The 53,986-nt window shown below is 43.6% G+C and overlaps 2 protein-coding genes across 2 annotated transcripts; both read left to right on the top strand.

Annotated features, from left to right (window-relative positions):
- The first annotated feature begins 35,056 nt into the window (after window positions 1-35,056).
- Window positions 35,057-36,631, top strand: SNRPF (small nuclear ribonucleoprotein polypeptide F). The gene is made up of 4 exons (XM_082280508.1): window positions 35,057-35,189; window positions 35,363-35,488; window positions 35,870-35,934; window positions 36,514-36,631. Exons 1-4 carry the CDS (start codon window positions 35,187-35,189, stop codon window positions 36,578-36,580), a joined length of 261 nt encoding a protein of 86 aa, XP_082136634.1. The 5' UTR covers window positions 35,057-35,186; the 3' UTR covers window positions 36,581-36,631.
- Window positions 36,632-41,875: 5,244 nt separating this feature from the next.
- AMDHD1 (amidohydrolase domain containing 1) lies at window positions 41,876-50,881 on the top strand (the record flags this gene model as incomplete). Its single annotated transcript, XM_082280824.1, has 9 exons — window positions 41,876-42,012; window positions 42,552-42,658; window positions 43,930-43,994; window positions 44,600-44,877; window positions 47,573-47,798; window positions 48,765-48,889; window positions 49,739-49,832; window positions 50,229-50,389; window positions 50,767-50,881. 9 exons carry the CDS (start codon window positions 41,876-41,878, stop codon window positions 50,879-50,881), a joined length of 1,308 nt encoding a protein of 435 aa, XP_082136950.1.
- Between the last annotated feature and the right edge of the window lie 3,105 nt (window positions 50,882-53,986).

The following is a 53,986-nucleotide window of genomic DNA, read 5'->3' as shown; positions in this document are numbered from 1 at the left end:
TTGATAGTTCATCATCACCTTTCACTGTGAGGGTGGTGAGGCACTGGAACAGAGTGGCTCAGAGAAGTTGTGGATGCCCCATCTCTGGAAGTGTTCAAGGCCAGGTTAGATAGGGCTTTGAACAACCCAGTCTTGTGAAAGGTGTCCCTCCCCATGACAGAAGGTTGGTGCTAGATGATATTTGGTCCCTTCCAACCCAGACGATTCTGTGATTCTATGATTCCTGCAATGTGGTTTTAGGTAGACAGGTAGATGGAAAGGCCCAGAATGTGAAGATCACCTGTCTGGTGTATGCATTTCTCAATTATACTTAAGAAGTTTTTAAAGAGTGATGATGTTCCCTCGACAGACATGTCAGAGTAAGTTTGAGGGAAATAATCAGGGATGGCCTCTGCCTTCTCAGAGATGCTGAGGAGGTAACCTGAAGGAAGGAGCCTGCTGCTTTGGTAGAGGTCTCCAATGGCATGATGCTATCCCTGGGGAGAGGAAGCAGAAGCCTTTGGCCTTACCTGTCAGTGCAAAATCCCAGCCCCTGAGGAGAGACGATTCTCAGTGAATCTCCTCCCCAGGCTCCCTGCGAAGGGTAAGGATGAGCTGGGAGTAACACTTTCAAGTCAGTATATGAAACTAATTCTAGAAGCAGTCCATGGGGGGAAATACCTCACCTACCACCCAGTTAGAGCCACCTGGTTTAGACTTTTGTCATTAAAAACATTTCAAAAATTCAAAAGATCAAACTTGTTTTTAACTAGAGGCTCATTCAAAGATCAGCATTTTCTCTCTTGGCATCTGTGTAAGTACGCAGAACTCCTGTTACTATTTAACAGGAGGCCCTTGGGGTCAACGCAGTCCTTCAGACATGCCTGGCTATTTTAAGTGGTGTGACGTGTGCTGTCTTGAGCCTGCCAGTTCATTCACTGCTCCTCCACGAACTGGGCATGGCCTGCTCAGCGCAGTGTGAGGAATGGAGGTGCTCCCCAAACAGAGCATCACAATGTGGTGGGAAGATGAGAGGCTGGATTGGAGCAGTCTCTGCCAAGCAGCATCACTGCAGGGCAGCAATTCCAGCTGGACAATTACCTACGGGCTTTAGATCTAGAGATGCTTATTTTTAGTTTGTTAATTATTTTTCATTGAGGGACCCTTTCAAGTGTCCTCTGGGCAGGACTGGATGTATCTCACTCTGCTCAGCAGTAGTACTGGTCCTTTACTGTGTAGGAAATGATGATGTTACTGTTTCTATGAAGGATAGACTGCATTAGCAGTCCTTTTGATTTCAGAGAAAATCTGGCTGATCCAGATCTTGTGGCTGTAGCAATTTTCAGGAGGTGATCTGCTCCTCTAGCCATGAATGGAGGTTGATGTACCATGCACATATTTAAACATGTTAAAAGAGCTTTGTAGAAAGGAATAGAAATTTGTTTCAATAAAAAATATGGTTTTGATTCAAGGCCCACTGAAGTCAATGGAAGTTGAAATCTGATAAGTGGATTTTGTATGGGGTCTGAAGTCACCTCCATCTTCTCTGTTTTGGTACCACATCTTTAACACTTTTTATTAAAACACCTTGTTAACTCTTGTACTTCTCCATTATTTGCAAATCACTGAGAATCTTCCAACTATCATCCAATGAGCAACAAAAACTTTTCACTGACTCAGGAGATTTTGAAACAACTTGATTCCTAAGTTTTCTGGATGAAAATAAACCAAAGGAAATCCCAGAGCAGCCATTACTGATTAAAGCTCCATATTCACAGTGTCACAGAATCACAGATTGGGTAAGATTGGAAGGGCCCACACTGGGCCATCTGGTCCACGCCCTCTCAGGCAGGGTCATCCTAGAGCAGATTGAGTCCAGGATTGAGTCCAGACAGTTCTTGAATATCTCCAATGAGGGCAACTCCAAAGGCTCTCTGGGCAATCTGTTCAAGTGCTCTGTGATATGCAAATTCCTGTTGAAGCTGAATTATGATGCATGACACCACCCTACAAACAACTGGAGAAAATGAGAGAGCCGAAGTGCCCTTACTTTGCCCTCTACCCAGTGACTGACTGACTTAACTTTTTGGAACCAAGTATTTTGCATGCTGGACCACTGTGCATGTAAGAATGGGAGCACTTTCATGGGATTTATGGAATTCACTGTAATTGGAAGTCAAGTCACAGAAGGATTATGCAATGATAGTGCTATTCTTCAGGAGTCTGTATTGTGGATGGAAAACACCCTATTTCTGCTCACCACAGGGAAAATTGCAAAGGGTCAGTCAGGAACCTGAAAAAGTGAGGAAGAAGAAACCCTGGAGTTACTCACTACACTTCACATTTTATGTGAGGGCAAAACTGAGACCATGACAGTCTCTTGGGTAGACTTCTGCACCTGGCACATAATGCTAAATCTCTTCATTAATCACAGAAAAACCTGTTTACTATGTAGTCTGGTAAAGATTTGAATCCTTGTCCCTCTGTGTATAGCATTGGTCCTTTTAGTGTGGGAATGGGTCTCCCCACACCTGTGCTCCAGTAAGTGTGCATCACCTGGTTGTGAAAGCAGGTGTTGCTTCCACTTAGAGTCCTCTCTTGGGATGCATGGGAGAGATGAGAGGGTTAAGGCTGTTTCACGTATCCAGGAGGTCCAATAGCTGCTACACTTCTCTGACTAGCAAGACCAAAATGCCTTCTGACAGGGGTTTGTTTTAGGAAGAAAGGTCAGTCCCAAGTCCAGTGCTGCAGGGGATTGCCTGGCAGTACACAAGGCTGGATCCAAGTGCATTAAATTCTCTACATCCACTGCTATAAAAAGCCAATGTCTAACCCTATTTTCAATAACACTTTTTAAAGGTTTTGCCATCTTTCTGGAATGGTGAGTTGGTGTTTCATTCTCCAAGCCATAATAGCTCAAACCCCACATCAATTGTTTTTCATGTGCAGCTGCTTTTTATCCACAAGCCATGGCTCCAGGCATTTTGAGGGTTTTTTTCCCCCTTTCTCTCTTCCTCTCTTTTTACTGTCCATTTTGGACAAGCAGGAATGAAGTGAAACCAGCTAATCTGCCCATGCTTCATTTATACGGGATTCAGGAGGAAAAAAAGCAAAGTAAAAGACAGAAAGAGATGGGGAGGACTTGCTAAGGAAAAGTGTTAGTAGGCAGTCAGCATAATTTTTTGCAATAAGACCTGTGCTTGCTGGACTGTTGCTGTCACTGTTTTCTTAGCTCCTGCATAACCTCTGCCCTTCCTCCTCCCCTCCTTTCCTGGGTAATTGATATGCAAATGTCAAGACCAGGATGAAATTTAAATGCCATAGAAACCCACAGCATTGACGCTTTCTATGTCAGTTCTCTGCTCTGTCCTTCAGGCTACAAATTATTAGGAGGATTAACCTGCTGGCTGCTTCCTGAGTGCCACCTCTGCCAACTTCAGCATCTACTCAGCAGAAATACTCCTGGCAGCCAGAGAGAGCAGCTGAGGCGGCGAGAGGTGGCTGGGATGGTGAGACAGCTGGCCATGGCCAGCAGCGATGGGGCTGGCGGTGGGACGAGGCTGGCACAGCCCTCCCAGGCCCTCATGCTGGCTTTTGTTTCAGCCCTGGCACCTGATCCCAAAGCCGGGAGCAGAGTGCCAGAGGAAAGCCCAGCAGCCAGCAGTAGCCACAGCAATGGGATGTGGGGATGGAGGAGTGGGCTGGGGATACAGAGGGAAAAGGATTAGCTGAGGAAACCTGCTGCCACTACCCTCCAGGCCACAAGCTGGTCTGGATCTTTGCCTTGTGCTGGAAAACCATCAAGGGTAAGAGTCTGCACATCTTTCACCTCCAAGAAACACCTGGCCTTTCATGGAATAGCACAGCCTGTTCCTCAACTCCTGATGGGGGAATGACTCTTGGCATTGTTCTGCCTCACCACTGATGTAAGGTGAGCCAAAGCTGGGGTTCAGGGTGACTGAGGGAGGGGTCCTCTGCCAGTGGATGTTACTATGTGTGTGGACACAGAAGCCATCAGGCTGTGCTTCCCTCTGTGCCTTTTCCAGTGGGAAAGGAGGGCAACACAGCTGTGTTTGCTCCCACCTCTCAACCAGGACATCTGTCAGCAGGCCCCTTTTGTGAGACCTTGGACATATGGGATATAGATATTGGTGAGGCCATGCCACCCTCTTTGGCATCTGCTCTTTACTTTTTGGTTCAATCTATGAGTGTCACCTCAGCTGTGATCCTCTTCAACTCTATGGTGCTGAGCTGTCCAGGCAACCTGGGGACTCTCAAAGCATCCAGCTCTTCCCTGGTGGCCTGATCAATGGTAATTTGGTATCAAAGTGCAGGAACAAGCCTATTGCAGTGCACCTTACAGAAAGGCAATTCAGCAGAGACAGCCGCAGGGACTCTCAGATGCAAACACAGAATGAATTTAGAAATCCAGCTTATAATCTTACTAGGCAAGCCAGGAGTAGGCACTGGATGATCAGGATTTCCTCCAGGACAGTGACTTGTTGCTGAACCTGCTTCCCCAGTGGGACTGTTCAAGAACCACACTACATTTGAATTAAATGAGGTTTAATAGCCTTCAGTTACAATCACTACTCATGTGGAGGAAAGATGGATTTAGTAGAAAGCAAGATGGGAAAAACATGCCTCTGTCTGCCTGATCAACAGGATGAGCAATGAAAATCTGACAAACTCAGTTTAGAAATGCTCAAACAAGCATTTGGCAGTGGTTTCATGGCAAACTTAGGGAGGGTTAGGCAGTTGTAAATCACCCCCTTCAGGCATTCCAGTTCAATTTAAATAATGACAATTTATCAAACATAGCAATAAAGGCAGCATCTTGAGAAAACACATTACTGTTTCATGATCCCATTGGACTCCACTGAAAAAGAAACAGAAATGACTGTCGGACAACATGTGAAAAAAACATTGATTAAATGATTGCACTTGATTGAATGGGCTGTTGGAATAGAAAGTTCCTTCCGGGGTGTAAGAGGTATTGTGAGCATTGGTCCCCTCTTGAGCCTGAGTCCCTTTGGGCAGCAGTGCAAGGGCTCCTACCCTGCTTGCTGCAGGACATGCAGTGCAGCCTCCAAAGGCAGGCAGAGCCCCATACAGAAGTGATGGGAGTTTGTACCAATGAACCAGCAGCAAAGATGGAAGGAGCCACGGTCCTGAGTGTGACAGCAGGGCAGGGCTATGACTGGCTGTCCTCCTCCTTCCCCTCTGTGTAGCAGAGACTCCACAAAAATATGACACAAATAATGTCTGTCCTGTACTGATGGAAAAGCTCTCTTGACAAAGAGGTATGTTGCAGAAGGTCTATTTTCCCTCCTTTCTTTGGAAAACAAAGTATCTGCATCTAGGACATCAGGAGTAATCCAAGGGAGCCAGAGTCCTGACTCAGAGGAGGATACTGGCCATGCACCATGGGGTGCTGTGGAAAGACCTAATGCTAGAAAGAGCTCATGCTAGTTGAGGTACTTCCATTGCAGTCAGACTTCATGATGCAGGTTACTGAGTGTGAGCATCACAGAGTGCTGGATGGCGGAAAATGCACCTTCAAAGGAGAATTACTTCTGTACGGCTAACACATCTAGTAGATTATCTGGAATATATCATGTAGTCAAAGGAATTAGCTTCAGTGGAAGTGGAAATGGAAGAGCACTTCTCTCTTTAAACAGAAAGAGCTCCATAAATGTGGAATGTGCTGTGTCTGTACTGTAGTGTCACCATAACGTAGCAGAGCTATGGATTCATGTAACTCATGCATGTGAGTCTACATTTACTCTAGTCACCCTTTGGCTGCTTTCGAGCTTGGATCACTAGGGAGCTTTTAAACATCATTTTTTATAGGCAGTCAAATATGACAGTCCTGGTTGTTCAGTGTGTCTGGATGTAGAACATGTACGGAGTGGGAAGACAGCCAGGGAACCAGCCTAAGTAACACTGTTCTCAGCTACCTTATTCCAGCATATATTAAAGATGCCAGGGGCCTCCTGACTTTTGCTCTGGTTGAAAATAGAGCAATTAAGCTAAATTAGCCTGTATTAAGCTCTTCCTTACAGCTAGCTTTGGTACCTCTAAGCCACACTGCAGGCAGCAGTGAAGACATGAAATACCAGCATGGCTAGAACAAAGCCTGATCATCTCAGAGAGAGTCCTCTGGGGATTCTCCATCCTCCTCAAGCAGCTCAGATTTCCAGGCCCTGGTGTGTATGCCTCTGATCCCACAACATGCAGCAGGAACATGGGGATCTGAAGACATTTTGCAGTACACAGTAGTAAAGTGACAGATTTTTACCCCAGGACATGCTGGCTGTGTACCTTTACCCAAGAGATTTAGGAGGAGCTCTCAGAGAAGAAAGAGGAGTTGAGCCAGCTTCACTCTGCACATCCTGTTCTCACCAGCTACACCAGGCAGATCTGGTAAATTCACAGGAGGAACAGAAAATACAGCTGCTATAGGGCCACGAGGCCTGAAATGCCCAAATCACTTCTGCAAGTGGGCTTTGGGCACTGGGTCCTACGTGGGAGTGGAAGGAGCTGCCATACCTACATGCAGCTAGATGCATTAGTTCATCTATGTCTTCTAGCAAAGGCCTGTGGACTCCTATAAAAACATTTCAACAGGCAAGACTTCTTCAGGTGATTGCTTTAAACTGAAGGGTAACTTTGATACATGGTGGCTTAAAATCACTTTTGCTGGGCAACTGGCAAACTCCTTCAAGTGCCATGACTCAGTGCTGTGACTGTGCTTAGAAGGGGAGGGAAAAAAGGGACAGATACCAGCCAGATACTTAGTTTGTGTGAATAGGACCATTCTATCAACAGCCCTGACCATCTTGCTCATAAGTGTATGCTAATTCAGTGGGGAATTGGGACATTTTTACAGCATTTTTGGAGGTGTTTGCATGCTTAGACTAGGACATGCAAAAACAAGGGGGTTTGCTCTCTTTTTGCTGTTGCTCTTGACGTGGTTCCCTGCCCAGGTTTGCTGCTAAGCCTTAGATGCTCTCTGCTTGGGGTCAGCTGGCACAGCTGCTCCTTAAGGTTTGATTGCTTTTGGTGCTTCCATTGGGAAGATTCAGCTTGCTCATTAGAGATGGAGACTGCTGAAGTTCCCTGGCACACATTACATGTCAGTCCTTCTGGATTTCCAAGTTATCTCAGTGGTGGGCCCCTGAAACCACTGAGAGTTGGGGTGCTTCTGCAGCACTTCTAGGCCATGGAAGCACAGATTTAAAGAAAAACAAAAGGACTGAATTAGTAGATATTTTTTCAGTTCATCATCTGATAAGAAATGCGATTGTTCTCTTTTTGGATGACCACTCATTAAACCAAGACTAACCATACCATTCTTACTCCTGAAATTAAAATCTGAACATCACTGATTTTTCGAGCAGCTTTTCTTCATATCCTTAGATGTTGTTACTGACTATGATGCCTGAAAATTTTCCTATTTGCCATTTTCAGCATGCTGAAATGCTAAGCTCCCAAAGGAGCTAAAGGAGGGAAAGAATGGCTCACCAATGAACAGCACAGTGTTGGTTTGAGTCCTGGGCAGAATTAAACCTCCTTCTTGGGAAAATATCCTAACCAAAAAGCTATTGTAGGCTGAATTATTCTCAGTGTTTTTTCTTGCTTGTTTAGGTTTCTTTAGCAAGTTTCACAGTGTGCTGATGCACAGAGATCATGCATGAGAGGATGGCTTTATCACCTGATGCTTTGGGCACCACATTAGGAGGAATGGCCCACCTTTGCAGTGATATACATCCAAGTGCAAAATAAATGTAGATGCAAAGAGGTACAGTGTCAGCAGAAGCAATGAAAAGCAGCACATCCCAAAACACCCACCACAAACCAAAGCAGTGTGGCAGGAGACAGTGGTCTAAACATCTGCAGGTAGTGAAAAGGCTTGAAGTGATGCATCCTGGATGCACTGCTATTTCAACTGGGATGACACCAGCAGCAGTCAGTGTTGATACTACTGCTGCTTGAATTTAAACTTATGCTGCTAACACAAATGAGTCCTAAAAATTTCTGTGGACATTATGAAAAGGTTTAACTTAGCACTTCCCCATGATTATTCCTTGTTATAGCTAAACCTATGTCCTTAACCCAAAAATATTTTCTGCTACTCCAAACTGCACCTCTCAGCCAATGAAAGCTTTGACAGCAATGTTTTTTCTCCTTGTCGTGAACTTATCAGCTGAAACACGTACTGTACACTTTAAGGAGAAAAAAATGGTCTATTTGGGCTGGAAAATAAAATTGAATGATATTTCATTTCTATTGTTTCTTTCTTGATCTTCTCTTGTTGTTTTTTTCCTTAATCTAAGTCCTTCTTCAGTCTCAAACTTGCTCTGCTTTTCCATGTTGCAACCTAAATCCATCCTTTACTTCCTGCCATCATGACCCTTAATTCCTTCCTGTTAAAAAAACCAATCCTACCCGTGTAGCCTACACCTGATATCTGTCTTCCCTTCCCTGATCTGTCATCCATACCCACTCACTTCTCTCATTCCTCTTCTGCTGGTGTATTTTTAAGCAAAATTAGTATAACATTGTATGTAAGAAATTAGCCCTAAAGAATACTAGACAATAAAGGAAATGCTCAAGCATGACAGACTGCACTCTTCTGGGTCATTATAGTATCCTTTTGTGCTATAAAGCATGAGTCCGAAAGCCAAGTGATCTGCAGAGTGAAAAAAATATGAGACAATCACTCTCTGTGCTTCCTGTTTTTATGAAATGAGTCTAGACTTCTTAGAAAGTGTCCATTGAGAGCCTTGAAACCCCTCCTTCACAGGGCAAGCACAGTGACTGCGGTGACAAAGTAACTGTTGTGCTTAGCATCTGAAAACATCAAAGTCCAGCAATGCAGTGGCATGTTTCCACCATTATGACCATAAAATCTCTGACAGGCATACATGGGAGTGGTCTTGGCTTTGTAGGAGTAGTAGTGCAGTTTGTAATTCCCTGATAATCTCCACTTACTGCTTACTGGTTGGATTTGCACAGTGGTTCTGGCACACAAGAATGAGATTTCTTTAAAAGACTACTAAACAGGAGTTCTGCTCCAGGTGAGCATCAGCAGCACTCCAGCACGCAGGGGCATATACAGGATCACATGAGTGACCTGTCCTTCAGGCTGGTCCTATAAGCCACATGCATGATTGGGACATTACAGTCCAAAGAAAACCCCTTGGACAGATATGGTAGATGCTGATTTGGCATACAGATCCATCTAGCATGATGAATTACCTGCTCATGTCCTGGATCTTCAATGTCCTGACCTCTGTAGTCCCATCCCTGGGCACCCAGCTTTCTCCATCTCCTTACAGTGAGCACAGACAGCTCACTCAGGAAAATATGGACAAGAAAGTGGTAGGATGCCCAAAAAGAAGATGACAGGACAGTTTGATTTGTGAAACTTGTCTGCTTGTGGCCCCAGTACCAGTGGAAACTGCATTCCTACTAATTTAAGCACCACTAAACCCTAGCTTGAGTTTTATGATGCAAGGGGGATTAGGCTGACTGCCCTCCAATAACCCAGGCAATGAATTAATGTTCCCTTTGCCCTAAGACCTCTTCAGTAACAGAAAAACTACTTACAAAGGACCTAGAGGTCTGTTCACCAACTTGGGAACCCCACTGTTGGAAAGATGCTGACGTGCTGGTGGGATTCCTACAAGAACAGGAAGAAACAAAGAGGGAGGACAGACCTCTGCTAGAAGCACAGACAGTGAAGCCTGATCTGGCTGAACAAGGACTGGAGAGAAATACTGATAATAAATGAGTCATGGTATGGTTGTTCAAGGCAGCACAGTGTGCAGCTGTGCACACATAAGAAAATCATTACAGAATGCCATGAAAAATTAAATGAAAGATGGAATGAAAGAACAAATTAAAGAAGTTTAGGGGATTTCCAGCTCCATTAGAAACATAATAATGGATAATACAAGGATATCACAGCACTGTTAGAGTGAGACATATGATAGACTCCTTTTCCCATTTCCAGTTTCTATATCTTAACAGACCATAAGACAGAATGTGCTGCCCTGCAGACCTAAGACTTTTAAGAGAAGCAAATAAACACATACATAGCTGCATATGAATGAGGACTCTGTAGAAATAGACAGGATCAAAAACATATTTAAGACACAGAGCAGACACTAAACTGGGGAATATCTCTAATTATGGTCAAATCATTTAATTTCAAAGTTTTCCATTCTGAGCTTACTTGGCTCTTCCCCAGGTCTTGGCCATTCTCAGAGATGGGACATTGAATGTCTGAATTATGACTGAGATAATGCTCTCCTTGGTTTGGAAGCAGAAAGCACTGGAAAAGGATGAAGAGAGATAAGCAATGATTAAGAGGAAATTTCAGAAAGATTCAGGAGTTATTAAGGATGGAAATATTTTTATGGCTTTGCGATTTTGGCATTGGACAAAATTTTAAATACATTCCTGACAGATGAGATCATTAAATACGTGGAGAGACATGAGCTGATACAAAGCCACTTGCATTTCATACAGGATAAATTTAGACATTTCTAACAGCTGGAGTGACTGGGAGACTTTGGCAGGGCCATGGATGTAAGCTGCTAGAAGTTCAGCAAGGAAACGGTCTGACAGCCAGGCTGGAGACCAGGGCTTCACTTCATCATTGCCAAGGGGAGGATTTTCCAAGTGCAAGGGGATACAAGGAGGTCACAAAATTTTCCTGATGCCCTGAACAGACCACTGGTGATCTGGGTGTTTATAATGAACTTCTACTGCTGCTGTAGGCCAGTGGTATCCTAATCCCTATTAAAGATCCCTGGCTCAGAAATATCTACAGGAGGTTACAGATGGAAATCTGAAATGTGTGGTCAGAATCCCATCCACTCACAATGCACCCCAGAAAAATGCTGCTATAGGGAGGGGGTTTGTAACAATGCTGGCAGGGACATGGGGTGCCCCAGGTCCCTTTTTCATGCCAGGGTCAGGCCATGGGCTGTAGCAGCCTTGTGTAATCAGAGCACCTGAAGCACTCGGCCCTGCAACTAAGGGGACAGCCAGGACAAAGCTCAGACCACAAACTGGGAGGTATTTTGGCACCTTACTGCCCTTGCCTAAATACATCCGAGCTTCTGGAGACCAGGCAGGAGCAGGAACACCACAGGACAAATGGCTCAGATTTTTAATGGGTTTAAAATTGGTTTGAAATCAAAGAAGATGAGATTCATTGATCCAAGGTTGACTGACGTTCCTGAGAGGCAGCCAAGAAAAACAAGCTGGCATTCAGAAAGTCACCAAAGAACAAAGGAGAGAAGTAGGAGAGGACAGGGGGAATGGAAAAAAGCATGAAGCCACCAGCTCAATACATGTACCTTACAGAGGTCTGCCATGTAAGCACTCGTGTCTAGTGAGGTCAGATTCATTCCATAAAAACCTGATGATGTGTTTGAAATGTCTCTTATTTAACTAAGAAAATAATTTCTGATTTCTAAGCACATCTCAAGACATGAATTCTCTTTCCAGACTAGACGGATACAGAACAAGTTCTGGGATATTATATGGTTTAAAATGAATTAAAGGGGTCCTTTTTCTTTCTCTACTCATCCTCCAATGTATAAAGCAATATTGCATTCATGTTTGCTGATCTAAACCTGTAGGTAAGGTTTCTCCCTTACCCTGTAGTCTTTATTTCTCCTTTCTAGTATAGAAAGGTCAGAGAAAAGAAAAAAGCAAAAATGTAAGTGGCTTGGGCTTTTTCTTTCAGGGCTTAGATAAAAGAATTTTTATACTAGTCTGAAACCACTTTTTAAAAGACATTTCACTAAAAATTCTGTTCTAATGTGTTCCAACAGAAAGCAATACTCATTTTGATCTCCTGCTTTATTTAACATACAGTTTGTTCCTCATTGCTGCAGCAACACATCACTAAATCTGAGCAAACTTCTTTGAAAGGCAAGGAGATGTGGAACACATTATTTTTTATATGTTTATTGAACAGGAATCGAGACATAATGAAAGTAATCAAACTATCCCAGCCTGCCAAGGAAGACAGAGACCGAACCAAAAGCACAGGTTCAAAACAGAGCTTGGAAAAAAACCAGCAGTTACTCAGATCACAGTCAGTGATCTATATTTTCTATCTTGGGATAATGCTTTTTTTTGGTGAGTAATTGTGTGGGTTTGTTTGTGGCCTCCTACGCACAGAAGCTCTGTATTTTGAGAAAAGCAATGTCCAGTGGGATTGACACTGAACTGTATGACAGCAGATTTTAGTGTTCAGTGAGCAGCCATGATTGCTTGTATTTTTGAAAGTAAGAATGAATATGAATTTTGGGTTTCTTTCCCCCAGTTAATTTTCAAGATTATTCTAAACCAGTAGACTAAAGAACAATCCCCCAAACCCAGCAACTGTTCTGTGTATGTCCACATAACATTCATGTTGTTGCTGGGACACGTGCTGCCTTTATGGGCTCTTCATGTAAGAATTTTAATTTATCCAAAGTTGAAAGTTTAAAGCTTGTGCTAGCTTGTTCCAAAGACCTTTTGTAATATTAACTGAATTATGTCAAGTATTTTCTGTCAGCTGTAAGATTTGTCATAAATCACAAAAAATCTTGTAATAATGTAGGTCTGAGCATTATGTCTCCAAAAAGCCCCTTTCATAATGGGAAATACTGTCTTACGCTTTTTAATGTTTTTCTTTCCTCCCTTCCCTTGGGCTGTGCTTTTTTCTTTCTTTTGTCCTTTCTAGGGAAATTAGAGCTTTCCTTTGGACTAACTGGAGAAAATCAACCATTTAGTAAAATTCTGTGTTTGTACCTTCTTTATCTCCCCATAATAGAGGCAATTTCCTTTCATCTGCACAAATATTTGGTACACTGAACTCCAAATTCACCATTTAGTTTCTCCTCAGTAATTTTCCACTTGAGATCTTTTAGCAAAGATGGACATGAGTGAGCTTATATGAAAGCCTTCTATCATCTGGGAACATTTGGTTTAGAGCCAAACCCATCTCTTGCAAATGAGCAACACCTACAAACATCCAGCCCCAAATACCATAACCAGGTAATGCTGCCTGTTGGAGAAGATACCCCTACATAAAGAGATCTCCTGGATGTCACCCTCCTTGCATATCCTTAGGAGGCTCAGGGCAGAAGATGCCCTTCCATTGGCACCAGGACGTCCAGAGCAAAGGTAAGGAAGCTGAGTTCGGCCACATGCCCATTTTTAAAGGTTTATTCCCCTGGGCAGTGCTCATTGGTAAGCCAGGGCTCTTCACTTTCATCCATAAAGCTGAAGGAACAAATAGAAGAAAGAAGATACTGGCACTAAACAAAGCCAGAAAAGGCCTGACTTTGATGTGGGAACCCATCCAGGACCAGCTGATGGGAGAGGCTGTGTCCCAGCTGACATTTCCACACTTCAGTCACTCAAGGCAGGCAGCAGCTTTGGCTAAGCTGCATAGAGCAGAGTCACTGAGAGACAGCCATTTACTTGTTTCAGACCAAATCATGAAAGGAGCAACTGCTGCAACCTCTTCAGTTCAAAAAAAAGCCCTTCAGGAGTGTAAGTCTTTGAAGACTATGTCTGTGCAAGGCTTGCATGTCAAGTCCCACACTGGGAACCTAGATGTATTTCTGCGGTGAATTGAGGACCCTATTTTGATCATGTTGCCTCACCTCTTCTCTCTTCTCCTTTCAAAGGGCACTGGCCCCCATCACTGAGTGATGGTAAGCTTTGAGGCCTCTATCATACAGTGGGAGCCACAGAATTGTAGAATATGCTCAGCTGGAAGGGACCCACAGGGACCATCAACTCCAACCCCTAGCCCTGAGCAGTACCATCCCCAAGAGTCACACCATGTGCCTGAGAGTATTGTCCAAAAGCTTCTTGAACTCTGTCAGACTTGTGCTGTGACCACTTTCCTGGGGAGCATGTCCTCATGGAGAAGCAGTTGGATCCTGCTCAGAGCCACCTCAGTGTATGAGCCTCACCTTCAGGAGGGGCAAGTGAACCTGAGTTAGGCTGTCAGGTCACCTCATGAGACATAGCTGGATGCAGCAGTGTGATGAGGCAGGAGCTGATTCTGGGCTCTGCTCCAGGGCCTTGTGCAATGTGGACTTCAGGCCAGAAGTAACCCTGAAATGACAAGTAGACACAAAAAAGCTTTGAGCAACAATTAAGTGACAGGCAGAAGCCTAGCACCAGCCCCTGGTAGATCCCCTGCTCAGAGCCACTCAGGGCAGTCACGCAGCAGGGAGTACGACTTTTTGGGAAATGACTCTGAAGAATTTGGGGTATTTTTTTAAACATTAGCTGACTGTCTGGGCAAATAATTTTCCGCTTATGGGTGTCCTATAAAAGTTGACTAACATGCTCCACTAATGAACCTCTGTGACTGGGGTGCCTTGTGGATGAACCAGTATGGTTTCTAATTCTCTAAGCAAACACCGACACTCCTGAGCATGAGTAAGTTGAGTGGTGAGCAGTGACTAATGAACAGCTGGTATGAATTCCTGACACTCCTGGAATCCAGAAATACGTTGATGAAGTCTGGCCCAAGTCCAAATATTTGCAAAGTAATGACTAAGGTGGTAATGAACTACAGCTGACTGGCTCATTCATGTTCAGAGGCTCAGCTATTTATTCCAGTGTACGTCCAACATCTCTGACCCAGTCGTGGGTCACCTTTTCCTGTCTGGAAGGTGGTGCATGCCTCAGGATGCTACAAGCACTGCAGAGGAACAGGGACCCACTGGAGTACTGGTGCTCATTTGCATTGCACACACACTCCATCTCAAGGCAACCAGGACTTCTGGCTTGTGTGAGGGCTCCAAGCCCCTTCCTATCTGCAAGGCAAGGTGCATAAGCGGCTCTACAAATACTGGCCCAGGCAGAGTAGATACTTCTGGGAAGAAGGAAATTGAGCATCAAGTTAGGAAATGTTTCACCTTGTACAAGGAGCAACACAGTGAAGACTAAGTTGATGAAGGAGATGGAATGACTGCCAGGCCAGCAGGGACTGAACAATTTAGGATTAGATAATTTCAAATTGGAAAGAAAATTATTCTCTGGAAATACAACCCACAGACGAACAATAGAGAAAGATGGGAAAAATCTATGCTAAAGAGCATGGATTCTATGCTGCAAACATATGTATTTACAGATGCTGACAGGCACCAGTAAACCAGTCTCTTTTACTGGGTCACCTTTTAATGCTAGATTTATGCCAAAGACCTGCACTGATGTCAGTAAGATTCCTTTTGACATGCACAGAGACAAATATGACCAGACCACACCTTAGACAAGGTTCCTCTGATAGCTAAGTACATATCTGGCTTGTCTTCCAGCCCTTCCTTGCAAGCAGACACATTCAGTATATGTGAAGACAGGCATAGTTCCCAGCATGGACTGGGAATGCTATTCACAAATTTCCTTTGGTATTTTCAAGCAGGTATCTCAAATTAAACTAAACTCAACCAAACAAATGGCCTCACTTTTCCTTTTCCTTTTTTTGAAAGGGATTTTTTCTAATGATAAATTAATTTAACTGTCAGGAAAAACCACAGATGGGCAAACATGACAGATCGATGTAGCCAGACGGAATAATGTTTGTTTTTATCCACAGTCAGTGGGCACAGCAGCGACAGCCTTTTAATGCTGCTTTACAGGAATCAAGTGCTCTGAAACTTGACTGGAATTATGTAATGAGAAATAAATAGCCCAGCTGGAGCCAGAGATAACAGAGAGTGTAAGGCAATGGTGGTGCAAAATTGCTTCAGGGGAAAAATGCATCCAGAAACTGTTGAATGTAGCAAACCCAAGGACTGAGAAGAATCATCTGACCGGAGGGAATGTTTTGGCTGTCACTGACTCCTCGTAGGCCAGCAGTGGAGGTCTCTACATCATTCAGGAGCAGTGAAAAACACAGAAAAAGAGTTTTCTTGGCAAGTGCCACTTTTCCACTGCTACCTCCACTGGTACCTACTCCTCCTCCTGCCTTACCATCAGCTCCAGATGCAGACCCCTCTGATACCACGGGGACACGAATCCCACCATCCATGGGCTGTCTCCATTGCATGCACTCATTTGATGGGGGCTTTCCACCGACACAGAGGGGCTTTGCATTGGAACAGGACTTTGTACCAGGGCAGGGTTTTACTCATGTGACCTCCATTTTACGGTTTGCTCACTGCCAGATTTGAAAAGAGAAATCTGGACCATTGATGAAGTTCTCCCCTCTCTCCCCACTGGAGCCCCTGACTCTTTTGTCACAAAAAGCCATAGCTGTTAGTGCTTTCCAAGAAAAGCAGCAGTGTTGTGCTAAAAGTGCCGACTGGCAGCAGGTTGGCATTGGGTTTCTTTGTTAAAAGATAACAGAGCTTACGTTTTCCGGGAGAAAGAAAAGTCCTATTGATATAATAATATCATGCCAGGCAGACAGCCCTGCTTGTGTAATCCGCTTTGAGCACAATGCCGTGTTGTGGCTCGAGCATTGTTTCCAGCTGAAAAGTGACTGTGATTTGCCTGGTCAAGGACGTTATCCTGACTGACGGGTCTACAAAAGGAGACAGCATGTGTGGCTGGCTGAGAGGCCAGGGGAGTCCACCTGAGGGGTGAGGGGATTGGGCAAGGACTGGGGCGCAGGGACCTTTCCATGTGTGCACCTCCTGTGGGTCAAAAGGGTGCCAGGGGCATTCCATGGAGCTGGGGGAATCCCACGGTGCTGGTGGCATCCCACAGAGATGGGCTGCAAGGGAAGCAGTGATATTTCTAAATCTGACAGCATTATATAAACAGAATTAGACACTGTTTGCAAAACCCCTTGATTTTCACTTTGTATTTTTTGCTGTTTACTGGCTATTGAAAGGCCAAACTGGTTTACTCTTTCAAAATGCGTGATGAATGTGAGAATGTTTCTTAACGAAGAGTTAAAACATAGTACCAGGTTGTAGGCAGGAACCTGCCTTAGGTTTAAATCTGTAAATTGCCCCTTTACCTTCTCTCTCTTCTTGACAATTCCGGTGAAATCAGAAAGACACCATTGCTTCAAAGTGTTGACCCCAGCTTGCTTTGGATCACACATCAGTTTTATGGCAAACATGATGAACATTGTGGGCACTTCTGTCACCTTATGGGCAAGCTTTGTTTTTGCAATATAGCTACGGAGTTATAGAGTTTGTAGCAGAAAGTCTGCTGCAGAGTCTTGCAGGTATATCTACTAACCCTTCTCCAGTTGCAGAGCATTTGCCACTGGCAAAATCATGTCTTCTATGTAAAGTGGTTTATTACAACCACTTGTGTCATAATGACCATTCCTAGGCTTTTGCAAAGCCTTCTTTAGGGCTAAACTCAGCTCTCAGGTATACAATGATAAATCTGGTTCATAGGGAAGTCTTACAAAGGTCATTCGTGGGTCTCATGCTAGACATTTAAACTGAGGGCAAGTTTCACTCAAACATGAGAAGTGTGTAACAGCAGCATGACCAGATGAAAATAGGAATCAGATGGATAAGCAGGACAAAGAATGAAGGAAAGAAGAGAATTGTTCTCCTCTTTGGAGCTTGATACTCAATGAATGTCCTATCTCCTGCAAAAAAATATTTTGGTATTTTACTGATGATAAATGAGCACCTGCAGGTCTCCAGACCAAACCATCCTCATTTTCATTACATATACAAGGGATGGCACTAGCAGATAGTGCCGAGCCGATGGCCAGCACATGTGTTCTGCAACATCAAAGTACTTTTTTGTCCTCTGAACATGAACTTCAGAATTTAAATGCCAAGTAGTCCTGTGCTGGTCTTCAAAATCAGGCTGGTTTTCCCTCTATGCATGGAAAAATGGGTGTGAAGTGCTATCCATGTAATGAAAGCAAACTCTGCTCCAGATGTTCCGGACTGCCAAGCAAAGTGTGGCTGGGACAGTAGCTGATTACTGAGACAAGTGCATCACCTGCAGCCTCTGACACCACTCCTAGGTAAGGCATATCATTTTTTGACAACTTTCCATCTGGTACTGACCAGGCCTGAACACGCTTAATTAGTGAGATCTGATGAGTGCTAAGCCTGAGGATGTATTAGTCTTGCTTCTAAATTTGGACACATGCTTTGAACTAGTAATACAGGAGTTAAAAGCATCATGTAAACAGGATTAGACTTGGCTCCCAAAACCTTGGCTTCTTCCTTGTTTGAGGGAATAAGAGACAACAAGAAAGCACACAGTAGAGCAGATGCTTCAGACAAAAATGGCTAGCAACTCTGAAAACACACCTTTCAACATCTGTCTCTGAGCAAGCAAGAACATGGTATGCCTGGGGTCCTGTGACGGGTGTCATCACTCGCAGGTGGGACGATGTGCCTGGGAAAGCAGTGGCACTCAGCAGCAGCGGGGAGGGGAGCCTGCCCACAGCCCCTGCTGAGCACGGGCCGGGCCATCCCATTCAGGAAATACATCCCATGGGACGGCGCTGCACATCTGCACTGACTGGAGCAGGCAGTGCTATGGAGCAGCCTGTGAAGGTGCATCATGATCCACCCTTCCTGCTGAGAGGGAGATCAGGAAATCCACGGCCCTTATGGGGAGCTGGCAAAAGCCAGCTGAGCAAAGCTTCCAGGAGGAAAACAAAGAAACTGTCCAGGGAAAGAACCTTGTAAGGTTAGCCTCATGGTTGCAACACAGCACTTAGGTTGTTCCCTGGACCCAGATCTTGTATTTCTGAACTTCGGCGATCACAGCCCAGGCAACCACTGCCTCCAACCAGGGTACAGAGCCAACACAGTGAGCACTGAAGGAAATAAAATATGAAAGCCTTTCACTCAGTGTTGTGGTGCAGGCATTTGTCTGGGGATTTGCAGTCTCAGCAGGAGTGCACAAAGAATACATGGAGCTTGATATGTTTGAAAATATGTCAGATGGCACTGAAACCCATGTGCTGATGGATGTATGCAACTCAGCATGTTTCATATATCTGAAGTTTAGCTTCCTGAGGGGAATTCGAGCTTTAGAGAGTAATTTTCCAGAAGAACATCTTCATGTGTGTAAATTCAGCCTAGAACACTGAAATCCAGATTCTGGTCTCTGATCTCTCCCTTGACATTTCCCAATATAATTATTAAACAACAATTTATCATGTCTTGTGAAAATGATCATGGATGACCTCCAGTTTTGGAGCTCTGGGTAACATGAATGCTCTAAGAAATGTATGTTCATGTTTTTCCCATCCAACACCCAGCATCTCTGAGCAGGAATCTTCCAGGCTAGCTAGAATTCCTTAATTTGCATTTCTGTTTAAGAGGGAATTAAATCCCCTTTATGTGCTATTTTGCCTTCTTTTCTTTTTCTCATTTATCTGCAGATGTTTTAGAATTGGAGTAGAGTGCTTAGAAAAAAATCTTCCAGCTAACGAACAAAAGACAGCATTTAATTTAGTCACTTTCAAGTAAACCAGGCAAGCCATTCACACATTTGTAGCCTAACAAGATCATCAAAGCTAAGGGGCTTGTATATACTACTCCTATTGTTCTGGTGAATTATTTGCCTTGTACTTAAAGCAGTCTGTAAACTGTTTCTATATAATGAGAAGGAATTTTACACATGTAAAGAATTCTCCATGCTTCAGTTAACAGATGTGATTTAACAGTTCTTGCCTTCAGAGAGCTTGATGAAGAAGTATCTGAGGTATCTAAAATATTATAAGAGGGGTCAGAAATGGCACTGAGAACTCAGGACCAGCCGCTTTTGTGGACTTATTTAGCCTGCTGTAGTGAAAGAAGTGCTTTGACTTTTGGAAAGTGTGTTTAGTGGGCTTGGAAGGAAGTGTACAAAAGCCAAAAACATCTTTTGGAGAGTTTGAAAAACATCCTCTATTCTTCTTTATGTATTTGTTTTCCCATTGAAAAGTAGTTTCAGTGGAACGTATCAAAATGGCTTGCTGTGAAGGTATTCCAAACATTATGAATATATATAGTCTCCATATCATAGAGTGAAAAGATTCGTCTTCTGAAACCCTTTTTTCCTAGTCTTAAATATTTCCAAATGAACACACACCCAGAAACTGGAGCTCTTCACACACTAGGAAAAGTAACATCAGCTCCTTCCTTTGCCCCAAGGAATATTAGACGAGCAGCTGTTTGTTCTGTTTGCAGAGGTGGTGGCCCTTAAGCATCAGTCTCCTCCGAAGGTTCCTCCACTCCTCTCTGAATTCCTCCTCACTCCCTTCCAGACTCCTGCATTTCACCAGTCGTTTTTGTCTTCAAACATTGGACTTCACCTCACTCGCAAACCTGTGGTCTGGACCACAGTTAGGAGAATATTGGTGCAGATACTTTATTTGAGATTTTAAGATGTGTGTCACTGGGGGCTATGACCAACACAGCTCTGTTAGTGGCTCTGAGATGCAACACTGAAATCTTTGCTCCTTTGGACTATGTCTCTTTTGGCCCAGTTGAGATTTGTCTTCCTTTTTTCTTAGTCTTGTTGAGTCCAATTCAAATTCAGTGCTGAAAATGAACTTGGAAGAAAATAAAAGAATAAAAGGATGTGCATTTTCACAATCATGCAAATTTTTTTTTCTGCATAAGTGAATTTTTTTGTAGTTGAGGAAAGCTTCTTCAATACTAGTTTGGTAGGGCAGAGTTCCTAAAAAATAGATAATAAATCTTATTCTCTGCTTTGTACTGCATGCTTAAAGCAATTCAGGAATATGAACCTGGTCCAGAAAACTGGGCACTGGTGTCACTGGTGAATCTCCCAGGGGAGGAGCTGTATGTGGCTGCCTCCCTCCCAGGATTGTTTTACTGTATACAAAACCCCAGCTGCACTCCTGCCTACACCACCAATCACAATTCCTTCTTCATGAAGTCAGAGTTTCTCCCTCTGGCAACACAACTTTCCTTGTGGGAAGGACAAGACTCTTCTGTGGTTTACCCCCACAGCACACTCTGATTTTCTTTGGCTGTGACAAAGCACACATCTACACCCATACCCATTTCATTCCTCTGCTGTTTAAGTCTCCCATGAAATTCTGCATCTAGGGGTTTTTTCACATATTTCTCAAGACAGCTTGGGAACAAACATGTGCCTTGTTTATTTAGCAGTATCTTACTGCAGCTTTAGACCATGTTGGACAGCCTTTTAATGTGGATTAATTTAGTTTCTTTCTCTCTCTTTGCACCTTTTCCCATCAATAGCTCTGTTTTAGGCCACCGGGACAGTACCAGTTGTCACTTGCCAGCAGATGTTGTCACCATCACATACATCTGCTGGGCCTCTATTTTCACAAGAGGTTCTGGACAGACTGCATGGTTTAGACTGCATCTGAAACCTAGAGCAATATATATTTGACTTTCTTTTCAACAGTCGTAGTTCCTGAAATTGAATGATTTGGTATGAATTCTGCCCAGATAATTTTAACCTCCACATTTGTCTTTGAGCAATTTTTCTGCCTGCAACAGATCCAGATTTAACATTTTCAGATAATGTCAATGACATGCTCCTACCTCCAGTTCATTAACAAAGCTATTAGAAACCCTTTGTTGGTCCTCAGTATGATTTACTATGTGTTGCTGCTTCTTATGACTAAGGAGGGCTATTAGTGGGTCTGGAACATCGCCAGTGTGCCTGGAAATTTTCCGTGTCTCCATAGTTCAAGTGCTGCACTCAAGACAAGCTGCTTAGAAGACAGAAACAATAAAATAACACAGTTTTAGACCATGGCCACTTCCTCCCTTCTGAAACAGAACTTGCTTCTTTGTGATTTTACAGACTCCTCAATACTTTAGCAATAGCACTGAGCCTTTCCTGACCACAACACTTGAGTACTTAGAGAGCTGTGCTTCAGAAAGTCTTCTTTCTTATTTCTAAAGCAGCTGAGCTATGGGAACAACACACTGTGATGATTCTTCTTCTTTATGTACTTACTTATGGCCTGAATTGTTTTTTCTTTCTTTGCTGTCAAATTAGGTCTTGTTGGCATTTGCTTTAGAGTGACTGTTTCCAGTCTTGATAGATGGCATTTCCCTGCAGTAGTGCTGAAAATTGCTTCTCTTAATGAAGGCATTTCATGTTACTGCATTAAAATTTGCAAAAAACCACATTAAATTTTCATTGTCTACCAGTATGCAGCCAGACAAACCCTTATAAATAAATGCTTTTGCTCTTTTTGAGTCAAATGATTAAACCTGAAAACATCAGCTAGAGGACATACAGTTCAGGGCTTCAGTTTGCATAGAAAATGCTCTCAGATATCACACAAGATATATACATCAAAGGTGAAATAAGATTCCCCAAGTCTCGCTCCTGTCTCATTATAAGCAAGGGCATATGTTGCCTGTAGTGACCAACCTACTTAACATTGATCTTGCTGAGTGCTTTGAGTGAAGGTCTCTTCTTTGTAAGCATCACTCTCCAAGCTGGAGGTAAGGTAATAGCATTTGGTGACTGCCAGAAAAAAACAGCTCATCATGGACCACCCTCCACACCCCTCCAGCCGAACCAGGCTGAGGAACTTCTAGCTGCTGATTTTCACACACAGATGAGTTATATCCAGAGCATTTCTGCCAGACTCAGAAGTTCCCTGTCTACCACTCCAGTGACATGGGGAGTGGACAGGATCTCACGTGTAGTTCCTGACAGGAACAAAAGTCACAGGATAATTCAGTGCACCTGGATTTTAAAAGACAAACTGCACAGAACAGTGAAAAGCAATATTTAATAGTCTTCCCAGCTCTTGATTTCTTTTCCTAGGCTGATACCTTGATCAAGATGTCATGGTGAAGCCAAAGGAGGAAGAGAGACAGCACTTCAGAAATCAGACCCAGGACCTCAGAGCTGAACTGCTGCCTTGAAATCAGCCAATGTGTGCATGCCTGAGCCCAGAGCTGCCTCCCATCCCTCTGAGCAGCTGTGGTTTCACTGTAGTATCATACGACCCCCTGCTGGCCTCATTTTTCTCCTCGGCACTTCTGGCATTCCAATTTTTCTGTTTTTTCCCTCCTCTGGGATCTCCAAGGTGTCACCTCCTGCGGGCACTCCTTTCTGACGATGAAAGTAAGGTTTCTGGGAAAGGATGGCCTTACGTCCGGTGTTGCCCAGCATTGTCCTGCTCCCTCTGCAGCGGTGGTGACGGTCCCTGGATGGAACTGACCGTATCTCCGGCTAATGAGTTGTCAGAAACCCGTCCCTGTGCCTCGCCTCCCAGGCAGGTTATTATTATGAGGGCTGTCAGTGGCGGGTGAGGATGGGGCAAGCAATCCATTTCTGCAGCCAGCGGGGAGCTGCGAATCTGTTCACAGGGGATCAGCGGGGTGCTGTGGGAACCGGCCTGCCCTGCAAGCGTCCACCAAGGGCTACCATTCAAGAGAGCGCTGTGGGTTCATGGCGAGCGCAGCGAGTTTGCCTCTAATGTATGCCCTAATGAGTCAGCGGAGGGTGTTCTGCCTGCCTGAATGTCTTTAGTGTGGCAAAGCGGAGTGGACATTCCCATACAATAGTGGGCTTAAATTCAGCTTCTCACCGATGTCTAATTCATGGGCGGAACGGCTTTTGTAATACCTATAGAAGAGAAGTACAGTAGGTCATTTCTTCAACTAATTGGAGTTGACAATCCCATATCTATCCATATCTCAGAGCCATTTGCACACAGTTGGAAAGGGAGGCATTTCGTCTTGGCTCATGTGGTCAGCCACCGGGAAGGGAAAATAATGTATGTATGGGTTTCTGCTTTAGGCAGTCACAGATTTGCACCAAAAACTAATACAACCTAGCAATGACTTTTTCACTTACTTAATGGCAGGTAGAGCAGTAAGGGTTATGTTTCTTACCTTCATTCTCCAGCTTTTAAAGAATGCTTCCTTTCCCCCACCCATGGTTGAATGTCTCTGCAAGGCACCCTTTTCATGACTGTCAGTTGCCCTGCAGTACAGAGACTCCATCATGCACAAGTCTTCTGGGTGCCATCATAACATCAAGGGTCAGAATAATACAAAACGTCCCTGCTTTGCAAACAGGAGTTTCACATCTTGCTGAAGGCCACTTGCTGGACCAGTAGTAGGGGTAAGAGTGATGCCTGAGCCCACGCCTATAATGATAAAGTGCATCAAAGGTGTCACATATTTTAGTCTTTTTGGGTATGACGTGAACTTCTATTATCAACTCTTTATCCACTGCCTCGTTTAGACACAGCAGTTGTCTTTGAGTGTACACAGAGAGTATTAATGCTTCCAATTTAATCTGGCACATAACACCTGAAGAAGAAAACATCCCACATTCTGTGAGGAAGCCAAAGAGGCACTTTGGAGCGATGTGCCAGTTAAAATTGGATCTTCCCCTTTCTTCAGTAGACCATTTTCTCCTCAAAAACATCAGCCACAGAACTAAGTCCCAACCCCACCTATGGAAGTGTTTGGGAAGAATTAACAGTGGTTTGAGCTAACTTGGGGGATTTAAACTAAATATATGTTTTGTTTTTTTTTGTTTTGTTTTGTTTTGTTTTTTTTTTAATAAAAGCTTGGGTTTGTCCACTTATCACGGTAAAACCTCCAGACTTTCTCAGTGCAATCCTCAACTCTGTTAACAGTATATGATGAAATCATATAACTAAATTACTGGCCTTTTCCATTTACTAAAGGCTTATTCCACATGCAATCCAAAATGTAGAACATGGTAAAATTGCCCGGTTGGTACTTCATGCTGGGACTGAAGGAGTCCGTAACACCACCAGCCTGGAGACAAATAAACTTTACACATCAGTCCTGTTGACTCAGAGGTCATTTAGTTGTTCTTGATTTGACATGGAAGTTTTGTAAGATGCTGTAGAGCCAGAAGCAGAATAAAGCCACACAATATATAGAAAAAAGATGAGATAAATTGTCACTTTATTTTTCTAAATATGTTCATTAAGGATATTAATTTACTTAGGAGGAAAAGCTTTGCTATGTTTTTGCTTTTAAAAAATAATTATCTGCTGGAAGTGTGGGAAATATGTTTTAAAAAACCCAGTAAATGGAGCACATGTCAGTAAAGACAGCTCAATTTCGTTACGGTGCTGTGATCACAAAAACATTTTCTACCATGCAACTTTTAATTAGTCTCGCAAAAAATTATTCTGCTTCACTTATACAGAGTACAGTAAATGGCTACATAAATGCATAAGGAATGAAATAAATACGCTTTGTTCAAATGTGGTGACCTTTGGGAAATAAAATGATAAGAGAATGAAGTTTCTTTCTGTTTCCCCTTGTATTTATCATGTGGCAAGTCAATGTTCCTTCATGAAATACAGTAATTATGATAAAAAATAAACCAAAGTGAACTTCTTCACTTCACACTTCAACAATCTTCTGGCCATACAGACGCATTCATGCATGTATGGCTGTCATTTCCAATCCAGACAATTTTTGATAAGCTTTAGCTATTCTGAGGTGCTGCCAGTTTGAGTGACAACCTTGATACCTGCAACTAAACGGTTAATCTGTTCACCATTGTGAATGTAATCAGTGCTCTCAGACAGTGAAATCCCACATTTTTCTGATGTCTGAAATAAAGTGGTTGTTAGTAAATAATACAGAGTATATGTACCTATAATGTCCAACACATAAATAAATATTAATATGCATGGTACTGTCTGCACGCGTTCTGTGGTATCATATATATATATACACATATGAGTATTAACCAGAAAAAATATGGAAAGAAAAACGTATTTTAAAACTTATATAAAATAGGTTTGCCTGTGCTATAAACAACAACCAAAAAAATTAAGTGATGCTTTTCATTTCAGCAACATTTCAGATGTGCAGCTTGGGTCTGAGTCATGTGTGCTCTATGACTGTTTGGTATAATTTAGCATCCAGTTCCCATGGAACCCAGGAGCCTTCTGCCCTTGAAAGCACAGTCATTACTTCCATCCTGCTGCTATTTAAGCACACTTGAAGATGATGTGTACTTCCAAACGTGAATAAAGCAAAACAAGTAAAGGCAAAGGTTATGGAGGCAAAGGGTATTCAATTTCCCTCATTTGCTAAAGACATTACAGCTCCAACCAATGTGCTGAGCTTGCACCTTTTAGTCCATTATCTAAGTCTGGAGTCAATTTGGCAACATCAAAAAAGTTGTATTTTCATTTGTATAAGCGATTATATATTCATATGTTTGCTCAGCACCAGAAACACAGGTCTGCAGTATTTTCCATCTATATTTAGCTTGCTGATGTTGACTATTCAGAGGAAAAAAATCCAATTTCATGCAAATTTTCAGAATAAACTCCCTGAAATTCTCATGAGACCCATAAAGAAAACATATTGTATGAACAGTGTATTAAATGAATGGGGTTCCTTTATGTATAACCTTAAAGGTACCTCAAAAAACACAGGTTCTTAAGTCTGGTAAATGTTGCCCTCCAAACACCACAAAAAGTAGAGCTTTATAATAAAGATATTTGCCAACATGGCCTGTGGGAAAGTCCTTCCACAGCCCTAAATTCAGCTAATTATTAAATGGTGACAAAGTGTCATGGCATTCAGGTTTCCAGCCACTCTTATCTTCCGGATGGGTAAAGTGTCTGCCAGGGTCTTCCAGTGGGAGCTGGAGTCCCAATGCTGGGACAGAAGCACTGTCACCCACCGCCACAATCGCACTTCGCCTCGGACAGACCAGTTCAGGGGGGCATGGGAATTGCCATCCACTTCACTCTACTGAGAATTATCTTATCAAATACTTAATGCAAAGTCATAGCTGGTGTCTCAACATGGTAGTATTGTGAGTTAAGCTTAAACAAGACTGTTTAGCACTGTACTTTTTACCTGTTTTTAAATAAGACTTTAACTGTATAATTTAATCCTCTAGATCTCCCTTCCATGAGATAAAACATAAGAGCTTCTTCCTGAGCATTTAAAGTAAAACCCCACAAAACCACAGATGAGCTGATGCGTTTTATGCCCAATGCACAGAAGTATGTAAATCCATAAAGTGTCCCAGGAATGAAGTAGCCCTCCTCCCAGTATAATTACGTATCTTTTACAGTCTGTCAAATCAAGCAGTCACTTGCCTCACGTGAAGCATCATATGAAAGCAACATCAATATCAGTCCATTGCAACCTACAGCTGATCAAACAACCTTAAGAATCACTTAAGAAATACAACATTTTCCAAAAAATACTCAACATTGTGTATGGCTATGCTACATTTTTGCTCACTGTGCAGCAAAACAAAAGGCACAAAAGTGTAATGTCTAAGCTAGAGTTTATTATACAAAAGCCATATCAAATGCATCTGTTTATTAAGTGGAGTTGGCAATGCTATTATTAAGGTTTCACTGTTTTCCATCCTAAGCTCCTCTATCTTTGCCACTTGTAACTCTGGCAGTCTTTAATTGTTTGTATAAATATTTAGAGGAGGCAGACCTCTAGAAAAGCTTTCCTGGAAGCAGGAAATATCTGCTCCAAGCTGATATATTTCAAGAAAATTTCAGAAGGTCATTTCCAAGAATGGTGCTTGGGAAAAAAATAGGTTCCTTCCCCCCTACTTTAAAAAAAAAAAAAAAAAAAGGTTCTCCTGGAAAAAGAAAAGAGTTTTGGAGAAAAGACTTGAGTGCTGCAGCAAATGGTCTTTGTTACGTGTACACCTTTTGCTATGCTTGTGAGATGCGACCATGGTCTAACCCTTGAAGATATCCTAATCCTCCAAATCATTGCAGTTTACATGCAGTGGTTGGAGAGAGCCAGCTCAGACACCACAATATGTCTGTTGGCACAGAAGCAAGCTTTTTCCCATTGTTTTTATTACCCAAACTAGCTGAGTGTCTCTATCCTGCATTGCAGTAAACAATACAATCAGGGCACGATCTTCCCTTTGCTCACCTGGTCAGTACCTATCCGTGCAACTGTGTTTGTCACTGCATTCCTGGGCAGATGAGTGGATCCCTACTGAGCACCTCTGGGTCCTACTAAAAGAACACTCACCACTTACCTGCCTGGGCCTTCCCATCACCTTCAGTGCACATTGCCACAGAGAAGACACTGCTCTGGAGAAGGAAGGCACCGAGTGGATGTGAACGCCTCTAAGACAATGCTGTGCTGCTGAGGCCACTCATGCCAAGTGCAGACAGCATCAGTGGCTGCTGTCAAAGATTCGAAGAACAGAAAAGGACCAAAAGGGAGCAGTGTGACATTAGGGCCAGGTCATCTGGGGCATGCAAGGAGCATCAGGAACTGTCAGTGCACCATCAGAAGCACTGAAATTGCTCATAGTATTTCTCTAGGCTCTTGGCCCAAGCAGGGAAGCCCAGGGCACACACATCAGCTGCCTCCTCAGAAACACGTACTGGGCAAAGAGAAGCCAGCTCTCATCCTCTGTGCTCTTTGGAAAAAACCTTTCCAAAGATCAGTTGTTAGATCAGTTGTGTAATTATCTTACAGAGTACTCAGCAAAACAAAAGCAGACGTGCCCAACCAAATGACAACTTACAGCTTTACAGGAAGCAGCTGTGACAAGGGAACACCAGCACATCAGTGGAGTCCTGGCTAGAAACGACCCAGGTAGAGCTGGTCTCTGAGTTGTCAATGACATAACGCAGTGGGAACTTCACCAGCCAAAACTCCAACGTACTGAGCTCTTAAAGAATTCTCAAAAAAGGCACTTCTGTGCACATAGAGCTGGGCACTGCCCCAAGAAGTATGAAAGTGAGGGCACTGGTAATTTGGGGATGGTTGGCATGTGACCAGTGTAAACACCTATAGCCATGCTCTCTCTCCTGGATTTGTAACAGATTATGTGTGTTGAACCATGGGATCTTGAGTTAGGAGCATACTGCAGCCTTTTGCGCTGTCTGCCTCAGCCATTTGGTCCTAATTAACTGACCATCCCCACAGTTAATTCCTGGTTCCTATAGTCCTTCCTGTCTCAGGCAGGCTAAGCCTGTGGGATTTGCAGGGTTAGAGAAAAGCCTGTCCACCTACACAAGCTTGGACTCCTGCTTGTTTCAGGCAGGCAATGAGAAACTCCAAGGTTCTGGTAGCTGACCACAAACTGGCTGCATGAAAGCTTCTCCTCCACTCTGCTCCACAGGGAAGGTTGTACACATACGCCTGCCTTTACAGTGGATCCTTGGCAGTCCCTCACCTAGAGAGGCTCTCACAAAGGAACACCAGTTTAGCAGAGAGGCCGAAGCCACTGGAAGCCACTGGTCTCAGAGGCAGGGCAGTGACTGCTGCCTCCGAGATGAGATGTAGGCCTTGGGCTCAGGTTCAAGTCAAACATGAATTGCAGTTGTTACCTCCGGAATATTTCCAGAGCACTGGAGATTTTTTCTGTCTGCAGCTCCTTCCTGGAAATGAGACTTTCTGGCCCACCTGCCTCGGGACGAGTACCGGCTTTTCTGGGAGTGGTGCAAATAACCTAGTAGACTTCACAGAGGCTCCAACCTCAAATCACTCTTCCCTTTGGCTATCAGAAGAGTAGATGTATCTGGCCAAATTAATAGAATAACAGCACATTAAAGCCTCACTGTATAATAGAGGGAGTTCAGGACACATTTGCCCCTGCAGCTGCCAGTCAACCTTGATGACTCAGGTTTCTTTGGGACCTGGCCTCCTATTTCTCTCCTCATCTCTCTGGAATATTGCTTGGGCTCAGACAGAGTTTTCTAAGAAATTCAGGAATCCTAGATTTAGCTCCTTCTTTTAACCCAGCATCATTTATCTCTCTGACTTTCTCATATTCAGCTAGTTTCCTTCTTGTCTTTCTCTGAAAGGGTGAGGGAATCCATACAATATCTAGTCTCTCTTGACCAGCAACACTCTGTTGACCCATGTAGCCATTGCCTAATAACTCCTTTCTTTCCTCTCCCTCCACAAGACTCACTGTTAAAAATGGCAGCAGATGAGCTCCTCTGTTACAGCAGAGCTTGCCACCTAACACAGAGAGCCTCCAACACCAGCCAGACTTTCTGAGCTCTGATCAGATTTCTCAAAACACCAACCCTTAAACCACTTCTGTGATTTGGAGCCAGTTATTAGTACCTATTAAGATGTTTGTGTGAAAGCAGTTTCCAAATTCCTTCTGTACAATACTTGATCTCCTTCCTTTTGACGCACACAAGTACACCATTTTACTATTTGTACAGATCATTTTGTTTTCCTCAATACATAATTTCAATTCCAATTCATTAATGTCAAAGCATAAAAGAAGTAACCGCACATAAAGCAACAAAAGTTCGCCAAACCCAGAAGATAACAGCTGATAATTAAGGAAGTCCCATTATTTCTTGGCAAAGGAGCCTGTGTTCTCAGAGACACATTCTTAAAAGGCCTCTCTTTAGTGTAGCTGCATAATTTGCATGAACACTATTTGCACAGAAAAATGAAGGTTTTCAATATGGATAAAAGGAGGCTTTAATGTTCCCATGATTTCTGTACAATACCCATCCCATCCCCCTTCTTGCTGGCACAGCCCAGCCTTGTGACAGGTTCACAGAAGAGCCACTCTGGCAGATCTTTGATGGTGTGGACAAAAGATCTGGGCCTTTGTTAGCACATACCTGCCCCCCAGCTCCACCCTCAGTCTCATTTTATACTGATATCACTGCAGAAAAAAGACATTGTACTGACCTTAAACTGCACATAAATTCTCTACCCAAGAAGAAACCCTTCATTTCTGTCTTCCCAGGTGCACCTCTGCCTCCTGCCCTTGGAATCGTTCATAGCATGGTCTCCTGCTTACTGGGCAAGTCCATCCCAAACAGACTTTTGTATTTTGTTTGTGTTCCCTCACATTACTGTTGCTAGCCACTGCCAGGTATGCAGGGCCAATGGCAAGTCTCCTAGTTTTTGTGGTTCCCTTGTGTCCTTCCCTTCGGCTCCTTCCAAGTGCTGTTCAGCAAGACTGAGCATCTATTCTGGGCTACAGTCTTACACTGCGATGAAAGTCTGTCAGCATGTGGAAAAAAGTATGTTACTTGGATCGAGCCTGAAAGTGGCTTACCAGTTTTGTGCTTCCTAGTATTTGGATCCTGTAGCCCACCGTGGCTTTGCTTAGGTATATGAGGATCTCAGAGAGAAATTACAGCCCCCTGTTCTTCTGAAGTCTGATGTCACTACTTCCGGATTCCCAGTCACAATCCATGGTGAAGGTCTGTGGTGGATGGTTATTGCCTCACATGGAGATTTCATCAAAGATGGTGTTATTAAAATGACAATCAGCAGAGAGGAAAGGTGTTTCACTGGTAGAGATTTCTGAAAAAATACTGCTTGAAGCAAAACTGTTTTACTCAGGCAAAGTCCCATAAAGTCAGGACTATACCCCATGTGAGGGCTGCTGACAGTCCACACAATACTGCTACAGCAGTTCCCAAGTCACCAAGAGCTGATAAATGACACAGACTTTCTGCACGTACAAAAAATTTTGTGTTACTTATTAAAAAAGATTTTTAGACAAGATACTTTCTACAAACGAATTATGGACAAGATCAAATTTTCCATTGCCATCTAATGGCAAATCTTCTATTATGCCTATTCCTGAAGGAAAAATAGATTTACTTCATGTCAATACTTGGCCTGAGTCCTAGGTCCTGTTCACATTTTAACAGCATTGCTACAGCAGCAAAACTCCCCAGGGGTGCACAGAGCTTCAAAATCCACCTAGGTCCATGACAGTCAAAACCACTGCATCCCCAAGAAGATAGAACAGAGAGCTTGTCAGGAATCAGCTACTGCTTTGCACAAGGAACTTAACAACAGTCAACCTTAGACTGAGGTATCGTATCCCCCAATATTTTCAAGGACCAGACTTGCTCTGGGAGTCTGGCAAGGGGGATGAAGGAGAGTGGCACATCTTCACCTGGGACAGTTTCGTATGGGGAGAGCAACAGGTTCTTACATGTCTTGTCAATTATGAACCCAAGAGAAGCAGAAGCCAAGTTCATCTGCTGCATAGCAGGGCTAACTCCGTGCTGCTACACTGGATCCTTTTTGATACAAACCTGTCCTTTGAAGCTGCTGTCTCCTGATGGAGCTTCCTTTTTGTTAACTCATCTCTGCCCACTTGTAATTCTGGGCTGTGCTCTCATGGCTGCAACTGGTGCCTGTGACATGGTGTATCTGGTGTGATGGCAAAGTTGATGCTCTTACTGCTCTGGTGGACATGACTGTGCGGTATCAGAAGTAGCTTGCCTGATGTGGAATAAGACTGCAGTGGAGGAAATCCCGACTGACACTGGCATATCACTAGGAAAAGGCACGGGATGGTCACTAAATGTACAGCCCAGAAGCTGGAACATGGGGCAGCTCTGAAAGTTTCCATAATAATGTGTTTATAGCAGGCAGAAACAGGTTACTGCAGGGAGTTTCTATCTCAGCGAACTCAGCTGAATCAGGAAGGAGTTCTGGGCTGCTGAGGTTTCTCTCAGCAATGTGATGGTACAGGGGACTTCTCAGCCTGGTTTATGGCAACACAGTGTGTTAGTGATGTCAAGTGAGCATTTGCACTTACACAGACAACACCATCTAACCCGTCCCTCACCAGAAGTGCTGCTGCCCTTAAATGTCCAGCTGCTTAATGTGTTTCCTTAGGAACAGAGTGTAGGCATTTGTGTTAAATTCCCACCCCTGAGCTGTAAGAGAATATACTATGCATCCACCCAGGAGCTAAGGTTTGGATTAATCTATTACAACAACTTTTTCCTGTTCACTTCCTGTTGAGCAACAACCTAAATACCCTGACCCAAAGGCAGAAAAGAATGCAAATTATTACTTCCCCTATTACATGGGAAATAAAAAGAGGACGAAAGGTGAACTTCACCCCTGTGCTGAAGGTCTGAAGATCAGTGTAAGAAGACTGTCTCTGAGTCAGAATGATTCAGTCAACAAGATAAACAGCAAATTCCTCTTAAGGGGGAAAGAAAACCAGCAGCTATTTCATTTCCTGATTAACTGAGTTATTCAGTTAACTACATCAGATGTAGTCATGCATTCTATGCTTTCAGTACTCCTTCCTACCCTACCGCCACACAAAATTGCTGCAGACCCAGTCTGCAGCTGATGAGATTACTGACGTGTGAATTCATGGACCAACTATGAAACCAGAAGTCAAGCACTTTCGCTCTCTGACTTCTACACTGAGATCGATGACTCTGGGAAATGCTTGTTTCTTCTAACAACAGGGCTGGAATACTTACTCACCTGAGGAACAGAGTGTATTAAAAGCTGAATATAAATGCTCCTGTTTCTTGGTACACAAAAAGTTTTCCCAACATGAGCAGGAGACATTGTGGTCAAAATAGGTTCCATATGTAAAAATATGTAGTGCTATTTATAGATAACATATCAAGCCTGTTATATTGCCATTCACAAACATACATGTTTATCCTTGTCAGAACAGTGCAAAAATTGCTCACAGTATGATTTTATTCAAGACACTCGCTCTAAGCTCATTGCATTCTGCCACATTATACAAGTTATCATGTGAAATCAGCTATTTCATACTGCAAATGGCATGAAACATTTTGCTATATATATACCATTTCCCATTGTACTCATGTTTTACCTACATAAACACAGACTTCCTTACAAAAAAATCTTATAACTTAGTTACTCTTTCAGCTGGCCCATAGTGAGTCCTGTTATCAGAAGGATAATTAGCATGGTTTTGACATTGTTTCTGTTGCTCACCCTAAAAGAAAATCACACTTATTTCTAATGGCCATGGAAACGTGCACTAAATATCTTCACAGAAGTTTCACCTCAACATGAGGAAGAACTCCATGTTGAAGGTGGAAGAGCACTGGAACAGGGAGGTTGTGGAGTCTCTCTCTCTGAAGACATTCCAAACCCACCTGGACACGTTCCTGTGTCACCTGCTGCAGGTGACCTTGCCTTGGCAGGAGGGTTGGCTGGATGATCTTCAGAGGTCCCTTCCAACCCTAACAATTCTGTGATTCTGTAACTGCACTTTTCATATATGCTAGTTAACAGGAATTACAATTCCATCTGCTTCACTCCTACACACTCATGGTGCCCCTGTGCGTAAGGACAGTCTGGGTCTGGAGAAGATGGCTTGTTGCGTCAACAGCTTTAAATACGCAGATTTGAGGAGGTGATAATGGTTTTGCTTTCAACACTAGGGCACTAGACTCACCTTTAGAAAGTGAAGTGCATTTTAGAAGTGAAGTCCGTAATAGTTCTGTCCCTGACATGTTAAGTTTCCTGAATGTGTGTTTTCCACATTCAGCACCTAATACACTGAAGATCAAGGGAATATGCTGTATGCAGGCACAGAAAACACACATTGTGGCATTTGATGGATTTATACCTAGAGTAGTAGAAGACATTAGTGAGGGTGCGTCAAATTGGTAAACGGTACAGACATCGGTTCAACATATTTGCCTGTCAAAGGTTAAGAGTCACATATTATAGTCAGCGCAGGATTGACGTTTCACGACTCTCTCTACACCCAAGGAAACCTCCGGAACATCGTTGCCTGGGAGTCAAATGACATTGACAGGGAATTCCCACTTATGTGTCTTACAAACTCTGAGGTTTCCGATCCTTGCGTGTGGAGTCACGAAAAGGTGCTGGTCCGCGGATTTATTTTCACAGACGGATGGACACCGCCAGGCTTTCACCGCCCGCGGGGCTCGCAGGCACCAGCAGGAGAGGCCGTCAGAGCCTTCCCGTCCGGTGCCACGGCCACTGCACCGGTCAGGCGCTGCCCCCTCGCGGGGCCCTGTCCGTGCGGAGCAGCAGGGAGCCGGCCGCGCTCAGCGGGGCGGGCACAGCCCGAGGGGGCGCGCGGCGCTGCCCCGCAGGGACGGACACGGGGCCGCGCACAGGGCACGGGCACAGCGCGCGCGCGCACGGACGGGGCAGGGGCACGGGCACGCGCAGGGGGCACGCGCTCACACCTCCGGACTGCCCCCCGTCGCGCGACCGCGGCGCGCCTCGCGGCAACAGCGATTGGCTGGGACGGGGGAGCGGCCGAGCGGGCCGGCCAATGAGAGAGGCCCGCGGCGCCGGGGAGCGAATGGGCAGCTGCGGCTGCGGCTCGGCGCGCCGGGACCCGCCAGCCTATGGGGAGCGCGGCGCGCGTGAGAGGTCAGAGCGGGGGGGCGGTGCCCCCGGAACTGAAAGCCGGAGCGGGGCTGCTTCCCGTTGCCTCCCGTTGTCCCGCGGCGCGCACGAGGGGTTCCCGCGTGGGCCTGCGCTTCTCCCGCCATGGTGAGCGCGGGCGGGAGCGCGCTGGAGGGCGGCGGGAGCCGAGAGGGGCGGGAGCCGAGAGCTGAGAGGCCCGGGGGCCGGGAGGGGCGGGAGCCGCGCCGTTACGGGCCTGAGGCGGACGGGCGAGGCGGAGCGGGAGGCGGGCGGCGCTGACCCTGTGCTTCCTCCGCCAGAGCCTCCCCCTCAATCCCAAGCCGTTCCTGAACGGGCTGACGGGGAAGCCGGTGATGGTGAAGCTGAAGTGGGGGATGGAGTACAAGGGCTACCTCGTCTCCGTGGACGGCTACATGAACATGCAGGTGAGGGGCCGGGGGGGTGCCTGGGGCGGGGCGGTGCCGGCCCCCGGCACTGTGGATGGAGAAATTACGGATGCCTCATCCCTGGAAGTGTCCGAAGCCAGGTTTGATGGGTCTCTGAGCAACCTGGTCCTGTGGAAGGTGTCCCTGTCCATGACAGGGGGTTGAAATGAGGTGGTGCTTAAGGACCTTTCCCGCCCATGGCCGCTGTGAGCTGGGATGATGGCCGGTTCCTTGGTGGGGATGCGGTACCGGCTGGGAGCGGGGCCGCTCGGCCCTCCCCGGTCACTGTAGCCGAGCCCCGGGCTGGGGGCAGAGCCGTATGTGCTTTGTGAAGCTGCTTTTATTAATGTCGTTTGATTTTTTCCTCATTTTCCTTTCAAGCTTGCAAACACAGAGGAGTACATAGATGGTGCGTTGTCTGGACACCTGGGTGAAGTTTTGATAAGGTAATTGGGGTATTTATTTATGGTGGGGGAAGGCTCTTTCTAAATCGTCTCAGCACTTGCAGAATTAAAACTTATACGAGTGGGTGCTGTGTTTCTTATCTAATTAAGATGCCAAGTGTAGCTCTTACAGGAAGGCTATGAGTTTGTCTTTTATATTGAAGTTCCTTCTGAGAGGAGAAAAAATGAATTTTTGAATATATTTAAAGAAGTATTTACTATCCCTTTTGTGGTGACTAAGTACTTTAGTTTTCCACATTATTGTATATCTGTGAATCCTTTGGCAGCGTATACTAGTGCATTGCAACTGAAAACGTTTCACATGCTTGGAAGTCACACTTGACCGTAACTGTCCACCCAAAAGTAAAAAATTTTTTGTACAGCATTGGCAACCTGTGTATATATATAAAGTTGAACAATTTAATGTACTGTGTGAAAAAGGTGTACAAAGTCAACAGCGGCATTTTGTTTGGTAGAATTTGGCTGTTGCCAGGCTACATTCAATAAAAATGCTTAAAGCATGTTTTATGTGGGGAAAATTATAACATTTATAGCTAAGGGAACTTTTGGTTCTATTTACAGGTGCAATAATGTTTTGTACATCAGAGGTGTGGAAGAAGAGGAAGAAGATGGAGAAATGAGAGAATAGTGTTTTGTATTTCTGGAAATAAACTTTTTTTTCTTTTTGTTGTTTTTTGTATTTTTGTAGTAAGGTGTTTACTTTTTTTCCCATTGTGTTTTAGTATGGGGGAAGTTAACCCTTTAAAAGGTCTTCAGTCTTTTATTGGTGTCCCAAAAACTAATGCTGGCGGAAAACCAGGTAATTGTTTCAATGTAAAGCTGAAAATATTAAAATGAAAACGACTATTTAAACACATTTAATCTTTAAACCTGTTTATAAACCATATGGAATTAGCCAGGAAGACTTCACTGCAGGTGGGGTGTGGAGATCTGTTATACCCCAGTATCTCTCAGGAATATTCTGCTGCTTTGAGGCATGAAGCTTGAAGTGTGGCAGTACAGACATTAAGGAAGGACAAATTTGTATTGACTTAGTAGCCACACAGACAAACAAAAGCCTCCTGGCAGCTGTAGAGATCCACAGACTTCAGTGGCATTAATAGAGTTGAGACAAGAGACTGCAGAATGGGAGCGTGCTTTGTGAGTCTCTGCTGAAGAACGAAAAGGATCCTGTGCTCCTCCTTGGTGTGTTGTGAAGTAAGAGAAGATGTTCTGGATAAAAGCTGCACTGGTGGCTGCAGTAGGTGTGTGTGGAGTGCAGATCTCCAGGCCTGTTGGCTGGGATCACACATCCTTTCAGAGACAGCTGGAGTGGTGGTTGCTTGGGGCTGCTTTAGGATAGAACACTGGTTATGTGAACTGGGGGAAGGACACCAGCTTGTCAGGATAGATCCTGCAGAGAAACACCAACCTGTTTATTTCTCATGTTGGCAGTCATCCCTGTAGCTATCCACGTATTCCTTTAATATTTGCATATGTAAGTCCATAAAGAGTGAAAAATCATTTTGGATGTACTTGCAAAGGTCTTTCATTGCTTAAACCAGATCCTTCTTCTTCGCAGCGTTGAGGCTTCGCAGCTCTGCTGAAGTACTCTGCAGTCCCATTGGGAAAGGGAAAAGAAAAGAACTATTTAAACTAAAATCAGTACCATCACCCGGATAAATGAGTACTTTAAAATTGGCAATGAGCTTAGGAAACCTCAGAACAAGTAGATGTGTTCTTAGAACACTTTCGGCAGGAATGAGAGGCAAAAAAAGCATCTCTGGTTTGCAATGCAGCACATCCTGTTAACGACTTCATGATGCCACGTCTGGTTTTGCAGGGGGCTGTTGAGAAATGAATCAAAATACTGAGATATTTATTATGACCTTTCAGAAGACACAGCTGATGAATACTCTTATCTAGATGAAACCACTATCTAGAAAAAAGTAAAAAACCAAAAAAAAACCCCTGAAAATGTACAGTAAGATGAATAATAGGAAAGACAAGTGGACTTACATTTTGGAAAAGCAAGAACTCAGAACTAAGAAAACAAACATACTTTTCTCATGTAATCTGTCTCCCTCTTTTAGACAGATAAGCTGCTTTATAGACTTGAGTTTTCATCCTCAACAAAAGTGTGATCCCTCACACAGGTTTGCATTCTTAGGAGATTTTTTGTTACACACGTTTTTTTGAAAGTTACATTCCTTAGACTTCAAACTCAGACCATTTTACTTTTGCATAGCACCAGGCATCACTTTGACTAACTAATACCTTGGTGCGTAACTTGAGAACTAAGTTTAGTTATGCTGCAATAATTCAGGCATGTGTTTCTCTTTGCTACCATCAAATGTTCCATTCATTTCAGTGGAAGAACCCATGCAGATAAAGTTAGACAACAACTTAAACATGTGCTTAACTTAGATCTTGGTCCTAAACGGTGTGGTAAGAGTTGCAGTGCAGGTGAAGATAAAGTCCTCTGAATATATCAAAAAAGTTGGAGCTGGTCCTTAGCTGGTATGGAGTAAGCCCCATAAATACAGATTTTTCATCTCTTTGAAGCAAGTCCAAAAGGCAGAAGAACTGCAAATATTCACTTACGTGTGTATTAAAGACACAAATAAAAGGGCTTGTGATTTTACATGTTAAATATAAGGTACATTAAGTAACTAAAAAGTGCTTTCATGTGATTAAGTTGTTCAAATCGTTTATAGGATAAAAGAAATTGGAGACAAAGTAGCAGAACATTCCATCAGGAAGATTATGCCCTGAAAACCATGTATTAAATATGGTAAAAAGTTAGGTGGTCAAAAAGAGCCTAGAAATAGTAAGGCATAACACATACCACATGTAGTTTTGAGCTTCTTTTTGTGTGTTTCTCATTTGAGTATAGGTTGCTTGCTGTTTATTTTTTACTTGGAAACCTTCCCATTCCTAGGAGTATGCAAAAAAGAAGACCCTAAATCCTTATTGCTAAGAGACAAAATGCTGCAAACTCTAGTTCTGTATTGTGCAGATCACAGACTGCAAAGAATGACAAGCTTTGGCCATAAGCCCAGATGCTGGAATTGTACCAGTTTCTATGGCTGGAGGTGCCCACATCCCACTCCTGACAGAACGCAGGTGCACACAAGCTCTCCTTTTCCTTAGCTGCAGGTTTTGTGGAAAGGAAACCAAGGCACACAGGTTGGCACAGTTGCACTATGCTCAGGGAGAACCAAATTGTGTCCCCTGGAGCAAATTGTGGTGTTTCCCCAAAAGGTTACCCCCTCCCTGGTCTGTTACAGAGTTTGCCAAAGACAGATCTGGGAACAGAAGATTCAGAAATCTCATCTGAGCAAATGCAGTGTTTCCATGGTTTGAGAGGTGCCAAGTTGTTCTACACAGAAAAAAAAAAAATTGCAGAATTCACTTTCACTTCCGCAAAACTATGCAAAAAGTATTTGTAAATGTGATGTTAAGCTGAATCCGACGTGAGGGAAGCCAAAGGTACATAACAGATTTGCAATTTAGTTTGGATCTATTCCACATTTGCAAGTCACTTTCATCCATGTGATGCAATTTCTATTTTTGATCCTGACGGTCTAGTGACCTCTGCTGATTTTGTAAACAGGGAAACAGCATTCAGCAAATTTCACTAGTAATTAACTTGTGTTAAGGCATGCATAGTGTCCGCTTTCAGGACATTTCAGCATGCTAAGTGTATTATTGGAAAGGCCTATTTAATGGATGAAAAAACTAATATACAAATTTAAGGAAAATTTAGCCAATATTTGATCTGAGACTTGTCTCCAGCTTTGGGCCCTTTTTATTTAATTACAAGTTGTTTACAAGAACAGACATTCTAATGTAGCTCTGACAGTGGATTTGAAAAGTGGTCCTTGAGGAATAAGTGTATCATATTATCATGTAAAGCACCAGCAAGAAGAGATGAAATCCCTTAAATCAATAACCTGATACTCAACTTTTTAACCTCTACTTTTCCTGGGATTATTTCTCTCATTATTACTGAAAATGCCACATTTAAAAATTATTTTCAAAGAGAGCTTTCACTGGAACATTAAGGTGATTTAAAAGCTCTGAGTTAGGCAGGGTTTCTCTAGCACCCTACAGTCCTCTGTTTACATCCAGTGAATTCTGCCAGCATTTCGAAAACACAGAAGAGTATTTAGAATCTGTACTTTTTGAATCAAACTCTAGAATTTCCTGAGGATGCAACCTAGAAACTATTCCTGTACTTACCTTTCTGGGCAGTGTTCTTAAAAATAGATCAGGCACATCATGTCAGAACTGCAGTGGATTGACCTTTTTTTTCATATGCTGATCTATTGCAGAGAAAATTCTTCACCAGAAAAGAACCAGAGCATATAGAAATACACAAGCACATCTGTAAGTTTTCTGCAAACAGAATATAAGTCTTAGAATGAAATAGGCCCCTATCTTACCAAGCATAAAATCTTCACCGATTCTCAGGTGAAGATCAGGGTCTTCACCTGAGAATCAGTGATTCAGGATCAGGATCTGACCTTGATTCTTGGAGAAGCCTAGAACACAAAACTGATTTTTTTCTTTAAAAATGTAACAACACAGCTCACAGGTGCATTGATCTTTCTTTTTCCCCCCTCCACTGCAGCAGGCTGTGTTTCATTCCTGATGCAACAGCTCTCAGCCCACCACCACTACTTTAGCAGCCCCCACAATGGGGTGTCCTTCTGCCCTTGTTATGATGCTGTTGCAAGGTTCCTCTTTGATTTCTGCTTTCAAACGTATTGTGATACTGCTGGGAAATGCCAAAGTCAGCAGCAGGAACTCCTGGAGGTGGTAAAGCACCCTCTACCAGCTCTCCTGCCGATCTTCTGCATGCCTAGTGAGAGTTTAGGAGGAAGACAAAGGTTATGTGGTGGTGCAGCATTAAGCCAGTGGAGCAGCATCAAAAGATAACACCCAACGCTATTGTAGTTTTACTCACTTCTCAGGTTTGATATTAAATACAAATTACTGGGCCATAGATGCAAATCTTGCCCCATTTGCAAACAAGACTTCACCAGAAAGGCTCGTTCAAAGAGCCAGCTGTTTCTGCTGACCAGTAGTATGTATATGCACACAGATGTGTTACCAGCATTTTAAATCGATTCTCTTTTTAAAAGAAAAGGAAGTGTCTAAAGAAGATTGCCACCCCGGGAAAAGTGTTTGAGGGACCACTTGTTCAGAAAGACACTCCATTTTCCAGCTGGGAAATACTGGAGTCCTATAGACTCTATGAATATGTGAAACGAGAAGAAAACAAAAAAATCCGTGTTGGGAGTAAATATTTGCTCCCTGATTCTCCAATCCTTCGTTCTGTAGGGGGCAGCAGAATCGCACAAACCTTTCGTTATTGGAATGGGATTAATTAGTGTCTGCCTGGCCAAATGAATGTCTGCCTGAACATCTGGCGCGGTGGGTGGGAGGTGTTATGGTACCTCGGGGGTTGTTGCTGGGACGCGGGCAAGGAGGTGGGCGCTGGCAAACTGATGGATGCTGGAGAGGTGATGGACGCAGGGAACAGGGCACGTGGGCAAACAAACGCTCCCACATCAGAGGCTCCTATTTTCCTGGCAAAGGGAAATCTCCAGGTGGTGCTGTGAGGACTGAGAGCTCCGGGAAGCCCCAGCTGGAATAGCCGGTGTTTCGGAGCTGATCATGAACCAGCGCGATGCACGGATGTTGTCACGCTATCCTGGACCGAATCAAGCACAGCATCCCGCGCCTGGAGCGGGCTGCGGCAAAGTTAGGGCAGACCAAGTCGGGCAGGGCCCAGGCCGGGTCCGGAGCCGGGATCGGGGTCGGGCTGGGGCCGGTGCCGGGCGAGGCGGGGCAGGGCGGGGGCAGGAGGGGCGCTCGGCCGCCCCGCCCCGGGGGACTTTGAGCCGAGCGGCCCCGGCACTCGGTGCCCGCGGCCATGGCGGGCCGGCAGCGGCTGCTGCTGGAGAACGCCGAGCAGCTGGTGCTGGTGTGCGGCCGGCGGGAGCCGTGCCTGCGGCGGGAAGGCGCTGCCGGCCTGGCCGTGCTGCGGGGCGCCAGCCTGGTGGTGGGGCTGTGAGTGCGGGGCCGGCGGGGCGCGGGGGGAAAGTGGGGAGCTCCGTGCGAGGGTGGAACGCATCCCCAAGCGCCGTCCAGGATTCCCGGTAGCATCCTCAAACTCCGCTGGGAGAACAGCCCCAAAGAGGCTGTGGCTTCCCAGGGCACGGGGCGTGATTGAGGTCCAGGCAGTCGACGGCAGTTTGATTTCTGTGAGGGGAAGAGTGCCCTGCAGATAGATACCTGATGGAGCAATGCTGTATGCTCGCTGATCCACTGCGGGAAAACAATGTTACCTAGCAGGAATTAGAACAGAAGAGTACCAAGGTGTTGTCCAGAGGGATCTAAGCAGAGGACAAGCGTTATGGCAAACAGCTTGAAACGCGTGGCATTACCCCAGTGTTTGCTGTGCGTCTGTAAAACCAGCAAACCACCTCCACATGTGCATCTTCGGTCCTGCTGAAGGTCCCGCCCCTGTTGTCCCAGGAGCTCTGTTGCTGAGCGCTTGACTTTTAAATAGTCTCACATGTTCTTTGTTCGTTGTCTGTGGTTTGCAGGGATGGTTGTATCAAGGCTGTGGGCCAGGCAGATGTTATTCGCGATCAGTTTTCGGAAGCAACATTTGAAAGGATAATTGACTGCTCTGGGAAGTGCGTGTTACCAGGTAGGTGTATTTTTCATAATGATACAAAGGAAGAGCATTTCCAGCAGGTTGAGGGAGGTGATCCTGCCCCTCTACTCAGCCCTAGTGAGGCTACATTTGGAGTGCTGTGCCCAGTTCTGGGCTCCACAGTACAAGAGAGACATGGAGCTCCTGGGGTGGGTCCAGCAAAGGGCAACAAAGATGATGAGGGGACTGCAACACCTCACTTATGAGGAAGGGCTGAGGGAGCTGGGTCTGTTCAGCCTCAAGAAAAGACGACTGAAAGGGGACCTCATCGTTGTCTGTAAGTACTGATGGGAGGGTGTCAAGAGGATGGAGCCAGGCTCTTCTCAGTGATGCCAAGCAGGACAAGAGGCAATGGGCAGAAACTGATGCACAGGAAGTTGCACCTGAACACGAGGAAGAACTTTTTTACTGTGGAGGTGACTGAACACTGGAACTCCACCAGAGAGGTGGTGGAGTTTCCCTCACTGGAGATATTCAAGGATTCTTTTGGGCTTCTTGGTGGAGCTCTGTCTCCTCCAGTTTTGTCTTTAGATCTGTTCCTCTGTCATAGATCACAACAGGGATGTAGCTGGCCCCACAGAGTGACTCTTTAGATTCACTGCTCTTTTCTGTACTCTGTCAGCCCATCAGCCATTTAGCCACAGAGCTCAGTCTGTCCATCCTGGCCACAGATGTTTGGAGATAAAATAGATTTTAAGTGACATACTCTACAACTTTGCCTGATAAAAAACCCCCAAAGCTGGGCAAGTCTATTGCATGCTAAACTATCCAAATGGTGTTAGCACATGAGCTGCCAGACCTCTGTTTCTCTTACAGTGCCCTTGCCACTCAGCAGTGTCAAAGTGTAGAAAGACTCACACTGTTGTAAGTGTTGTTAGAGGAAGTCTAGTGTGCTAAGCCCAGCCTAAGCAGTTTGCCTTTTTTTAAAGAGTACAGGCTTAAAGTCTAATGAACTCTTTCACAGTTTATTATTTCTCCTTTCTTCCACAGTTTGAAAACATTATCAAAATAACATGAAAAACTCAGCAAGTGATGCATTTAGCTGGAGACATTTTGCATAAGGTGTCAGACCTAAAAAAAAATTGAAATAAAATAGCCTCTGAAGAAAATCCTAGATATTTGGCTGGTTGGATTTCTATTTTTCTCTAAGCAACAGAGACTTTTTAGGGGAACTTCTGCTGTCTATTTAATTTGCATGCATGTTCATAATTTTTTCTCTTCCACAGTGAAGTAACCCAAGTGTACATTTACTTTGTTTTCTTTAGGCCTGGTAGATGCACATACACATCCAGTGTGGGCTGGTGACAGGGTTCATGAGTTTGCAATGAAGGTAACAGCATAAAATTGCACAGATGGATTTTTCTTCCTCCTCTTTTTTTTTTTTTTTTTTTTAATGTATAATGATTTCTGCTTCCTAGTGACTCTCATCTTTCTTTTATAGAAAAATATATAATTTCTGTTAGAAAATCTGCCTGAGGGAGGAGGGATGATTTTTGAATACTGGTAGGCTGAGTGGGGAGTGTACCTGCATCCTTTGCAGCCAGCCTTGATATATTTTTGCATTAATTGAAGCAATATAGGAGTGCTGCCTTCTATTACCATCTAAATATTGATTTTTTTTTTCTCCCTTTTTCTTTTCCACATAAATGAATTTTTAGCTAGAGATCGGTTTTCCCCTTGGACTCGGGGAAAAACAAGTCTTCAGAGTAATTCTCCTTGTGCCACTTCTTACATAATTTCTTCACTTAAGTGGAGGGGAGAGAGAAGAAAAGGGGGAGGGAGGAAGAACTAATGTGGTTTTTTTTTTCTCTTCTCCTTGTCTCTCTCACTGCAAAGAGACCTCAAGGCACTTTCCAGTATCTCTTGGATGGAAAATGCATGGTTCATAGCTAATTGTATGGGGGGGTGCTTTTGTTTTCTTTTCTTTAACCCAAGCTGGCAGGTGCATCCTATATGGAGATCCACCAGGCTGGGGGAGGGATACATTTTACTGTGGAGCACACTCGGAAGGCCACGGAGGACGAGCTGTTCACCTCTTTCCAGCACCGCCTGGAGCGCATGCTCAGAGCAGGATCCACGCTGGTGGAGTGCAAGAGTGGATATGGCTTGAACTTGGAAACCGAGCTCAAAATGCTCAGGGTGATTGAACGTGCTAAGAAATCCATGGATATTGGCATTTCCTCAACGTACTGCGGAGCTCATGCTGTGCCCAAGTAACAGGACTTGTCTTTCTCTTGTTAAGTACTGCTGCTTGGCATTGAAAATTGGCTGCTGCTTTCAGGAAGGTTTCTTCTGCCTCACTCCTAAAATACAACCTACTTGAGAAAAAACAGCCAGTATTTATAGGAGGCTCTCCTAAATTTTAATTTGAAGGAAGGCAGGGGAACATTATTTAATGACTCCTATATGCCAACACAGGCTTAGTGCAGAACCCCTGCCTCCAGCCAATGCTCACACTCAACACAAATTAGAGGGTTTCCTGTACAGAAGTTCTTCTGCTTGCATTTGCTGCTATCCTTCAAGCTTAGTCTCTGCCATGAGATTTTATTTTGGCCAGCAAGCAACAAAAAATACCTTATTTAATCCTTATATACCTCCATAAACAAAGTTTAATTATGCTTCCATTCAGTGAAGACTTGCATATATCTTGTAGCTGTGAGATGAGTAGAAGATTAAACTAAATGTGTTTAATCACAATTATTCTGATGGCTCAAGTAGACGTATCATAAAAGTCCTTTCTTGCTTTTGATTTTTATTTTGCTATGATGAAAATAACATCTTCATGTTACCAGATTTCAGTGTATGAAGGAATTAACAAGGAGTTTTAGCTAGATATTTTGCCATACTAAATGGTAGGCTGCTGCAAGACAAGGCATGTGAGATAGAGGCAGGCTTATTATGTGGCAATATTCAAGAGATGTTCATTAAAAGAAAAAAAAAAGCATACTCCAAAAAAACCCCAACCTCTCCAGAAAAATTCAAGAAAACATGACCCAGAAAATATTTTTTGCAATCTAATTCTTGTGTATTTGGAGCAGGATGGTAAATTATCTTTTGTCAATTTAACTATGGAAAATGAATCCTGTATCATCTTCAGCAACTGGAAGATGGTTAAGAATAAAGTAACTAAAATCAGCTGAAAGCACCAACTACTTATTTTGAGAAGCTCTACTAAAATTTAGAGGACTTATGGTAAAATAAAATTGACCTTTCACCCCAAATGATACATATATTTCTTAGTCCTTCCTTTTTCCCTCCCCTAAAAAGCTTTGGCAGGATCTCAATCAAAATCCTGATTAATAGTCTTTCCCACCAAAATGGTTTGAGCATTTCTACAAATCAATTAAATAAATTCCAGTGTTTTTACGAACATAACAACTCTTGTGTTAGAAAGACAGATGTGCCTTCTCATTCTCTGCACACTTCTGTCCCCACTGAAGCACATCAAGCATAACAAAATGTAGTAGTAGTAAGGATATTGTATTTTAAGTAAGGAGAAAAGGTAATTGGGGATTTGAGGAAATTTCCTGAAGGAAATACTGAGTTATCTGTATTTTCCAGTTTGTGTCTTTTTAAATCCTCTCTTCTCTTTTCAGTCAAATGTTTGTGTCTAGCATATTTTGCTTGAATTTTATGCTACCCCTCCAACTTAGACTCTGGATTGGGTTTTCATTTTGACCAGGAGGAAATCTGCAGTTCTTCCTTGGTCCCTCCAGTCATCATTTTGAATCCAATGCATGATTTGGGGAATGTCTGATTTTTAAAAATTATTATTATTTTTTATTGGCAAGTGTTGGGCCCTTTTAAACTTTAGCAGGAAATTTTCAAAGTGGTTTCCTGAGCAGAAATCTTCTGCATTAAAACAACAGCAGTTTTGTTTTGCATTTTGGGGCACTATATCCATCAAAAAGTGAAACTAATACTTAGTGTTTCCCTCTGGTTTGTCTTGGCTCTGACCCTAATTCTTTCAGCCCAAATTCCTCCAAAGGCTGCTGAGTAGAAAGAGAAAAGGGAGATGCCTTGGCATGGTCAGAGGCTGAGCAACCCCAATGACTGTTTCAGTGAGAAGTGAATGGAAGAAGGGCTCTGCTTTATAACCTTGTTTATAAATTCAGGCAGAGTTTGGCTTCTTTCCTTTATTGCCCCTGCACGACTCCCAGCTCAGGCATGTGCGGCGCTCCATAACGCCCGCGTCTGCAGGCCTGAAATGAGCACTGTGGTTCTCAGACCTTTGGCTGCTGCACATCCCTTGTCTTCAGATATTAAAATTCGAGAATGCTAACTCAGCTGCATGTTTTGGGACTTTTTGCTCTTTCCAAGGCGTTTAGTGATCTCTCCTGGGTTATCTTTATGTAATAGAGGATTCATAAATGATTCTGACTTTGGCAAACCAAACCTTGGGAAGTCCCTTTGATTAGAAACAGTTATCTGTCCCTCACTCTGAATGATGTAAAAGGAGGAGAGCGAAATTAAAAATAATGACTTATGCTGCATATCCCTTTTGAGTTTTGATACTTGCATAAAAATTTTGCATGAATACCATTTAACATATTTAAATACTCGTTTACATATTTTAAATAGTTGTATTTTAGAATACAGTATAAGGACGTCAGAATGTACGAATAGGAAAGCAGAAGAATTTGTTTTAAAGTATCCCATATCTTTGTTAGCATCCAACATGCCAACCTTATTACAAATATTCAGTAATACAATCTAATATTCTTTGAATGGAAAGTAACTCATGTTGGAGGGCACATGAATTACAATTGGGTTTAATTTTTTAAGAAGTTTTTTTGAGGAATTCATATTTACATCATTTCCTAAGTAATCTAGTAATTGCATGTATGGCTTCAATGTGTGCCAGGCTTCAAGGATGTTACTCATATGGCTCTAACATTTTTTCATTAGAGGGAAAACTGCTACTGAAGCCACAGATGACATTATCAATAACCACCTTCCTAAACTGAAAGAACTCAAACTAAGTGGTGAAATACATGTTAACAATATAGATGTGTTCTGTGAGAAAGGAGTCTTTGATCTGGAGTCTACAAGGAGAATACTTCAAGCTGGAAAAGATATAGGGTTACAGATTAACTTCCATGGTGATGAACTCCATCCGATGAAATCTGCTGAGGTACGTCTTTCTTAACATTCATTTTTGCTCCGGTGAGAGCCCAATCTGTGAAAGAATTGCAGTTTCCAAAACTGAGGTTGTTTTTTCTAAGACTTTATGAAATAGACCATTCATAGGCATCATTTCTATGAGATGATAGGAAGAGCAGTCCATGTGCAGCTTTGGAGTTAAGGACACGGGAGAAAGCCTTGACCTCTGGGACTAACGTGCACTGGCTAAACAAACATTGACTTTGCTTATCTTCCACATGGGATACAGCCCGGGAATGTGGATATCCATGAACCCAAGAATGACAAAAACATGGTTTCTATGCAACTTGAAAAATATTTTTTTCATTAAGTGTCCTGTTAGAAGCAACAAGTCAAATTGCAGTGAGCACACTCAGCAGTCTCATTACTCAGATATCAGTATATCTGAGCACACTCAGAGGGGTGGTTTAGTCAAGACTAGGTTCCCAAATGTCTTGATAAAGGAAGTCACTTTGAGACCATGTTTCACCATCATTTAAACATTGCTTCCTCCTTGTGGGGTCTGCCCATGGTTATTCTCTGCTGTATTTTAAAAAAATGCCACCAAACCAAAAACTTGGTTGATTATAAAAATCTCTTTGGCTTCCCTATTGAAGGCATAATTCAGTTTTGTGAACTATTTTCTGATGGATCCTTTATGAACAGGAGTTGGTAATGTTTTTGTCCATGGCTCTCACACAGTTTGTGTGTTTGGCTGTTAAATACACCGCTGAAGGTGTGCTTCTGCTCCATGGGTGGATAAAGTGATCAACTTTTCCTGCAATAAATTAAAAAATATTTTTCTCTGTATTCTGATTGTTCTTCCAAGCATTCTTTTCTATTTCTCTTCTGGTAAATTTTGCATTAATAGTGAATTGTCTCCTCCAGTTATTTGGAAACAACTTTTTTTACTGAATTAATTGAGAATAGTGAATAATTTGCTTGAAAACTTACTTAGCTTGGAGCTGAACTAGGAGCCCGGGCCATCAGCCACCTGGAAGAAGTTAGTGATGAAGGTATTGTGGCGATGGCAAGAGCTAAGTGTGCTGCTGTCCTTTTACCAACAACAGCCTACATGTTAAGGTAAGGCCACTAGATTGAAGGGGAAACTTCTGTAACTGCATGTCCATGTGTGTGGTTTTAGGGTCTTTTGATGTTAAAATAAGCATCTGTCTATGACTTAAGGATCAGTCTGAGTCAGTGAAGATAATCACAAGTAGAGAGAAACTGAATGAGCCTCCTTGTGTCTTATTTCTGCTGGAAATCCGCAAAAATCTGTGAGATTACTGAAAAGTCACACAGTAGATTTAGAATGGCTTTAGAGCAGCTATGGCTGAAACTTCCTAGAGAGTGTATTTCTTAGTGCCCACCCTGCAAACACCTACACAGATTAATCCAGGGGCTGAGAAATTTTAAAATGGCTATTCCAGATATTGAAGTTATTGAAAACATCTTTTGCGTTATAATTGCTGAGTGAAAGTATCTCTAATGTATGCAGATTAAACACACAGTCTCAATAATTGGGAAGCGACTGTTACATTGCATGTGCCACTGCTCATATTTGGGAGCCTATCTTTGAAGCTGTAAGAACTAGAAAATCAGGTTTTTAGTGAAATGAAGATTTTCATCTTGTAAATTCTGAGGTGTTTGAGGTCTGGATAAACACCAGAATTTCAGTGGCCTGCAGCCTGATGGTTGATACTGGCTGCTGCCACATGCTGTTACTGCAAAAGTTGTGGTGCACACTCCCCATTTATGTTGTCCATAGGGTGATAGGTAGGGATGCAAGAGGAGATTTTGGGCTTTCATCTCCAAAAGGATCAGTGTAACTGAATGCATGAATGTAGCCAAACTGAGAGATGACTTTTGCCCTTGTAAATCATTGTATGATAGCTAAGCAAATCGTACTGATAAGTTTCTTTTTCCCTCTAGACTGAAGCAACCTCAAGCAAGAAAAATGTTGGAAGAAGGTGTTATAGTTGCTCTTGGCAGTGACTTTAATCCTAATGCATACTGTTTTTCAATGGTAAGATAATCCTAATACTGAAACCACAGAATTATGAAATTTCTTACTAGTACAACTTGTGTGTAGGTCTTGCACACTTAAAACTGGTTTCATATGCACAAGGAGAGCTGTATGCCCCACACAGACATCTGCCTGTGCTTGTTAGTGTGTATTGGGAGTTTTTGCCAGAAATTCTTGAAACCAGAATGGGTCCCATCCTTCATGTGCACTGAGAGGCCTATTCAAAATGCTCTCAGAGCTACTGATTTTAGAGTTCTTGTTTTGGAGTTGACGAGATTTATGTTGTGCAGAAGAGCTCCTTCTGTTGTGCAAGGAAAAAGGAGAGCGCTTAGGGATTTGAAGCATAAACAGCTTTGTGTTCCTGGTCAGTCCCATTGTCCCCTTCCTTGCCTACAGCCTATGGTGATGCATCTGGCTTGTGTAAACATGAAGATGTCAATGAATGAAGCACTGGCAGCTGCCACCATTAATGCAGCTTATGCTCTGGGCAAATCAGACACCCATGGCTCCTTGGAAGTCGGCAAGCAGGGGGATCTTCTTATCATAAATTCATCGAGGTTTGTTCTTCCATTGGCATTTGCAATGTGCTTTAACAGTAGTTGTCTTCACTGAATAAAGGGACACTGGTAGCATTTCAGACCCACTTTCATTTTCCTTAATTACTCCAGTGGGAAATAAAGCCTAAGACTTTTGGGGCTGTTATTACAAGTAATCAATGCCTAATTACAAATTATCTAAAGAGAATATGTGTTTATTTTGTGGAAGAAATTCTCTACTGATAGACTCACTGTATTCATGCAGCAAGAGACAACATGTAGACACGGAATAGTGTTTTCCCATTTCCAAGCAAGTCTTATAAAATTGCCAGGTATGCTGGGCATGTGACCTGTTCTTATGCAAGTTTCTGTATTCTTTTAACATCTTGTGTTTTTAGGTGGGAGCACTTGATTTACCAGTTTGGTGGACATGAAGCATTGATCAACTACGTTATAATTAAAGGAAAAGTTGTCTATGAAAATGAGAGGTGTGAGACAATGAGCAGTTACTGAGAGAAGGCAGTAATTTAGTAAACTACTAAAATCAAATTAGCATGGAGTATTTCAAAGCAACAGATAAATCAGATTTGTATTTACCAGTAAATTGTTTGCCTGCTCACCTTACTCTTATTCAAATAAACCTTACGAAGCATTACCAATTTGGTGCATCTCCATGTCCATTGTCCTTCTCTCCAGCACAATAATTTCTAATTGTATCCATCTTAAATAAGACAGTTTCCAAAAATGTTTTCCTATACAAGTAATCTATAATATTATTATATTTGAAAATAACCCAAACAAACTGGCAATGAGTAAACAAAGTTTGGATCCAAGTAAGATTTACTGGGGAGTGTGATGTCAAGTAACATGTGACGGAGGGCCAGGGGCTCAGGCATGCACATTTGGGATGGCCCTTGGCTGTGCTGGGAGATCACATGCAGTGTCATACAGATGTTCCAGAAAAGACCTGATTTTATTTATTTTAGGCTGAATCTGAAATAACATGGGACGTAATTGTTTGTGGGAGTTTGAATGGGATTCTGGTAAGTTAAGTATGGTATCTCCTACTCAAAGCCATGTTGAAACTTAGGAGCTTAATTTTTTTAAAGCACTCTTTCAGCTACTACTTTTTTTCCCCACAGCTTGCACCATCATTTAGGAATGCAGTATGTAGAAAAAAGGATGATACAGATCTGGAGAGTTGAAGCTTTTGCAGTACTTAAGCAGAGGGTCTGGGGTAGGAGGGTCTCTGAATACATGTGGACTGGGACTTTTCTTCAAATTTTCAAATGGATGGTGGCTGCAGAAGCAAAAGGGATTTACTTTCTGAAGGTGAAGTCATAAAACTACACCTGACAAGCATGAAGAACTTCACATCAAAAATAAGTGTTGATATAAGCAGGTGACATAACCTGCGATACAGAGCACAGTGCTTTAGTGAACCAGACCTTTGAGGAAGGACAGTGGTCTCATTCTGATTAACAGATATTTGAAAGCCATCACAAATATGTATGAGCATTATGACCTCCTGATCTTCCTGAGCCTTGGGCATATCTGTTAATACCCAAAATATGCAAGCCATCCCCTGTAGTATCTTTCCTCATGCTTTATTTGATCCAGGCTAGTCAACTAAATCGGTTTTTAAAACAATGTAATAGCATTCCTGGCACCTGATGTGTTTTCCTGCAAACAGATGTTGTACCAGATGTGGGTGTGGGACTTTGTTTTTATAAAGCTTGAAAGAACATCAGAAATATGCGATTGCAGGGTCCATTCTGCCCAAGACAACCTTCATAAATAATGTTTATACAGGGATTTGAGAAGGCTGTCAGGGAAGGAGCACAGACATTTCTTGCATGCAGCGTGCAGGCAGAGTGGTGTCTCTCAGTTCTGCACAGGCACGGTGCAAAACCTGAGGCCACTATGCTGCAGTGTGTGCTGGGGGTCCCTTGGTCCCAGGCAGCCAAAAGCAGAGGTGAGCGGGAAGCAAGGCCCAGAATCTCTTCTCTGAATGCCTATGGTGTTTGGGGCCCAAGACTGCATAAAGGAAAGCCTCAAATATTCCGTTTTGGACAGGAATAGGCATTTGTGGTCTGAAACTACTGATGTGAGGGGATTCTGCTCTCATGCACAACTTCTCATGGGAACCTGAAACCATGAGTTTGCCCGGCCAGCTCGGGTGAATCCAGCAGCCATTTGGGAATGTGCCCCAGGGCTGTAACTAGTGGCAGTTTGCAGTCAGAGCATGCGATTTTACTTCAGGGGCACAGCTGGCTTGAGTGGTTCCCAACGGGCAGCTATGTGGTCCTGCAGTTTGTGGCACTGTTATCCCCACAGCTGCCAGGGAAGGCACACCCCTCCGGAATGCAGGATGTTGTTTTGTTTTTAGCGTGGCTCACTTCAGTGATGACATGCACAGTGCTGGCTCCCACAGCACGGGGAGCAGGACATAGGTAACGTGGGCATAGGAACTTCTGCCAGCCTTGCTGCTGAAGGACTCATCAGCCTTAACACATGGCTGAAGGCAAATGGTTGATCCCACAAGATAAAAGCCTGTCTGTTTGTTCTCACGCTTCTTTTTAATACCTGATTTTACACAAATTGAAACAGCTTCAGGGGGAGATTGAGACCTGCCTGCTAGAGAGAGCCTCACACTGGAGAAATAGAGACTTTCTTGGCACATGAGGGAGAGACAGGATGGAGATGTTGCACATCAGGTGCAGAAGGAAAGAGCTTAGCTGGGAGCTCATGTGCCATGGGTGCCCTAGTTCCCAGATCTTCTGGCCAGGATAGGTGTCTCCCTGCTAGGTTGCCAGCAGGCATGAGCCCTCTTCTCAGGCCACATTTAACATGGCAGGTCTCGGACACCCAAAGGCAGCCCCACACTGGTGCTTTGGCTGCCCGTGCAGCCTAACCAAAGCTCGTGCTGAATGCCCCACAGCCAGATCAGTACTGCCATGTGATCACTGCACCATGATGTGAAATCCATGTCCTGACTCTTCCCTTGCAAAATCAAGCCTGTGCCAGAGGTCAGTGCTGTAACACAGAGCACACTCTGTCATAATCCCGTCTATGGGGACAGGGCCCTTGGCACACAGGCAGAGCCCTGGTGAGCCATGTGAGTGTAGGTCTTGGTGCTATTGCCTCAGCACTGGTTCACATTCACCACTCCTACACCTCTTCCCCCTTTTCTGGCCCCTGTACCACCTGTCCTATTAATTTCCAAATTAAGCTTTTGCTTTACATTTTCATTATCACACACGACAAGAGAATAGATGGCTACAGCCATATATGAAGCCTCAGTTTATTAATTGCAGCCCACAGCTCTTGGAAAGCTGCATTAAGTGTAGTCCGTCACCAGAATATAATATATTTGTTTTGGAGCAATGATCTCCATAGCACACTCCTATGCTCACAGCTTTTCTGATTTGTGAAGCACCTGCTCTAAAAATGCTCCTGTTATACAAGAACCTGTACCTCACATAAGATCTGCAAAAGAGAGAAGAATTAAGTGTAAAGATAATTTTGCTTGTGGCAAAATGAAGGGGATCACAGCAATTACCCAAAGGGGGAAAAAAAAAGGTATCAAGAATATTGAACTTAGGCTGTTTGGTATCA

The sequence above is a fragment of the Coloeus monedula genome, assembly GCF_965178545.1.
Source record: "Coloeus monedula genome assembly, chromosome: 4".
NCBI classification, from domain to species: Eukaryota; Metazoa; Chordata; class Aves; order Passeriformes; family Corvidae; genus Coloeus; species Coloeus monedula.
This window is presented reverse-complemented; position numbering and strand designations above follow the sequence as displayed.

Excerpts from the sequence above, each read along its gene's own strand:
- SNRPF (XM_082280508.1), top strand. Across the intron at positions 35,489-35,869 it reads ACGGCTACATGAACATGCAG|CTTGCAAACACAGAGGAGTA; the intron begins GTGAGGGGCCGG and ends TTTCCTTTCAAG. Across the intron at positions 35,935-36,513 it reads CTGGGTGAAGTTTTGATAAG|GTGCAATAATGTTTTGTACA; the intron begins GTAATTGGGGTA and ends TTCTATTTACAG.